At 35.4% G+C, this 68749-nt stretch overlaps 4 protein-coding genes across 5 annotated transcripts; 3 read left to right on the top strand and 1 right to left on the bottom strand.

Moving 5' to 3' along the window:
- The first annotated feature begins 11633 nt into the window (after window positions 1-11633).
- LOC141390957 (tryptophan--tRNA ligase, cytoplasmic-like) lies at window positions 11634-13785 on the top strand. Its single transcript, XM_073963882.1, has 5 exons — window positions 11634-11818; window positions 11894-12122; window positions 12189-12371; window positions 12964-13543; window positions 13607-13785. The coding sequence occupies exons 1-5, from the start codon at window positions 11701-11703 to the stop codon at window positions 13715-13717; spliced, it is 1221 nt and encodes a 406-aa protein (XP_073819983.1). The 5' UTR covers window positions 11634-11700; the 3' UTR covers window positions 13718-13785.
- Window positions 13786-14793: 1008 nt separating this feature from the next.
- LOC141388726 (tryptophan--tRNA ligase, cytoplasmic-like) lies at window positions 14794-22571 on the top strand. 2 transcript variants are annotated; one of them, XM_073958925.1, is made up of 6 exons: window positions 14794-15162; window positions 15236-15319; window positions 15382-15610; window positions 15678-15860; window positions 21621-22200; window positions 22261-22571. In XM_073958925.1, exons 1-6 carry the CDS (start codon window positions 15069-15071, stop codon window positions 22369-22371), a joined length of 1281 nt encoding a protein of 426 aa, XP_073815026.1. In that variant the 5' UTR covers window positions 14794-15068; the 3' UTR covers window positions 22372-22571. The 2 variants fall into 2 exon arrangements, with proteins under 2 accessions (XP_073815026.1, XP_073815027.1); XM_073958926.1 differs by having other exon boundaries at window positions 14958-15162; window positions 15239-15319.
- Window positions 22572-22573: 2 nt separating this feature from the next.
- LOC141388728 (BTB/POZ domain-containing protein KCTD9) lies at window positions 22574-28326 on the bottom strand. The gene is made up of 3 exons (XM_073958928.1): window positions 24604-28326; window positions 23222-23336; window positions 22574-23161 (listed from the first exon to the last, which is right to left on the bottom strand). Exons 1-3 carry the CDS (start codon window positions 25159-25161, stop codon window positions 22830-22832), a joined length of 1005 nt encoding a protein of 334 aa, XP_073815029.1. The 5' UTR covers window positions 25162-28326; the 3' UTR covers window positions 22574-22829.
- An 11286-nt stretch (window positions 28327-39612) lies between these two features.
- On the top strand, window positions 39613-41318 carry LOC141388724 (meiosis-specific nuclear structural protein 1). Its single transcript, XM_073958913.1, has 2 exons — window positions 39613-41034; window positions 41109-41318. Exons 1-2 carry the CDS (start codon window positions 39821-39823, stop codon window positions 41236-41238), a joined length of 1344 nt encoding a protein of 447 aa, XP_073815014.1. The 5' UTR covers window positions 39613-39820; the 3' UTR covers window positions 41239-41318.
- Window positions 41319-68749: the final 27431 nt, after the last annotated feature.

Here is a 68749-nt window from a genome sequence, read left to right as displayed (position 1 = left end):
ATGCAAAACGGAACAACTGCACGAAATGTGTAGAATATTAAATGTTACGGAATATTCGATCAAAAAAATATAGATTGGTCTAAAATTATTCTGTTCCAAAGAAGAGGACTACAAATTAATTTGCGAAAAAGCATCTTCGCAGTTTAATTTCCAATTTTTCTCCTATGGAACTAAATATGATAAACCATATAAAGCCATATTATTGGGTATGGATAAAATGGATCCCAAAAAAGTTAAACTTTTGTTAACTGAAATGGGGTTGAAATGCCTAGATGTCAAAATCGTTATAAGAACTGTTAATAATGATGAACACATAATTTATGTTGTCTATTTTGAACGAAAGTCTATAACGATAAAGGATCTTAGGCAAAATTACTCCAGAGTGGAGAAAATCCAAGTAACATGGGAATATCAAAAACCCAGACAAAATAAAATTACACAGTGCCATAACTGCCAAGAATCCATCAACAACGTGTCGAAAGATGTATTAGGTACAACTACAACTAGACGGAAGAAGAACAACTGGATAACAGAAGAAATGCGTGCACTTCGAGAAGAACGGAGCAAATACAGAAATAATAACTAAGAAAAATATTGGGAATTGAATCAAGAAATTAAAACCGCAATTCGTGCCGCGAAAAATGCACAAATAAACAGAGAATGCCAGGAAATTGAAAGATTACAACTCCTCCATGACGATTTCAATCTGCACAAAAAAATGAAAGAGGCATCCGGTATATATGCAAAAAGAACGTCCGCGTTTATTTGCGACGATAATAATGTAGCTCACTACGAACGTGAGGATAAGAGTAAACTATGGGAGAGATATATCAGAAATTTATTTACTGACGAGAGTCGAACCCAGTTCCTAACCAATACACACCAAATCGGTATTCCAGGAAGACTAATCAATGAGGAAGAATTGGAATCGGCAATAAAATCTATGAAAGACAAAAAGGCACCGGGGCCAGATGATATACCTGTCGAAGTACTCAAATTAATAGAAGGAAACAATAAACAACTATTATTGGGGTTGTTTAACCAAATTTATATTACCGGGGTATATCCGAAAGATTGGCTCCAATCAACATTTATACCTATACCCAAGAAAAATAATGCGAATACGTGTGGTGACTTCAGGTTAATTAGTTTAATGAGCCATGCCCTGAAAATATTTCTAAAAATAATACACAGAAGAATATACCCACTATGTGAGGCACACATGGGGCAGACGCAATTTGGATTCAATGAAGGTATGGGAACGCGAGAAGCACTACTTGGACTTAACGTATTAATACAAAAATGTCGAGAAGTTCAAAAAGACGTATATATTTGCTTCGTGGATTATGAGAAAGCATTTGATACGGTGAAACATGATAAACTGATGAATATTTTGACTTCTATTGGGCTAGACGAATGGGATATAAGATGCATTAAAAATTTATACTGGAATCAAGTAGCAAATATTAATGTAGATGGTGAATTAACAGACAATGTTCAAATTTCAAAGGGTGTAAGACAAGGATGTGTTTTGTCTCCCCTTCTATTCAACATATATTCAGAACAAATATTCGTAGAATCCATTGCTAGAAAGAACATTGGTATTGCTATAAACAATACGCTAATTAATAACATCCGTTACGCCGACGATACTACGTTACTAGCAAGCAGTTTTGCGGGGCTACAAAGATTATTAGATGTACTTGTGAAACAAGCAAAATATATGGATTACGTATTAACATAAAAAAGACCAAATATATGATTGTGAGCAGAAAGTCTGTGGAAACAACTGCACCTATGTTAATAAGTAATACCGAAATAGAAAGAGTTAAAACGTTTAAATACCTGGGAGTCCAGATTAATGTTCAGTGGGATATGTCGAAAGAAATCAAGTGCAGAATTGAAATGGCACGAAATTCATTTTTTAAATATAAAAAAACGCTTACAAGTCATGATATAGGCCTAACAACAAAAATGCGCTTTGTTAAATGTTACATATGGCCAGTACTATTATACTCAGCCGAAACCTGGACGGTAAAAGTAACAGATCAGAAAAGATTAAATTCGTTTGAAATGTGGATATATCGCCGTATTTTAAAAATTCGTTGGACTGAACGTATCTCAAATGAAGAAGTGCTTAGACGCATGAATACCGAACTTCAAATTACACGTATGATAAAAACCAGAAAAACTGCCTATTTGGGCCATTTAATGAGGAATGAAAAATATAAGCTGCTCCAAGCCATTATACAGACCAATATCGAAGGAAAAAGACCCAGAGGAAGAAAAGAAACAATATGGATAAGTAACATTAAAGAATGGACGGGTGTGCAAAACGAACGAATTCTTTCAAATGCCGCCAGAAACCGAAGCCTTTCGATAATTGAATAGAACATATTTAATTGTACTATAATATTAACAATTAGTTAAGTTAATTTATGTAACACTGCATTATAATTGTATGATCGCTAACATCCGAACACGGATTGGCAAATAAAGAAGAAGATAACTGCCAAATGTTTGGGCACGGTTCCAGCAGATGCAGAGTTAAGACTTTCTGTGCCAATTGTGCAGGAAATCACTCGACTGTGGAATGTAAAGACACCGTTTCGAAATGTGCAAATTGCGGTGGTGATCATAAGTCAACTTCTTCCGAATGTCCGAGTAGATTGAAATACATCGAAATAAGAGAAAGATTGAATCCGAAAAGGATTATTCGTAACCACTCTAATTATCCACAGTATCAAAACCGTAGAGACCAGCTTCCAAATAAACTCAACCAAGTTTTGCCCCCTCTAAATAGTTGGACAAATACTCAACAAGCCCAACCAAATGATTTGTTTTCTAGCGATGAATTGACAACGCTAACTGTTGAATTAATTTCTAAATTAAGAAATTGTAAAACAAAACTTGACCAGTTCGAAGTCATAACTGGATTAGCCCTCAAATTTTTAAATTGAACTACAAATCATTAAAAATTATTTCCTGGAATGCCCGAGGCTTAAGAAATAAACAGGAAGAACTTTTTCAATTTCTAAATAGCAACGAAATCGACATTTGTCTTTTATGCGAAACATGGCTAAACTCAACAGTCAGCATTAAAAATCAATTCTTTGTATGTTATCGCAACGATCGTCTCGGAAGAAGAGGAGGTGGTGTTGCTTTATTAATTAGAAAAAACATACGACATAAGATGCTAAAACCTTTTGATACAAATCTAATAGAAAATATTGGTATCCAGATTTATCTTAATAATACTGCAATAGATATGTACGCTTGCTATTTCCCAGGAGGTACTCGGGATTTACAACGACAACAACAATTCCTGTCTGATATACACAAAATGACAAACGCCAAAAACATAATTCTTGGAGGTGATTTCAACTGCAGACACCATTACTGGGGTGGCCGAAGAAATAAAGTCTGGGGTAACCTCCTTCATGATAAGATACAAACTAGTTCATTAAATGTTATGTACCCACAAGACTCTACGTATATCCCTGCTGATCCCAGAAGACAACCATCAACCCTGGACATTCTGCTGACTGATATTCCTAATTATGTATGCTCTGTAAAAGCTATAAATCATCTGTCCTCGGATCATCTCCCAGTAAAAATAGAGCTAAACTCTTCCATTGATACGAATGAAAAATTTTTCTATAACTTCAAAAAAGCCAAATGGAGACGATTTAAATCGTACATCACCGAAAAATGAAATTTAAGCCAAATAGTGGACACGTCTGAATCAAATATTGACTATTTGCTAAAAAATTTTACTGACATTATTAACGAGGCTATTGAAATTAGCGTACCGAAAACTAAATTCCACAATAAACCTATACAAATACCTCAACACATCAAAGAAATGATTCAGTTCAGAAATATTTATAAAAGAAATTGGAAGGCTTTTAGGGATTCAGATGACAGACGCCAAATGAATGTGCTTAATAAAAAAATTAATATTGAATTATCCCATTTTCGAAACAAGAATTGGAATAAAAAATTAACTGAAATGGAAAAAGCCTCATCTCCCTTTTTGGAAAATATCAAAGGTGATGAGGAAAAAGAAAAATATTATTGCACCTCTTAAAGTGAATAATATGATGGTTTTTACGCAAGAGGAAAAATGTGAGGTCCTAGCTGAAACGTTTTTAAACAACCATAACATATCTTCTTCACTTAGCGATGTCAATACCATTAACCAAGTAAATGATACTGTCGATTGGATAAGGAATGCACGACCAGATCCACAAAGTCTGAAATTCACGTCCATTGAAAAAGTCGTAAGTTTAATTAAAAAATTAAAAAACAAAAAAGCGCCGGGTATTGATGGGATTAGCAACAAATGCTTGAAAATGTTGCCAATTGCTGGAGCAAAATATCTAACAAACATAATAAATGCCTGTTTAAAACAATGTTATTTTCCTCGTGAATGGAAGCTTTCAAAAACAATTCCTATTCATAAAATAAGCAAGCCTTATGATGATCCAAAGTCATACAGACCAATTAGTTTACTGTCATCTGTCAGTAAAATTTTCGAGAAAATCATACAGGAACATCTAAATGATTTTATTGAGACGCGCACCATATTGCCACCACAACAATACGGTTTTCGAAGACACCTTAACACTTGCTATCCTCTAGTTAAAATAAGAAATATGGTTAAAAACAATTTTAACAAGTCACTGTCTACCGGCATGGTGTTATTAGACATAAAAGCTGCATTTGATGGCGTCTGGCATAATGGCTTAATATTCAAAATGAAGAAGTTTGGATTTCCCCATGGTATAAGTAAAGAGGTAGATTTAAATGAAAAAAATCTATAGAACCCTTGTTTTTCTTGAATTCCTAAAACTTCAAAATAAAAGCAACAAGTGAGTTTGTTTACAACGCATTATTTGAGCATTTTATAAAAAACGAGAAAAATGAATGAAGAGTTATGTTTTCTTCACATAATCGAATTGTGAATATGATCAACTGATTGTTTCAAAACAAATCTCACCAATCACTTCCATACAAATGGTCTAAAAACAATTTTAAAAATCATTGAAATCGATTGTTTTTAAAATTGTTTGGCATATTATTCAAACACCACACACACATACACAGTTTGTTTATATTGTTTTGAAGTTTTAGGCATACTCGAATGAAAAAATTTAAATTGACATAAAGCTTTGGCTAACCTTTATTATTAAACCATGGATTTCCCCTTCAAATTACAAAAATTATACACAGCTACTTAATAGAGAGATCCTTCTGTGTGCACCTTGAAAATTCCAAATCCAGGCAAATTACAATACCTAGTGGATGTCCTCAAGGTTCGTGTTTATCGCCAATTTTGTATAACATCTACACTGCAGATATACCTCAATTAAGTAATTGCGTTGTATCTGTTTTCGCCGATGACACATCTATAATTAGTTCTGGAATGCACTCCAACACCATAACAGTACAACTACAAGAAGCTCTCGTTAAAATAAACGATTATTTTACAAAGTGGAAAATTCTTGTTAATCCGGATAAAACACAAGCCATCTATTTTTCAAGAAAACGAAAACAATGTTATTTGCCGCAACAACCACTACTATTTCTAAATCACAGCATTGAATGGGAAGCTAACGTTAAATACTTGGGAGTTATATTGGACAGAAAACTCAATTTCGCTGACCACATTTCATATGTCGTCGATAAAATGAATAAGATTACCAGGATTATGTACCCACTAATAAACCGGAAATCCGGTTTAAACAAAGAAAACAAGAAATTGATAATTAAATCAATTTTCCTGCCAATAATGTTTTATTGTGCACCGTTATTTTCGTCAGTAGCCAATAACCACGTCAAGAAATTACAGATTGCGCAAAACAAATTATTAAAAATGATTTTTAATCTGCCTTGGCATTATTCTACACCATGGTAGAACAAGAAAAGGTAGCAGCAATACCCAGCTGACTGAACTGGGTTGTAGTGTTAGTGTCAAATTTCATATGACATTTTATACATTCATTTCTATTTCGATGTACATTAGGGACATATATTTTTTGAGAAAAAAAAATATCATTCGGAAAAAACCATTTCCCAGAAAGACTTCTTCATATCAATGATATGAACGATAAGCCGCGCAGTAAATCACCGCTCGTAGAGGCGATACAACGTTTGTTAATATGTGAGGTATTTTGTTAAAATTTAAAAAAATAAAGCCCTAATAAACATGTGCTTCTTTGATTTCTAAAACAAAACATTGAAACAGCTTCTCCTTTTTCTATGAATTTCCAGCGACCCCAAACTTTTCTGCAAGAATTCTACTTTCTGCGAGAATTTATGCATTTAGTGGAATGATGTGGAACCACCACATCTAGTCAATACAATAGTAAGGTTTATTTTTTTTCCTTATATGCCGTTTACATATAAACGGGTTAACCCAGTGGGTCTGGGTTTCAAATGCCATTTCCATTGTGTATACTTCAAATAAATCCTAATAAAGAAGGTTAACCCTGCAAAAAACTATATAATTTAAACGCCGTATTACATAAACATCATAAATATGCTAAATCATATATCTTATTTTTTTTTGTTTTGCCTTATTAAGGCGAAGGTCATTTTTAGAGTGATATTTGAATTAATTCTCTTTCGAGTTGAGCTATTTAGACCTAATAGGTACATTGAAAAATTAGGAATCCACCGAAGTCCCACACATTCAACCACTATGCTACGTTTCACGGGTGGTTAGACCGATCATCAGGCATATTGAATGGTGTTTTTTTAGTGGGTGGACGAAGGCTAAGCTTGGAGACTAGCATTTATATCACAAATCATTCGAAATTTGTATATTCGAATTATTTTTTTTTTTTTTATTTTTTTTTAATGTTAGTCATTTAATTCCAAACCTTTCCTATAGTCCGACTTGGCTGGTAACCCTATTTTTCAATGCTTTATTACAAATACTAAGGCAGCTTTTTTCCACCTTTATTTTATTTGTTCTTCTTATCAGAAGATTTTGATCATCAATATTTGTCATCGGAATCTTTGACAAGTTGATGGTGGCTTAGAACGCTAAGACGCCTGCAACCGTGTCACTTGGTTGTTGGGGTCCCAGGTTCGAATCCCAGCCTGGCTCATGCCGAAATCATTTTTTTTTGTTTTGCCTTATTAAGGCGAAGTTCATTTTTAGAGTGATATTTGAATTAATTCTCTTTCGAGTTGAGCTATTTAGACCTAATAGGTACATTGAAAAATTAGGAATCCACCGAAGTCCCACACATTCAACCACTATGCTACGTTTCACGGGTGGTTAGACCGATCATCAGGCATATTGAATGGTGTTTTTTAGTGGGTGGACTAAGGCTAAGCTTGGAGACTAGCATTTATATCACAAATCATTCGAAATTTGTATATTCGAATTATTTATTTTTTTTTTTTTATTTTAATGTTAGTCATTTAATTCCAAACCTTTCCTATAGTCGGACTTGGCTGGTAACCCTATTTTTCAATGCTTTATTACAAATACTAAGGCAGCTTTTTTCCACCTTTATTTTATTTGTTCTTCTTATCAGAAGATTTTGATCATCAATATTTGTCATCGGAATCTTTGACAAGTTGATGGTGGCTTAGAACGCTAAGACGCCTGCAACCGTGTCACTTGGTTGTTGGGGTCCCAGGTTCGAATCCCAGCCTGGCTCATGCTGAAATCATTTTTTTTGTTTTGCCTTATTAAGGCGAAGGTCATTTTTAGAGTGATATTTGAATTAATTCTCTTTCGAGTTGAGCTATTTAGACCTAATGGGTACATTGAAAAATTAGGAATCCACCGAAGTCCCACACATTCAACCACTATGCTACGTTTCACGGGTGGTTAGACCGATCATCAGGCATATTGAATGGTGTTTTTTTAGTGGGTGGACGAAGGCTAAGCTTGGAGACTAGCATTTATATCACAAATCATTCGAAATTTGTATATTCGAATTATTTATTTTTTTTTAATGTTAGTCATTTAATTCCAAACCTTTCCTATAGTCCGACTTGGCTGGTAACCCTATTTTTCAATGCTTTATTACAAATACTAAGGCAGCTTTTTTCCACCTTTATTTTATTTGTTCTTCTTATCAGAAGATTTTGATCATCAATATTTGTCATCGGAATCTTTGACAAGTTGATGGTGGCTTAGAACGCTAAGACGCCTGCAACCGTGTCACTTGGTTGTTGGGGTCCCAGGTTCGAATCCCAGCCTGGCTCATGCTGAAATCATTTTTTTTGTTTTGCCTTATTAAGGCGAAGGTCATTTTTAGAGTGATATTTGAATTAATTCTCTTTCGAGTTGAGCTATTTAGACCTAATAGGTACATTGAAAAATTAGGAATCCACCGAAGTCCCACACATTCAACCACTATGCTACGTTTCACGGGTGGTTAGACCGATCATCAGGCATATTGAATGGTGTTTTTTTAGTGTTTTTTCAATGTACCTATTAGGTCTAAATAGCTCAACTCGAAAGAGAATTAATTCAAATATCACTCTAAAAATGACCTTCGCCTTAATAAGGCAAAACAAAAAAAAAATGATTTCAGCATGAGCCAGGCTGGGATTCGAACCTGGGACCCCAACAACCAAGTGACACGGTTGCAGGCGTCTTAGCGTTCTAAGCCACCATCAACTTGTCAAAGATTCCGATGACAAATATTGATGATCAAAATCTTCTGATAAGAAGAACAAATAAAATAAAGGTGGAAAAAAGCTGCCTTAGTATTTGTAATAAAGCATTGAAAAATAGGGTTACCAGCCAAGTCGGACTATAGGAAAGGTTTGGAATTAAATGACTAACATTAAAAAAAAAATAAATAATTCGAATATACAAATTTCGAATGATTTGTGATATAAATGCTAGTCTCCAAGCTTAGCCTTCGTCCACCCACTAAAAAAAAAACACCATTCAATATGCCTGATGATCGGTCTAACCACCCGTGAAACGTAGCATAGTGGTTGAATATGTGGGACTTCGGTGGATTCCTAATTTTTCAATGTACCTATTAGGTCTAAATAGCTCAACTCGAAAGAGAATTAATTCAAATATCACTCTAAAAATGACCTTCGCCTTAATAAGGCAAAACAAAAAAAAAATGATTTCAGCATGAGCCAGGCTGGGATTCGAACCTGGGACCCCAACAACCAAGTGACACGGTTGCAGGCGTCTTAGCGTTCTAAGCCACCATCAACTTGTCAAAGATTCCGATGACAAATATTGATGATCAAAATCTTCTGATAAGAAGAACAAATAAAATAAAGGTGGAAAAAAGCTGCCTTAGTATTTGTAATAAAGCATTGAAAAATAGGGTTACCAGCCAAGTCGGACTATAGGAAAGGTTTGGAATTAAATGACTAACATTAAAAAAAATAAATAATTCGAATATACAAATTTCGAATGATTTGTGATATAAATGCTAGTCTCCAAGCTTAGCCTTCGTCCACCCACTAAAAAAACACCATTCAATATGCCTGATGATCGGTCTAACCACCCGTGAAACGTAGCATAGTGGTTGAATGTGTGGGACTTCGGTGGATTCCTAATTTTTCAATGTACCTATTAGGTCTAAATAGCTCAACTCGAAAGAGAATTAATTCATATATCTTAATGTTACAAATAAATATCATAACTAAGTAGAAAAGGAAATGTGTTCCTAAACTCTTTATATTTAAGTATTCACCACTGTTAAAGGACTCGAAATGTTATTGATTGAATAAATAAATAAATAAAAAATAATATTGACATCTTTGTTAAAGAAATGTGTAGGGATCATTCAACTGGTTTTTTTCTGTAGGGATCTCTACAGCAACTGCTTATAAAATGTATCGAACGGAGTGCATTTTTCATAACTGTGTTGGACTACATCGAAAGATGTTGTGAAATCATAACTCCAATTGCACAACTTCCAAAATTTTTTGCTGGGCAGTTTCTGTATATCGAAAGAAGAATGTGTGCAAATGAAACACGCCCGAACTTTAGTTTTCGAAATCAATTTACCTTTGCTTTTGCTTCAAAACAAAAAACAAATTTGAAAAACACACAAGAGTTTGGACGTGTTCTTTCGCACACATTCTTCTTTCGACATACAGAAACAGGCTGGTAATAAACAAGTAAGAAAAGCGTTAAGTTCGGTCGGGCCGAACTTTTTATACCCTCCACCACAAATTTCAGCCATTTCGGTGGATTAATGTGGCCACAACCTTCAAAATACCGAAATTCGGAAGGTAGCGTTCTATGGGGGCTATATGATGGCGTGGACCCATACCTACAAATTTCTGGGGGAAAGTTTTATACGCCTAAAGAAGACTAAATACCAAATTTCAGCCATATCGGTGTGATAATGAGGCTAAAACGTTCAAAATATCGAAAATCGGGAGATATTGTATTATGGGGGTTATATCAACACGTGGACCTTTATAAACATTTTATGGTAGAAATGTTTCTTAGCCTCTGGAAACACAAAATACAAAGTTACAACCGATTCTTTGGTCAAATGGGTCTAATACATTCAAAATATATTAAAATGACGCGTACATTATAAGGGGTCTTATGTGGGGACTATACCAAAACGTGGACCTATATAACCCAACTTTGGTAGGAATGTTTTCTGGCCTTTGAAGACACAAAATACCAAATTACAACCAATTTTGTGGTCAAATGGGTCTAATACATTCAAAATATATTAAAATGACGCGTACTTTATATGGGGCCTTATATGGGGGCTATACCAAAACGTGGACCTATATAACCCAACTTTGGTAGGAATATTTTTTGGCCTCTGGAGACACAAAGTACCAAACTACAACCAATTCGGTGGTAAAATGGGCCAAATATCTTAAAAATTCCTTAAAACGACGACGTCACGCGTCATTTTGTATGGGGGCTATACGAAAGCGTGGACCTACATAGCCCGCTTTCAATACCAAAAGTCCTACGTAAATATAACATATTTTCCCAAAATTTCATCAACCTACGTCAATCCGTTCGGACGCTAGAGTGATTTCCACAGACGGACAGACAGACGGACGGACATGGCTATATCGATGTAGATTTGCACGCTGGTCAAGAATATATATACTTTGTGGGGTCTACAATGATTATTTCGAGTAGTTACAAACGTAGTGACAAACTTAAAATACCCCCATACTATGGTGGAGGGTATAAAAATTGTAGATTCTTGCAACAACATTCACACTCGACAGTTTCAAGTCAGATCTTTTACGAAAATAACATCAAGTGTCTCGTTATAGTTTTATTGGTAGCAGATGATATAGCCATTTTAATAGGGAATATTCCTCCATATTTATTTATTTATTTATTTATTATAATATTAACAATGTAGTAAATACACTGTTAATAACTGATGAAATAGCATTGGCTACAATGGCCATCAGCTAAACCCTACATATTTTATATGAAATCCCTTAAACTTTGAAAAGTAGGGGAAATGCCCTTGATATTTTCTATTGATTCATCTGAAAATATGAATAACAACTCACCATAGATAAATTTGCACATGCTCGTACATATATACATAAGTTTATCGGCTACATTTGCATGCGGGAAATACCCTTTATTTGTTGAACGGGGTATAAAAATGTTTATTTAAGTCTGTAGGCTATTCAGTTTGTCGATATTTTTTTAGAAATTCAGTCGTTTATACAAGCAATAACAAAGAAGATATGAGTGATCAAAAGTGTAACGTTGATTTGGCCACTGGGGGCGAAGATGATGATGTTGTAAATCCATGGACAGTTGCCAGTAGTAATGATACTGGGATTGATTATGAAAAGTTAATACGTAAGTGTGATGAGAAGATGGATTAAAAGAAGATGTTTTATGACAAAATATTTGTATGTTTGTTCTTTCATTAAGAACGCTTTGGTTCATCTAGAATTGATGACCAATTGATAGCACGCATTGAAAGAATTACCGGTAAAACTGCTCACCACTTCATACGCCGTGGAATATTCTTCTCTCATCGTGAATTGGATACTATTTTAACATTGAAGGAACAGGGCAAACCATTTTATTTATACACTGGGCGTGGACCTAGCTCTGAATCATTACATTTGGGCCATTTGATACCGTTTATTATGACAAAGTATGCAAGATTGTACACATTTTCTTTGTTCTTTATATTTTAACATCCCTTCATTTGCAATAACAGATATCTTCAAGAAGCTTTTGATGTGCCCTTAGTTATTCAAATGTCCGATGATGAGAAGACCATATGGAAAGATTTAAAAGTTGAAGAAGCTATTGCATTAGCCCATGAGAATGCTAAAGATATTATTGCAATGGGATTTAATCCAGAGAAAACATTTATTTTTAATGATTTAACTTTTATGGGGTGAGTGGAATGTGAATCTGTATATATATACATATACATATACATATATATATATATATCGTCACCATAAATGCCCGAAGACGTAACCCACAAAACCAAAACTTTACAGGAGAGGCAAAAAACGTTAGAAAACGAAAAACTGCTTTATGGAATATTAATCTTATGAAGGCGAGTATATGGGATATTATCGATCATATACGAAGGGGAATAAGTAGTGAAATCAAAACCGCTGAAGTACTTAGTTTTGAAATCCTCCATTACAACAAAATCTGCAATATTATCCCATTTTTCGAGATGCCATTTCTTGAATAGGATCGTTGTTTTTGAACGTAGAAGCTTGAAATTTTGCCAGAGCATGTATTTTAGCTTTATGAATCAGATTACGTCAAAAAACGAATTTCGATTTTCATGTCGGTTACGTCTTCGGGCATTTATGGTGACGATATATATATATTTATGTACACATCAATGTTTATATAAAAATGCAGAGTATGTGGTTTCGATAACGGCTGTGGTTGTTCTCTTTCCTTTATATTTGCTATGAATAAACAAAGTTGTTTTTTATGTTTATAAATATTGTCCTTTATTACAGTCAATGTCCAGCATTCTATCAAAATGTTATACGTATGCAGAAATGTGTTACCTTTAATCAAGTGAAGGGTATTTTTGGATTTATAGAATCGGATTTGGTGGGTAAAATTGCTTTTCCAGTAGTTCAAGCTGCTCCAGCCCTTTCGAGTACATTCCCCTTTATATTTGGCAATCAAAAAGTCCATTGTTTAGTGCCCTGTGCTATAGATCAAGATCCATATTTTCGTATGTGTCGAGATGTTGCACCTCGTTTAGGATTCCCCAAGTGTGCTTTAATTCACTCGACATTTTTCCCCGCTCTACAAGGGGCTAAATCGAAAATGTCTGCCAGTGATGAAAATTCAGCAATATTTCTCACCGATAATACAGAGACCATCAAAATCAAAATTAATAAATATGCATTTTCTGGTGGTCGCAGTTCTGTCGAAGAGCATCGTAAATTGGGTGGTATACCCGATATTGATGTAGCATACCAATTATTAAATTTCTTTCTCGAAGATGATGACAAATTAAAGAAAATTCATGATGCCTACTCCAAGGGGCAAATGCTTACTGGAGAAATAAAGAAAATAGCAATCGAAGTAAGTTTGGCGTTAAAATAGAGATGTACTATATTTTATAATAACTAAATTTAATTTCTACAGACTATTACTCCCATTGTACTGTGTCACCAAGCAGTCCGTAAACAAATTACAGATGAAGTTCTGCAAACATATATGAAAATACGTTCTCTAAAATTCGAAGGTAGTTCTTAAGAAATGATGTTAAGTGAAAGTAAATATTATAACAAAAATAAACATTATATATTGACTGAAAAGAAAAAGTGAGCTTGTTTGATATGAAAATCATTGCTGTTTCAAAACAGCCATGGTAAAAAGTTAATAGATTTGTCATTGTACATACTTACTAAATGTTACTGTAACTAATGGTCTGTTCCAGAACTGCAAGAATCTACTATTTTTACTATTTTTCACGATGGCATAAGTGAACCATTTATGGGTCTATTCCGTATTGCGACAAGAATAGAGTCGCGTTGTCAGTCATTTCTGGGACAAAATTTAAAATTTGTATTACCTAGAGCGATCGAAAATAATAGCCGATAACGAGCTATCGGCGATGTAGCCGAGCGGTTTTTGTTTTGATTTTAATAAATGAGAAAAAATATCAGAACAAGTTGTACACAAAAGTTATAGTTTTCTAAAATGATATATTCACTGAAACTATTTGTTTATGATAGAGAAGAAATATAGTTAACGTAGCATTTATCAGAAGGTACTTAAGGGATAAATCGAATCCTTTAGAATTGCAATCAGTATTGTGAGTATGTTTGGTATCCAATATTCATTAAAATAATTGTTAATGTTTGGTTTTGGTATCGTTTGCCTTATTAATTGTTAATTTCTTAGGTTTATAGCCTATTTTCGGCTTCCAAAAACGCGGCTATTTATATAGTAGAGACAGAAAATGTATATAATATTAAACAAATTCACTTAAAATAAATAAAAATATTACTTATGTTTCAATTTCTCGTTTTTTTATTCACTTGTAAATATGCACGGCGACAGCTAATTTATTGTCGCCCGAAAATTAATTTTATGGCGACAGAATTTGACGGCGTCAGGCGACTGTTGCCATCCGTAATGTAAAAATGGCAACTGTCAACGAGACTCGACGCTTGTCGCAATACGGAATAGACCCATTATTTTTTATACAAGTGAAATTATTGTATTGTATTATAATTTACTCCTTGTTTGAATAAATGAATAAAGGACAAACAAATTATTTCTTCATGGTTAAAATTAAAAACTCAAAAGTTAATGTACGATTAAATGTATTTTAAACTGATAGAAATAAATTATTTGGTGTTAGCCATTACCTATTTACCTTGGTGGAAGACCAATTTAAATTCACTACTCACATAACGGATTTCAATGCATAAAATTGACGACTATGACGGCGACGGAAAATGACGGCTATGAGCTCTTTGCAAAAACGAATCATCATCTGTTTGTCATTTTTTACAGCAGACACGTTTCGCATTTCACATTGCATTTTCGTTCGTTTATATTTTTAAATAATTGGACAATTAAATAAATAATCAATACTATGAGTGAAACTGTTGCCGAAGGAGTTGAGGCACTGACTCTTAACACTGCCAAGGAGTCGGATGATCAAGTTGTGACTGGTGAAGAGGTAACAGGTAAACAAAATTTGACATGCATGCAAAATAGACCTACCCATCAAAGGATTACTCACAATATTGTCCCTTGCAGTAGGTGATGACCAGAATGACGTTGTAGATCCATGGAATGTTACAAGCACAAGTGATACCGGCATCGACTATGATAAGTTGATCAGTAAGTAATTTTTATTATTTTAAGTATAAATCAATAAAAATGTTACTATTTATCTTTTATAGAACGTTTCGGTTCATCCAGAATTGATGATGAACTGATAGCACGCATTGAAAAGATAACTGGCAAGCCAGCACATCATTTAATACGACGTGGAATATTCTTTTCTCACCGTGAACTTAATACCATCTTGACATTGAAGGAACAAGGGAAACCATTTTATTTGTATACCGGCCGTGGACCAAGTTCAGAATCATTGCATTTGGGTCATTTGATACCGTTTATTATGACAAAGTAATTCTTTGTTTATATGTCCGTATGTGAGGCTATGATGTTAAATGAATAATTTTCTTCCGTTTAGATATCTCCAAGAAGCATTCGATGTGCCTTTGGTTATACAAATGTCCGATGATGAAAAAACCTTGTGGAAAGATTTGAAAGTAGAGGACGCCATTAAATTGGCCCACGAGAATGCCAAGGATATTATCGCCATGGGATTTGATGTTGAAAAGACGTTCATTTTTAATAATTTGACATTTATGGGGTAAGTCTTTTTATTATTATCCGTTTGTACCAGGGACGTAGCCAGGATTTCATTTCGGGGGGGGCCCACCTGACCAAAATTTTTAAAGTTAATGTTAGCGAAAATTTATTATTTCGCAATGATTTAAACTTTATTTTAGGCTTATTTTACTGATGAAATAATTGTCATTACTATTTTTTAATTAAAATGGCGTAAGATTTCTTGGCCAATTTCCCCTTGTTTCAGGCTTCAATTTTCCACTCCAGAGTATGGTCAATTTTTCAATTTCGGAAGTTCAGGTGTCCAATTGTTTTATTGTCATAAAGAAACCAACTATCGTTATTTCCCTAAAGATATTTTCGTGTCCAATCGTAGATCTTATCACAAAGAATTTCTGAAGGCCGATAGTGGTTATTTTGATAAAAAATATTCTGAGCAATAATGAGTCTATCAATCATGAAATTCTAGCACCTAATCGCGGGTATGTAAATGACGAATTCTATTGCCCAATCGTGCATGTAAATAGACTATTTTGGCAACCAGTCTTGAATTCTTTTAAAATGAAATTCTGGCTCCAATCCAAGATCAATACATGTATACATTCATTTAGCAAAAATCCATGAACAAAATGTATCCCAATCTACATTTTTTATACTCTCAGCCTTTAGTCAAAATAAACCTCATTGAAATAATGGTTTTAGCGCCAAAGTGTGTTTGGAAGAAATCTGTTTCAGAAAACTTGAAGTCGACTTAGTTATGTTCGTACGTCTTGGTGGAGGACACGATGATTCTCGAACAGATCGGTCCAAAATTTGGCCTTCGTTTTGTTTTGTCCAAATTTTTATCAACTTCGAAGATGGGCCATATCAATCCATTCTTTCGGTAACCTTCCACAGAGTATTTCAAAAATGTTCAGATAATAATTTAGTTATAAGTAAAACAAGTAAGAAAAGTCTATAGTCGGACGGAGCCGACCATGGGATACCCTATAACACTATCCCTGGAAATCGCTCTCCACGGAACTTCTTTTCAATGATTGTGAAAATTTAATTATCGAATATCAGAGATGTAATGTATAGTACTTATGACCAAAACCAAAAAGTTATCTAGAATGACAAAGACATTTTTGTAGCAGGAAAGGAAAATTTTGTTCACACAAACTAAAATGTAATGAAACCCACTTATGTAGTACTACTACTTCCGTTGTTTAACCGCTACGTTATTGAAATTTTTACCAATTTCACACAAAAGTTTCAGTCCATTTAACCCGCTAAGTATTATCCGATCTTCACGTTGGTTTGTACGCTTCTTCTTCATCATAAACTCAAACTTTGTTTAAAATTTTGCGGGTTATTATTTTGACCTACAGAGCCGCTACAAAATTGGTTAAAATTTTGTTTTTGGTGCATTTCATCCCCTGAACATTTCACGATCATCACCAAAAACTGATAATTTCTATTCTGGCCCTAACACAATCTCCTTAAAAATTTGTTATTGAAGTTCAAATTGCCTTAAGCTTGTTTACAATTTTTAATGGACGGACATACACCGCTAAATCGCTATATCTCGTCGATATATGAATTTTGGCATACCAAATAAGGGGTCTAGGACGAATATTTCGTGATGTTACATAAACTATTGGAGAGACAATATGTAGCATGGTATAAAAATGTGGTTCTCTACACAGAACCCAATATATATTAGGCAGTAGGCCCGTTATCTAGCAAACACTTTATTGCAATTTACATCAGAGGAAAGGTCAGTAGTTTTTTTTCCATATGTAGGCTACTTTGCGAAATATATATGTCCTCAAGGAATTAAAATATGGACCAAAAATAAAATTTTTATATTTTTCATACAAAAGTAATGGTCCATTTCACCCGCTAAAGAATATCAGATCATCATTCAAAATTGTAGGCATCTTTTTCGACCTATACTCTTAACCGGTGCAAAATTTCGTGACTATTAATGTATAATTGCGACTTTTAGCGAGTTTATTATTACAATACAAACAAATGACGGGATATATAAGGCTGTAACTCTGTAAACTGATCATGCACACCAACATAATTGGCATCAATTGAAAGGTCAAGCGTTCCACTTTCAAGTATATCTCACTTGTCCGGAATGTCACTTCCAGGAATTAAGATATAAGCTGTATATTAAAATTTTTCACAATTTTCACACAAAAGTTGGCGTTACGAAATAAGTCCCCAATGAAATAAGTCCCCAAACTGAAAATGAAATAAGTCCCCAAATTTGGGGCGTTATTTCATAATGAAATAAGTCCCCAAAAATTTAAATGAAATAACTACCCAACGAAATGAAATAACTCCCCAAAATAAAATGAAATAACTCCCCAAATTTGGGGACTTATTTCATTATGAAACAAGTCCCCAATTTTAAAAATGAAATAATTTCCCAAAAACTTTCATCGATTGTTATGTTTTTTTGTTCGTATGCAGCAAAAATAGTAATTGATAACATATACAGTTATACAACATCAATTACGATACAAATTTTCTAGGCAACAAGGCCACTTGAAGGCGTTATTTTGTTCTGCAATTGAGTTATTTTTCAAAGATTTTATTTTCATCTGAAAAACAAACTTTTCGAATTTCCTCTTGGGAAATATTTACTTTTGGCACCACATTTGTACACGTACCGTTTCTCTCATATATTATCCAAGTTAAAAAATTTGCACCGTTATCTTAACGTTTTTCAATAACTCTGTTGACTTATCTATTTCTTTGAAATATTAAGAATTTTAATGTAAATTGTTTTGTTGTGAAAATAGGTTGATATTTTGGTATGAAACAAAAATTCGCGCGAATTTTGGTTTCATACCAAAATATCAACCTATTTTCACAACAAAACAATTTACGATCAAATACGATGAATGGTAGTACGAGTAGTTGTTTGTGGGAAAAAGGACGTGTCTTGGTTTCAAGTTAAAAATTCGCGCGAATTTTTAACTTGATACCAAGACACGTCCTTTTTCCCACAAACAACTACTCGTACTACCATTCATCGAAAACGATTTACTTTCACAATAATATTTCCCTATGCTTTTAGTTATATATATATTCCTTATTCATTCTAATGACTAAGCTCCATATATTTTTGTTAAACAAACTTTCCATCTTCCACATTCACTCTTGATTTGCAACCTTTTATGCTGCAAATGCAGGTGTTGTGTGTAAATCATTTTTGGAATATATAATACCTTCGAACTTTTTTCTCAGCGGCAATAATTTCGCTTCCATACTGATCAGTAGACGCTCTTCAAAAAACTACTTGATAAGCAATAACTACATGACAAAGCACAACGACTGCGTGGTAAGTCCAGTGGGATATAATTTGCAATTTTAGAAAAATGAGATAAGTCCCCAAATTAATTTTTGGGGATTTATTTCATTTCTAAATTTGGGGAGTTATTTCATAATGAAATAAATCCCCAAATTTTTGTGTGAAATAAATCCCCAGAAAATTGAAATAAATCCCCAAAAATTTAAATTATAGTTGTTGTTGTTTTGTGTACAAAATTTTGGGGACTTATTTCATTTTCAGTTTGGGGAGTTATTTCATTGGGGACTTATTTCCTAACGCCCAAAAGTTTTGGTCCATTTAACCCTCTAAATATTATCCGATCACCATCTCAAATTGCAAGCTTCTCCTTTGTGATATACTCTTACCTTATTTAAAATTACGTGTTTATCGGACTATTATTGAGACCTACAGAGCCGCTAGAAAATTGGATAAATATTATGTTTTTGGTCCATTTCACCCGCTAAATATTTCACGATCATCACCAATAAGAATAGGGATCTATTCTGATCTGAACCCGACCTCCATACAAAATTTGACGATCGGTCCATAATTGCGGCCTGGAGCGTGTTTACAATTTATAATGGACAGACGGACGGACGGACGGACTGACGGACGGACACACATCTCAAAATCACTTTATCTCGTCGAGATATGAAAAATGGTATACCACATTGGGGGTCTCCGACGAATATTTCGCGGTGTTACATGAATTTTTACCAAAACAAACTTATAATACCCTTTTCCACATTGTGGTATAGGGTATAAATATGATATAAATAAATTAATAAATAAAAAGACCTCCCTGGAAACGCTTTCCTTTTTTGCAACAAGTGTTCTCGGGGCCACTATTACGACAGTACAAGTTTTTCAGGGGCAAGTCCATACTTTCAGAGAAAATGGCCCGAAAGCTGTAAAGAACACCTACGGCCGTCATGTGTAGTGACTGGTGCGCACGACAACAAAACAACTGAAGGTATTCCTTGTGTTTAGAACGGTATTGTGTTTTTCGTGGGCAAGTCCATATTTCCTGAAAAAAAAACTGAAAAATATTCTGTGACGAACTGAAATGACTGGTGGGAGCAAAATCCCTTAAAAGGAATGACTTCCAAAATAAAATCTACTTCCAAAATGAACTATGTCGGTCCGGTCCATTTCTTTAGGTACCTTCTCCGCAAAACTTGTGATCAATGATATTATCCACATTTTGTCGCCAAGTTCATACGTCCGAAAATGGCTACACAATTCTGAAAATCTCCTAATACATAGCACAACAAAACCCAACTAAGGTTTCTTGTCGTTTGGGTCTTTACTTTCAAAAAATCATCAGTTCGAATTGTTTGCACAAGATCACATTAAAAATGTTGCACAGTTTAATCGACAGAAAAAAAAATCCCTGAAGTTGAAATTTAATGTAATTTCGAAATATTGGTAATAATATGCAATAAATAAAATATAAATATTGACCTCAAGCTCATTAATCTTGGTTTTATTAACATTCGAAAGGTAGAACAAAACATAAAAGTACGACAGAAAAATCCTTTTTTGTACAATAGACATTTACTAATTTGTAACAAGAGACCAGTTTCTAATAATCTCAACGAACGAGACTGCGGTGGAACAGAAGTTTTATCATAAAAAATGGTTTGTATAGTCCTTTTTTTTGCAAATTTGAACCATAATAAAGAATAAGGACCACAAAAATGTTTTTTTTTTCTAGATATTGTTTACAAGCCAGTAAACATCTTGTTCTGAACTCAACAACACTTAGAGTCAGCCTAAAATTAAAATTATTAAACGCTTAAACAACACCTTAAAACTTACCAACAACTATGCAAAAAATTGCCCAAAAAACCTAACTTCTTCATTATTTCATACTTTCAATAAGTAAACCAATGTAGTTGACCCAAATACTTTACATATTTCTTTAGAAATCTAAAACATTTTAAAATTTTACTCAAAATTAAAAAAAATGTGTAAGATAGACTAATATCCTATGGGAACGCAAATCATTTCGGGGGGGGCCCGGGCCCCCCGGGCCCCCCCCCCTGGCTACGTCGGTGGTTTGTACTGCCCGAGTCCAAAGAACTCTGAAAATTTGTGCTACATGAGTACGAAAAGTAAAAAATTGTATACAGTGTCAATAGAACTGGACGATTGGGTTATGTCAAAAACTAAATGTTTGTTGTTGTAGAGTTGTACTTTAGGTAGCCAAAAAGGCTACGGAATATCTAAAATAGTGAATTAGTACTATCCCATTAGTAAAACGAAATGTGACAACCAATCTGCAGAAGGTGCATTTCCATAGAAAAAAATAATTTTGAATGTCAATATCAGTCAGTCTTTTGGTACATCACTTATAAGTTTAGGGAACAATTCTTGGTGTTTAAATGTTCTATTGAATGTTTTGGCATATACCAAATCCAGATTTCATCCAACTTAATTTCATTTCAGACAATGCCCAGCATTCTATCAAAACATCATTCGCATGCAAAAATGCGTAACCTTTAATCAAGTTAAAGGTATTTTTGGATTTGGAGACTCGGATATAATTGGCAAAATTGGTTTCCCTGCTGTTCAGGCTGCTCCAGCTCTTTCTAGCACATTTCCATTTATCTTCGGCAATCGTAAAGTTCACTGTCTTATACCATGTGCTATAGATCAAGATCCATATTTCCGTATGTGTAGAGATGTTGCACCACGTTTAGGATTCCCCAAATGCGCCTTGATACATTCGACATTCTTCCCCGCACTGCAAGGTGCTAAATCAAAAATGTCTGCCAGTGAACAAAACTCTGCGGTATTTTTAACCGATACACCGAAACAGATTAAAAATAAAATTAATAAATATGCCTTTTCGGGTGGTCGTGTTACTGTCGAAGAGCATCGTAAATTAGGTGGTATTCCTGATATTGATGTTGCATATCAATTGTTGAAATTCTTTTTGGAAGATGATACCAAGTTGGAAGAGATACGTCTTGCCTACAGTAAGGGTGAACTGTTGACTGGTGAAATTAAGAAAATTGCTATTGAGGTATGTACGATGATGGAAAATATTAATATCACTTAAATATATTTCTGTTTCTGTTATTAGACTGTTACCCCCATCGTGGAACAACATCAGGCTGCTCGTAAATTGGTAACAGACGAAGTGTTGCAGAAATTTATGGAAGTGCGTCCATTGAAGTTCGGTGATGCAAGTTAAACTATTTATAGCAAATAGTTCTACAACTACTTACTAACATTTTGTCACAATTAAAAATAAAGTTCATATTTTTATTTATTTTCGCTTGTAATACAATTAAAATAATTGTTTTTCTAGAAATAATGTTTTGTATTCATACCTTGTGTTTAGTATGAAATAAAATACTTCTAAATGCCGATACAAACTATCCAATATTAAAACATTTCTTCTTTTTTTTTTGGGTTCTCATAAATATGTATGTATATATTTCCAAAAAGACATGGTATGTGTGTATTACAAATACATAATTGTAAATTAAATGCCATTAAAAAATTGAATCGTCGTACAGTGCGATTAATACCAAATGTGTAAATAATAAATTAATTTTACTTTGAATTACTTGTGAATGATGAACACAAGTTCTCTCAAAACTAAGAAACATCACAGTATTGAAAAATATTTCAGCAGTACAGCAACTGCTAGCGTATAGCTTGAGCCATATGCAGGGGTGTAACCATTAGTGTCAGTTCCGCATCTTTTAAATTTGCACCTCTTAAATTTGCCTCCTGCAAGTCACTACCAGACAAATTGCAACGCTCTAAATCGGCACCAGCCAATACCGCAGAACGTAAATTACAATTTTTCATATTTGCATTTTTTAGATTAGCCACACGCAAATTTACCGCAGCCATATTAGAACTTTCCAAACAGGCTCCTTTTAGATTTACACCTTCTAGATTGGTACGTAAACCAGAAGGATCTTCAAAATTGCAGCCCCTTAAATTGGCACCTTCCATATTTGCACATAAACCTAAGATTGGATTTGTATTAAAAATAATTATTTGATAAGAAATTGGCATGTTTTAACTACCTTTAACGGAGATAAGTTGCGCACATTCCAAATTGGCATATGCAAGGTCAGTACGCTCCAAACAGCAATATGTTAAATTAGCATGGGACAAATTACATCTTTGCATGCAGGCATACTGGAAAGGGGTTATACAATATATTGGATAAACAATTTTAAGGTAGGTATGCCTAAGAAAAGTCAATGATTAACGAACGTCCTATAGTTTTGCATTTTCCTTGCCGGAGATTCAAACCCACGAAGCATAATCAAAACTCGATGAAATATAGCCTTGTCTGACTACAACAAGAACCTATGCTGCTTTCATCTAGGTCGAAAGTCACTTTATGGGGGATTACAGTGTCCAGAAAGGTCGAAAACGGACAGACGGAATTAAATAAGCTCACTTCATTCAAGTGCACGAAAGTGCACAACGATAGATATCGTCCAGGATGTAGTACTAGTTTTCTTGCCATGCTAACGCAAACATTAATTATTGGCAAATCCAGTCCTGTGGTGACGACATTTACCCCCATTATTACAAGTCTTCTTTTGTTATATTTTGAATTTACCGAACAGATTTACAGCGTTCCGCTTAACTTAAAGTTAAAAGTGATGCTTGAATTTAAAGTAGGAGCTTCTTGGCACTAACTTTCAATGTAAAAATTATATTTTTAATGCCTCCAAATAGGTCTATTTTGCGTTTTCAAATCCATCAGATAGTACAAGAACACATATAATAATGGCCCTTAGAGATATAGGCATATCTTTCCTTTACCGACTGTATTGGAAAAAATATGAAATTATTACCACAGATAGTGCTTTCTATGCTGATTCTAAGGCTGTAAATGTATACTTCCCGAGATATGGGACTCTGAAGTTCCGAAAATTCCCCTGTTGAAAGGCCTGATACTTAGAGAAAAATTTTAATTTAAAAGAAAATGTTGTTTCCCTTCCCGAGATTGGCTCCTGTCCATAGGAGAAAGTCTTAAATCCCAAAAAAACTTAAGATTAAAAAAAAATGCGAACTGTCGGTAAATGAAATTTGTTCCCTTTGTCAGTTCCGGACGAATTTTCGAACATAGTACTACACTGTTTATAGAGACATTATCCATATCTGTAATACTTCCAAAAATCAAACCAAAACTACGCTGATGGGTAAAGTTGAGTGGCTGAAATTTATTCCGACGACCCATGAATCGAGCACTTGTTTTTCTAATGGACAATTAACTATAACAGTTGCACAGAGTGACTCTTATTGCTTTCTAATTTAACATGTCCAGAGCAATAAAGTACCTTTATAACAAGTCCTTGCCATCTCAAGCAAAAGCAACTTAAAGAGGCAATAATTTATTCAGTATAAAAAATCATTTGAAAAAATGCCCAAGACTCCTACATGTACATACCTTGAAATTAATGTTGCGAAAATCCAGTTTCCTTAAATCCGCCCCAGCTAAATTAACACCTTGAAAACGTATCTCAGTTATGTGCGATGTTTGTATGAGGGCTTTTATGACATCTCTCCGGGTTAATGGCTGATTGTCTAAAGATTGATTGTTTTGCATAATTTGTGCCTCCAACTGACTAACCAACGATTCCAATCCATAGAATTTGGCTTCTTCTAATACTCCTTCTAAGCTTATGTTGGGATCAACAATAAGTTGGCCATGCCTTAGATAATTAATAATCGGTTCAAAATAATGTGCACTTCTATCAATCAAATACGCTCCAGATTCATCCTGATCGCTGGGCATCATAGCACCATCTTGTGAAAACATACGAGCCAACATACTATCCGGTTCCTTGCTCAACAGTGTCCATATCGTAGTTTGAAACACTTTACCACCAACATTTAATTTAATCCATTTTGATTGATTGAACTTTTGTTTTTGTTCAGCTACGACTGCCAACACTTTTGAAGAAGTTGCTAATGATGACTTCTCATCCATCGAGTCAATGTTCATATTACAAAAATATTTATAAAATAATCACTTTTCGTCGTTTTATCAACAACTTCAATCCCTCACAATAGCAAAAACAAAAATGACAAATACCACTTTACGAAGCCTTTGGACAGAACCAGACGCCGTAAAAGGGAAACTGGGAATTATTCGAAGAAGACCGATAAAGATTTGTAGCAAAACAAAAAATCGACAATATACAGGGGTTAACTGATCGAAAACGAACAAGCCTGTGGTGCGATTCTCTAACTAGGCGTTTACACCATGGTAGAACAAATACAAGGTAAAGTTAATACTACAACAAATACAACTCGAACAACAACCACAAAGGAATTTGTATTTGTTTGTAACGTTACTGCCAGTTGTATTTGTAAACAAAACAAGGAAATGTCTATAAATTATTGGAATTTAAAAAACTAATAATTTTTCACATTTGGTTGAATATTTTGGAAAACATGAATGAAAATTCGTTACATTTTCAATTTTTATGTTTCCACATCATTCCACTAAATGCATAAATTCTCGCAGAAAGTAGAATTCTTGCAGAAAAGTTTGGGGTCGCTGGAAATTCATAGAAAAAGGAGAAGCTGTTTCAATGTTTTGTTTTAGAAATCAAAGAAGCACATGTTTATTAGGGCTTTATTTTTTTAAATTTTAACAAAATACCTGTAGTAGAAAAGCAATCATAGTAGTTATTATTTAGTTGGCCATGTTAATAATAACCATAGCAGCCTATGCATTTTATTATTATATATACTAATGTTTAATGAAATATGTATTCAGTCTTCTCTCTGTTTTTCTTGTCATTAAACATATATATTCATATATAAAACATTCTTGTTAGAACCAACGAAATCTATAATAATACCTCACATATTAACAAACGTTAGCTGTGTTCCTTTACTTACCTGAGGTTACTATTTCTACCATTTGTTACCATTTGTTACCATTTTTAACCTGCAAAGCGTTCCTTAACCCCGAATAGTGGCAAAACTGGAAGCAATTTTTAAGAGAGTGAGAGTGGAGAGAGATCGAAAATGGCTTTCTCTTCTACCACAGGCTACCAGCAAAATTTCTGCAGGTAAAAAATGGTCGATGGTCAGACTAGCAAGGTTTCTTGAAACCAATTTCGTTAAAATTTCTTTTCAAGTTTCGTTAGTGTCCACACACGTTAACGTGAAATTTCAGATTTTTTCGTGTCCTCTTTATTTTACCATTCGCGTTTGTTGTGTTTCTCATACCAATAAAAACAAAACAAACATAAATAAACTAAAAACATCACAAAATAATTAACATTTATAATTGAATTAATATTAATACATAGTTAAATTTTCACTATTTCATTAATTTAATGTTTTTATTAAATCTTTTTATGCTTGCTTTGTTCTTAACGTTTGCTTGAGAAAATAAAAATGAAAGAAAATGGAAGAAAAAATCTTGCAACGAACAACAAGAAGAGGCAACACAACAAACACAGAAAACCATGTACATGGGTTTCAATACTTCATACCCCTCGTCTATAAAGTTGACGTCGCCATGTTGAAATCGTGCTAGTCTGACCATCGACATGGCAGAACTGATTTTTCGACTTTTGTTTGACGATTGACTGAAGAAAAAGTCGAATACTGACAACACTAAATTAAAAACTGTGAAATAAAAGACGAAAATTAATTTTTTTATGTTTTTTCTGACATTGCTGCCGGATCTACCATTTTTCCGTTCCTTTACTTTTCTGGTAAAAATGTTCATGAGAGAGCAATTTTGAACAATTTTGACACTTTTCTCTTTTACCACTCTTACCATTAAAAAAGTAAAGGAACAAAGCTGTTGTATCGCCTCTACAAGCGGTGATTTACTGCGCCGCTTATCGTTCGAACTTGGAGGAGGTTACATATCATTGATATGAAGAAGTCTTTCTGGGAAATGTTTTTTTCCGAATGATATATTTTTTCTCAAAAAATATATGTCCCTAATGTATATCGAAATAGAAATAAATGTATAAAATGTCATATGAAATTTGACACTAACACTACAACCCAGTTCAGTCAGCTGGGTATTGCTGCTACCTTTTCTTGTTCTACCATGCGTTTACACACAGAAGCTGAAAACAGATACAGATTAAAGTTTTGCGTTGGGCGTCGAGAAAAAAAAACAACAACAACAACAACAACAGGGCGACGACGACACCAAAGTCCAGCGTTTATCTGTTTGTCGGCATATATTTCAAATGAATTTGAATTTTTCGGCATCATGCCCAACAGTGTAAAAACGGCCAAAATGACACAAAACTTTACCCAAACGTTGTATGTGTTTTCAGCTAGACAGTATTGGCAAGACAATAGCAAAGTTACAAACCATTTTCACCAATAGATTCCCAGCAAAAAGTTTGCATCCGAGGATGCAGTTAAATCACTATAACAATTGCCGCTGGAGTATATCTTTTCCTATGAATTCACCTATGAATTTTACAAGAGAGCGCGCAGCCAGGATGCACTCCATTTTGCTTCCACAGCACACAGCTAGGATGCACTCCATTTTCGATCCAAATCACAGCCTTTGATGTAGTATTTTGGATTGAATTTAAATGCAGTCTAAAGATGCTATAAAATGCAAGCCATTGCAAATATCCCAAAATAAATAAAATACATTGCTTATTCATGTAAACAAGAATATTAACTTTATTACACCATTGTGCCAAGTTTACACTTGCGCTCTAAAAACCACTGGATTTCACAAAATCCTGAAATACATCCCGGTGTTTACACTTATTTTTTTGTTGATTTCATACATATCACAATGATCAAGGTAGATGCATACGCGCAGCTGTTCGAACATGGATTTTCAAAACAAGTTGTTGCAAATTGAATTAGTCATCAAAAATATACGACAATATAGAACTTTACAACTTTATTTCGAAAATTATCGTAAAACTATCTATATATCGTATTAATTGTGTATAGAACCCGTTCCCGTACTCCGAAGTCTAGCAAGACTTACACTTCTCTTTAAACAAAAATAGCGCCGAATAACACCCTATTCTCCTGTTTTCTGCCATACAATTTTGGCATAGTAAAAACTTGCAATATGTTCATCATCATCTAAATACGATAGCTGATACGTTGATTTGCTGCAGTTTTTGCAATTTCCGTCATTTTTTCGTTCCCGTATTTTTTAAGAAATTTGTATGGGGAAGCAATTTTAGACATTTCGCTCTCTTTTCTAACATTACCATTAAAAAAGTACGAGAACGCAATGAAAAATAGCATTGTAACAAAGTAATCTAATATTTTTTTCACATTGTTTAAAAATTTTGATTCTAAAATTTTTTGTTGCAGCAATTGACCATCTACCTTGTTTATTGTGATACGTGAAAAGTGTTGCAACTTTTGGTACTTTTTTAGTCACAAACAGGGTTGTATATCATGTGTACTGTGATTTCGATGTTGATTTCGCTGAAATCACGAAATGAGATGATTTCATTTTTGTATGCGAAATCATGATAATTTTTGCTTGATTTCGCGCGAAATCACGAAACGCCTCCGAAATCACGAAAAGACACCGAATGTAAACCAAACACAATACAAATTATAAAAACTCTCCATTAAATTTGATCATAACTGAGTTTACTTCCTCTGCTCTGCTTTTTGTGACACCGCAGCTGATATTGCTTCATCATCCAAATGGTTTTTCATTTTTCCTCCAACTCCAGTTCAGATTTCCAAAAAAACTCTAACTCCACATCAAAAATAATTTGCGTCTCGTGAATTACAGCAGTGTTCGTACCTTTAATTTGTTTTTTTTTTTTTTTTTTTTTTAACAATTTCTTATAATTTTAGACAATCTTTCTTGTGTTCAGAAAAAAAGTCTGCGACTGTAGGGATCAAAAAATTGGCTTGCTTGGCTAGGGATCAATAAGCGAGTGCTTCTAAAATGTATCGAGTGCAGTGCATTTTTCATAACTCCGTGTGGACTGCATCGAAAGATGTATTGAAATCATAAGTCTGCATTGCTCTACTTCCAAACTTTTTTGCTGGGATCATACTTTTCTCTATACACATTTCAAAATTTATTTGTAATGTATTTGTGAAAAAGGTTTGTATTTTTGCTATTGTCTTGCCAATACTGGCATTTGTAAACGCAGGGTAACTCATTTTTTGAGTTATACTTTGTTTACATTTACGAAATCCACTCGATTTCAACTGTCAATTCCTTTGAGTATACGTCAAATGAAAACTCATCTGAAATCGATTGGATTTCATTTGACGTTTGAGCAATGGAATTGACAGTTGAAATCAAGTGGATTTCGTAAATGTAAGCCAAGCATTACCGACAAAAATCGGTAAAATTAAAACGCAATATTATCTGTGTTCTGCTTGGTTTACATTTACGAAATCCACTCGATTTCAACTGTCAATTCCTTTGTGTATACGTCAAATGAAAACTCATCTGAAATCGATTGGATTTCATTTGACGTTTAAGCAAAGGAATTGACAGTTGAAATCGAGTGGATTTCGTAAATGTAAACCAAGCATTCCTTTACTTACCTTAGGTTACCATTTTTAACCTGCAAAGCGTTCCTTAACCCCAAAAAGTGGTAAAACTGGCAGCAATTTTTAAGAGAGGATAGAGAGCACATATGCATTACTCTTCTACCACAGGCTACCAGTTAAATTTCTGCAGGTAAAAAATGGTAGAACTGATTTTTCGACATTTTTTTTGACGAAAATAGAAGAAAAAGGCGAACTCTGGCAAAATAAAATTAAAAACTGTGAAATAAAATAATAAAATTGATTGTTTATGTTTCTTTTTCACATTGCTACCAGATTTACCATTTATTCGTTCCTTTAGGTTTCTGGTAAAAATGTTCATGAGACAGCTATTTTGAAGTTTTCTCTTTTACCAATTTTACCATTTAAAAATAAAAGGAACAAAGCTATTATGAATGAAAAGTTCAAAAGAAAAAGTTGACAACACACATACTATCGGTAGAACTTTTCGACTGTTTTTTATTCGTCGCTATCGTACAGAAGAACGTCGGTAATTGCCGAAATTAAAAACATTTTAATAATACCGACAATTGTCGGTAACTCAACAAATGAGTTAGAGAATTGCAAGAATTCAATTTTTTGCGAGAAATTATGCATTTAGTGCATGGTACAATTACAAAGGTAGATGCATCGGCGAATTGCTACAACAAAGCAACTTTTTTTGTAATGTAAACTGTCAAAATTTTCGCCAAATGGTCTCTTGTTGTCTATTTTTATCGCTTGTGTTTGTCTATAAAGTGTAGACATGCTATCTCTTACTACCGAATCATATTGTTTTTTGTTTTGATTTTGCAGGGCGAATTCCTAGTTTTTTTGACATTTTAGATTCGATCAGCTTGGCTGAGTCATCTACCTTTGTAATTGTACCATTATTTAGTGGAATCAAGGTATATTTATACAAGGTAGAAGTGACAATCAGCTGTATTCTTACTTTTTTTTTGTAAATTTAGTTTTCAAAGTGTAGTAGTTTTTAAAGTGAGTAGACCCTATACTCATGAAATTTGAAACTTCGAAATTTGCTACCATAAAATTTTCTTTTCACCGTAAACGTGTAATAACAATGACCTATTAACAGTTCTGTATGATTTATATTTACATTTTGATTCAAATTTGTTATATTTTAGAGGATTTTAAAATGTATTTATGTTTTTCCTGAACAATAATATTTATCTTTGACAATTAATTTTCAATAACAACAATGTTGTTTTTGTAAATTTGTTTGTTGTTGTAATTCATGCATTTACCTTATATGAATATGCCTTGAGTGGAATGATACGGAAACTCTTATTTTACACGCTGAAACTTTCATACGAAACTTTCCCATTACACTATGCAACACTGAAAATGCAAACAACTTCTCGTATGCATTTTTTGAAAGTACATATTTAGACTATAAAAACCCTAGTAGGGTTTTGTCTTGTCAGATCCAGTTCGGATTTTATGGCCTCATCTAAATCGGGCTAAATCTACACCTTTTTGCATTTATCAGGCCTTTATCTCCGAAACGAATAGGAATTTGGCCTTGCTGTCTTTAGCAATATTGTAGCCCTAAACTAGTAGAACTTATCTTTTAAGAAAAACTCCATCTAGGGCATCAAAATCTATAAAATATAGAAAAAATTATATAATTGCTGAAATTCTGGTCAGTATCGGCTAAACTATTAGGAGTTGAACCAAGTAACCTTTTGCAAAAATCTTCCAAATAAAGCTCTCAACAATTCTTTAGAACATTCTGAAACTCTAAAATGCTTACTTCATGTTGTTTAAGCGGTATTTTGCATCATATCTTTTACAACACGTATTTCAAACACAGTTCACATCAACAGTTTATTCTCGCAATTCGGATTTCACCACATTATTGACATTTTTATTAAATCGTGGTTGAAAAAACACTGAAAACAACGGCATAGAGGCATTTTACAACAATGACATGTTCTCAAGAGTTGTGTATAACATTCCAGGGAATATTTTTCCAAAAGAAAATATTCAGAAAAAATAAACGGTTTTGGAGATACGGTGCGAAATGTATAAAAATTGTGTATTTTTTGCATATATTTTGAAATTTGAGACAATAAATGTAGTTTTTCGAGTTTATTATTTCTCCAAATATTTTATTCTTGTCCTTATCTACAAATTTGCCTCAGAGGTCAGAAGAAGATTCGCATTGGTTTCAGAGATATAGCCCCGAATTTCTTTAAAAACTCAATATTTAACCATGTTTAGATGGGGCCATAAAATCCGAGCTGGATCTGACACAACAAAACCAAACTAGGGTTTCTTGTCGTTTGGGTCTGTACTTTCAAAAAATCCTGAGTTCGAATTGTTTGCACAAGATCACCTTAAAAATGTTGCACAGTGTTATTTTGGCGTTCTTAGGTCGAGTTCCCCATTACAGTAATTTCATAAAATGACTTTTGTATGGAACTCGATCTATGAACGCCAAACATGGTACAAATATACAGGTAGCCGCATCGGCAATTGTTTGCAACATAAGATGTCAAAATTTGACATCAATTCAATGCAATTGACACATTATGTTACCATCAGCTGGCATGATAATGCTACCTGTATTATTGTACCATGACGCCAAAATAATGGGAAAGTTTCGTATGAAAGTTTTAGTCCCAATTTACATTAGGCGAGTTTACTTGCGGCAATTGTCAGTTTGTAGGTGAGAGAGGGTGCTGAGAGGCAAAGGGTTACCATATGCCTCACCTCTCTCTCCTACAAAATGACAATTGCCGCAAGTAAACTCGCCCAATGTAAATTGGGACTAATTGGGACTTAGCATGTAAGTCGATGGTCAGACTAGCAAGGTTTCATGAAACCAATTTCGTTAAAGTTTCTTTTCAAATTTCGTTAATGTCCACACACGTTAACGTGAAATTTAAGATCTTTGCGTGTCCTCTTTATTTAACCATTCGCGTTTGTTGTGTTTCTCATACCAATGAAAACAAAAAAGACATAATTAAACCAAAAAACAACACAAAATAATTAACATTAATAATTAAATTAATATTAATAGTTAAATTTTCACTATTTCAGTAATTAAATGTTTTTATTAAATATATTTAGTTAACGTTTGCTTGAGAAAATAAAAATGAAAGAAAATTGAAGAAAAAATCTTGCAACGAAGAACAAGAAGAGGCAACACAACAAACACAGAAAACCATGTACATGGGTTTCACTACTTCATACCCCTCGCCTATAAACTTGACGTCGCCATGTTGAAATCGTGCTAGTCTGACCATCGACTAACATAAAGCTGGAAACAGATACAACGTTTGGGTAAAGTTTTGTGTCGTTTTGGCCGTTTTTACACTGTTGGGCATGATGCCGAAAAATTCAAATTCATTTGAAATATATGCTGACAAACAGATAAACGCTGGACTTTGGTATCGTCGTCGCCCTGTTGTTGTTGTTTTTCTTCTCGACGCCCAACGCAAAACTTTAATCAAACGTTGTATCTGTTTTCAGCTTAAGAGAAACATTCAAATTGAAAATTTATGGGTACTTTACACGATATGTTTTTTACATAAGAGTTGTCACTTTGCATATGCATTTTGTATGGGAGAAGTAACAACTCATATGCAAAAAACATATCGTGTAAAGTACCCATTAACGAGTTTTCATTCATGTTTTCCAAAATATTCAATCAAATGTAAAAAAATATTAGTTTTTTAAATTCCAATAATTTATAGACATTTCTTATTAGGTCTGTACGATAACCCAAAAGTTTGTTCAAATTTGCACAAACTTTTACAAAAAGCTGTTCGATAACAAACTTGCAAAGTAAAAGAGAGAGAATTTGGAGACAATTGTGAGAGAATATTGGAGAGTTTTGGAGACTTTTGTTTACAACTTTTTGCAAGGAAAATTTTTCTTGTAAGGATTTGCAAGTTTGATCAGCTGATTTAAATTCGAATGTTTTGTGGCGGACTTCTTGGCAAAACCATAAACAAACGTTTGGCTTTTAAAATAAATAGATATAAAAAAGGGGAAAAAATATTAAATAAATTATGGAAAACGGTAACGTAAGTAAAATAACTTATTTTGTAGTTTCTGGTTACTATTTTTTATTTTTATTTTAAATGTATCAAATCTCAGCAAAAAGCAGTGCATCCATGGAGTAGGAGAAACACAATGTAGAGGGCCAGGTATTCCCAACGATATCAATAAATATGTATGCCAAACATCGCACTGCGTTCCAGTATGTTTTATATTTGCGCATTGGAAAGGGAATTATAGCAACACTAAGGGCCTCGTCACATAAGAGGCAGAAATGCTTTCAGCCAGGCTTCTTATGTACCGAGGCCTTATCACGATAGCCGGGTGGAACTCAGTTCCGGATCATTGGCGCAAGTCAAGTTAACGGGTTCTGCATAAGTCAATCGACCACTATCAAATAAGAGCGTAGAAGGAGAGCCACTATATTTGAAGGCACAAGCTACAACACCATTGGATTTTTGTGTCTTGGATTTCCGTGTTGCCCTATAATGTCATAATCCAATCCGCATTCTCGCACTCAGAACAAGATGTAGGAAAGGCCAGAGAAGGAGAGAAGATTATTTTCACATCTGTTGACACAAAATCAAATAATATAGCTGTTAAGCGCGTACAAGATTTTATGGATCGAAGAAGAATTTTAAATGGAAAATAAAAAAATGGTAGACACCTTCAATTGTTAAATTGGAACTCCTTTCTTTTACCGACCCAACACAGAAAATTATGAAAAAATTACCACAGATAGTGATTTTTATCCCGATTTGCTTTTGTTGCAAAATGTATACTTCCCGAGATATGGGCCTAAAAAAAATATATGGGCCTGAAAAAAAAACAAAATTTTCTTTTAAATTAGATATTTTTGGAGGTCTATATCTTGGGAAGTATACATACCCTTCAACAAAATAATACATCGTTGAAATCAGTATAAACATCACTATGTGTGGTAATTTTTTAATAATTTTCTGCGGTGGTTTGCCAACATTTTAGACTAGGGCCGTTGTGGAACTTTGAAGGCCCATATCTCGGGAAGTATACATTTCCGCAACAAACGGAATGCATGGTAGGAAACGTGATAAAAGGCACTATCTGTAGTAATTTTTTTTATAATTTTCTGCGGTGGTTTGCCAAGATTTTAGACTAGGGCCGTTGTGGAACTTTGAAGGCCTATATCTCGAGAAGTATACATTTCCGCAACAAAAGGAATACATGGTTGGAAACGGGATAAAAGACTTGCGAAGTTATGGTACACACCTATTTTCTTTACATTTATTTTTGACACTAACATTACAAACAAATCAAATTTCTATGTGGTTGTTGTTGAGTTGTATTTGTTGTAGTACTTACGTTACCTGGGGCTCAATTCTCTTTCTATGAAAATGTGAAATGAAAACCTTTATAAAGGAAAAAACTGTCAAATGAAAAAAATATAAAGGAAATATTTTTCATTTCAAATTTTCATAGAACAAGAATCCAGCCTCTGGTTTGTTCTACCATAGGTGTGTTCGTTTACTCAACAATTTGTACAAATTTGTAAAAGACCATTAACTTCTTGTAATCGATTAAGATTTCTTGCATTGTACTGTAGAGTAAACGAACAACATCCAGTAACAATTTGTACAAATTTTGAGTAAACGAACACACATCATGATGAAATCAGGAAAAAACAGGATTCTACAGATTTTTTCGATTTAAATCTACGTCTTCTATGACCAACCAACCTTTTTTTCTCGTAAAACAAAGCTGGGTACACATTGTCAGTTTTGAATGACAGCTTTGCGGTTGCTTGCTAGTGTGGCCGTTCATTTATGTCATTCATCATGCAATTGCAAAATGTTTTGTGGTTGCTGGACGGTTGGAAAGTTACCCAGCAAAATAAATTGGAAGTAGTGCAATGTGGACTAGTTCTGTCACGGCATGTTTTGATGCAGTTCAAACGGAGTCGTGAAAAAGGCACTCCAGTCCTCACATTTTAACTGCATTTGGATGCAATCCAAAGAATCACATCCACTTGTCACATTTTAACAACATCCGGATGCAGTTCAGCGGAGTCGTGAAAAAGGCACTCCGTTCGCTACATATTATTAGCAGTTGTTAGAGATCCCTACATGTACATAAATCAATTTGTACATCTCTACAGGCAGCGACATAAATTTTCCAATAAGAGATAAGCGTGTTAATATTTTCAAACATTTGTTAATACAAACTGAATAATATTTCATTTGTGAACATTTTTCCGGTAACTCAAGAGAAGAAAATTTCCGAATGGAGTGCTGTTGGAGTACATGTCGAAATCTTAACTGGTGATGGGAAGACAACCCATTTAGCAAATGAAACAAAAACTGTTCAGCTTGGAACAAATGGAGAGCGGAGGAAACACGCATGTTTGCGATTGAATTCAATGGAGAATTTTCATAATTTGTGTTAATGTAATAAAGTTCTTAATATTTTTGTTTTACACAAATAATGCATTTTATTTGTTCTGGCATATTTTGTAATGGCTTGCACAATTTCCGCAGAATGCCTGTATCAAAACACGTGCTTTGGACTGCCTCCTTTTCTACCCCAAAGGGTTAGTTAAAATGCAATGCGAAAGGGTCAGTTAAAATGCAATGCCAGAGGGTCAGTTAAAAGGCAGTGCCAAAGGGTCAGTTAAAATGCAGTGCAATGGAGTGCCTCTTTCCGTAGTCACGCTCTTGTAAAAATTATGAGTGAAAATGCATAATTTGATGCACTTCCAGATCACTTGTACATATCATTTAACTGCCTCTTTGGAGGCAAACTTTTTGCTGGGTATCGATAATTGCAAAAAATCGGCATTCAAAACTGTACTCCGCTTAAAACGTTGGATGTCTTTTCGGCTTAAGGCTTCGTCGCGTAAAGCTGGGTACACATTGTCAGTTTTGAATGACAGCTTTGTTGTTGCTTGCTAGTGTGGCCGTTTATTTATGTCATTCATCATGCAACCGCAAAATGTTTTGTGGTTGCTGGACGGTTTGAAAGTTATCGATAATTGCGAAATATCGACATTCAAAACTGACAATGTGTACCCAGCTTAAGATGATTTCTGGCTTAAAACTCCGTACACACTAGAGCTTTTTGCCGGGTTAACCTTCTTTATGAGGATTTGTTTGACATATAAGCAATGGAATTGACATTTAAAACCCAGTGGGTTTGTTAAATCCGGTTATATGTAAACGTACTATAACTCATTAACATGGTACCATGGTACAATAATACAGGTAGCATTATCATGCTAGCTGATGGTAACATAATGTGTCAATTGCATTGAATTGATATCAAATTTTGACATCTTATGTTGCCAACAATTGCCGATGCGGCTACCTGTGTATTTGTACCATGCATGGTACATTGGTCTGTTCCTTTACTTTTAAAAATGGTAACAGTGGCAAGAAATGGTAAAAGTGGTGAACTGCTATCATATAAATTGTATGCTTTTGAAAGTAAGGGAACACTTTGCGGGTAAAAAGTGGTAAAAACTGGTAACCTCAGGCACGTAAAGGAACACGACTTATGTTACCATCAGCTGGCTTGATAATGCTACCTGTATTATTGTACCATGCTCATTAAAGGGTTGTTTACACCATCTATCAATGTCGTATGAGATGTCAAATTTTCTACCTGCGAATGTTGTACACATAGTGTGACCACTATGGAAATTTTCATCTATCAAAATGATTTGGCAACTCATATGTAAATTTTTCATTTAGGGAGCGCTCTATTTGATACGGCATTCTCGTATGTAAACATAAATTTATAAGCTGTTTTCTGGCATTCTCAAAAAAAAAATTTAAAAACAAAATCTTTTAAAAAAGAAAATGGAAAGTTATGTATAGCTCTGTTCCAGAACTAAAAAGTTTTTACAATTTTTACCACTTTTACACATTTTGCGTTCCCGTAACAAAATTTACATGAAAATCGTTTACGACTTTTACAACTTTTACGACTTTTACCACTTTATAAAGTACGGGAACAGGCCATATATTTAAGTATTTAGAAAAGTAAATAAAGGGAGTTTATAATGTAATTTTCAGATCGATTGGTCGAAAGGAGCAGTGTTGGAAATTATTGCTTTGTGGCAAAACATGAATGCCTCTATAACCCCAAAAACCTATTCTACCACAACAAACATGCTAGATATTAATTTTCCTTCAACCAAAATTAAAACTTTGCGCAAATTTGTAACTCAACAATAAATGTAAACAATGACAAAAACAGCTGTTTTTATATTTATAGGTTATGTCATACGAAAATAACACTTGTAGGTATGAACGCACAAATTGAAAGTTGTATGGATGACGTCAATTTTGACAAACATAGAGAATGTCGAATGGGTAAAAGAAATGACTGCTCATATGACATTGATAGATGGTGTAAACAGCCCTTAAGCTCTTGTTAAATCCAGATGAGATTTCATTTGACGTTTGAGCTATGGAATTGACAGTTGAAATCGCGTGGATTTCGTAAATGTAAACTTAGCATAAGGCCATGTTTATATTATAGCCTTTTGCAGGGTTAACCTTCTTAAGGGCTGTTTACACCATATATCAATGTTATATGAGCTGTCATTTCTTTCACCCATTCGACATTCTCCATGTTTGTCAAAATTGACGTCATCCATACAACTTTCAATTTGTGCGTTCATACCTACAAGTGTTATTTTCGTATGACATAACCTATAAATATAAAAACAGCTGTTTTTGTCATTGTTTACATTTATTGTTGAGTTGCAAATTTGCGCAAATTTTAATTTTGGTTGAAGGAAAATGTATATCTAGCATGTTTGTTGTGGTAGAATAGGTTTTTGGGGTTATAGAGGCATTTATGTTTTTGCCACAAAGCAATCATTTCCAAGACTGCTTCTTTCGACCAATCGATCTGAAAATTACATTATAAACACCCTTTGTTTACTTTTCTAAATATTTAAATATATGTACATAACTTCCCATTTTCTTTTTTAAAAGATTTTGTTTTTCATTTTTTTTTTTTGAGAATGCCAGAAAACAGCTGATAAATTTATGTTTACATATAAGAATGCCGTATCAAATAGAGCGCTCCCTAAGTCGATGGTCAGACTAGCACGATTTCAACATGGCGACGTCAAGTTTATAGGCGAGGGGTATGAAGTAGTGAAACCCATGTACATGGTTTTCTGTGTTTGTTGTGTTGCCTCTTCTTGTTCTTCGTTGCAAGATTTTTTTCTTCAATTTTCTTTCATTTTTATTTTCTCAAGCAAACGTTAACAACAAAACAAACATAAATATATTTAATAAAAACATTTAATTAATGAAATAGTGAAAATTTAACTATTAATATTAATTTAATTATTAATGTTAGTTATTTTGTGTTGTTTTTTGGTTTATTTATGTCTTTTTTTGTTTTTATTGGTATGAGAAACACAACAAACGCGAATGGTAAAATAAAGAGGACACGCAAAGATCTTAAATTTCACGTTAACGTGTGTGGACATTAACGAAATTTGAAAAGAAACTTTAACGAAATTGGTTTCATGAAACCTTGCTAGTCTGACCATCGACTAAATGAAAAATTTACATATGAGTTGCCAAATCATTTTGATAGATGAAAATTTTCATAGTGGTCACACTATTGGTCTGTTCCAGTACTGCAAGAAACTACTAATTTTTACTATTTTTTCCGATAACATAAAGGAAAAAATGTTATCGTAGTAAAAAGTAGTAGCTTCTTGCAGGTTCTGGAACAGAGCATATGTGTACAACATTCGCAGGTAGAAAATTTGACATCTCATACGACATTGATAGATGGTGTAAACAACCCTTTAATGAGGATTTATTTGACGTATACGCAAAGGAAGTGACATTTGAAACCCAGTGGGTTTGTTATTGTTGCTCTGTTCCAGAACCTGCAAGAAGCTACTATTTTTTACTACGATAACATTTTTTCCTTTATGTTATCGGAAAAAATAGCAAATATTAGTAGATTCTTGCAGTTCTGGAACAGACCATGTTATTTACTTTGCTGCTAGGCGATCGAGTTTGTTTACTTTTTCAATTTCAGATGTTAACAGAAAACATTCAAACAGTTAAAATAATTTAAGATTTTCTTTAAAAATTATGGCTAACAATCAAGAGTGTCATGAGAAAAATCACATACAAAATAGTTCTCCAAATTCTAGTCACTATTTTCACAAATATATTCTCGACGAAGAACGGCGCTTAAATGAAATACAAAAGTCAACACAACAAACATCAAAGGAACCATTACAAGGTATTGGAAATGAAATCTGTGAGGAGTTGAAACAATATAAAAAACAAATTTTGTTGGATGAAAAACGGAGACAACAGCTGAGGAATGACAATTATGAGTTACGTTTACTTCAAAACCAACTGCAGACGGCATTGGTATCCAAGCAATTGCATGAACAAATGGATACATTACAAAAACAACGTGAATTGGAAATGCAAAGGAAACGTGAAGAAGATGCTCAATGGCAACTGGAATGTGAAAAGGCGAAAAGATCCATAATGGAAGAGGAGGAAAAAGAGCGACAACGCAAGGCGCAAGTCCGCTCCTTATTGCAAGAACAGATTCACGAAGTACAGAAAAGGCGTAGGGAAGAACTTGAGGCCGTCCTAAAAGATCGTGAAGATATGCAAAAGACTCTAAAACAGATAGAAGCTGAGGAACAAAGGGAAAGAGATTTATCACAACGTTTTCGTGACCTATGTCGCAAGGAAATGGAGGAATGTGTACGTCTTAGACAGGTACAGAGACAAATGGAAAAAGAGCAAAATCTCGATGATAATGAACGACTTATGGCCTATCAAAGGGAAAGGGATGAACTTAAGGAACGAATGGAAGAAGAGAAGAAACGTATTATTGCCGAAAAGATGGCATTAAGCGAAAAAATAGGTAAAGAGTTGTCCATCATTAATAAAGAAAAGGAAAAAAGGGAAGACCTATTGTTGTCGCTGCTTGTGGAGGAACGTAAGGCTAAAGAAGATATTAAATATCGACAAATGCTTGAAAAACAAATAGAGGAGCGAGCGAAACTACGAACAGAGTTGGAAACTTATCGCAGTGAAATGGCAATACAGAAACAGCGTAAATTTGCCGAAGAAGAACGTAAAATGCGTGAAGAAAGTATGCGCCAAATGGCTGAACGTGATAAATTGGATCAGTTGTCGGATGAAAGACGTCGTCGAAAAATCATGGAGCATAATAGAGCACTTAAGGAGATGATTGAACAACGACGTCAGAAACGAGCTGATGAAATCGCCCAAAGAATTGGAGAATTCGAGACACTTTTGAGAAAAGAAAAGGAGAGGTAATATACAAATTTCACATTTTATATTAAATATTATTATATGAGATGATGCTACTTCTTTCTTCCTCTTATAGGGATCAATGTATTGATGAAGAAAGAATTCGTATGTTACAATCTATTCCCGTAGAACTATTACGATACTTACCATCAGGAGTATTAAAGCCTTCGGATAGAGAGCACATTTCTTTGCCTCCAGAAAAATAAATATACGTATATTATATATTTTTAAAATATATGTATATTATTATTTTTATTAAAATTTTATCGTTTGATTTTACCAGTTATGTTACTGGCTGTTGTGTCGTCATTCCATTTCGGTTTTACTGACGGACTTTGAGTACTTTTCATTTTTGTTGGCACATGTCATTGCTTGCTCGATTAATATCGAATTGTATACAGTGGCACAGATAATCACCCTAATTATGGTTGGCGTAGTCGTAGACGTTCAAGTGACGTAGGCGTAGTCGTAAGTTACATTTTTTATGTGATGAAAAATGATATACAACGACAATTTTTAACTTTTATAGCATGTTATATCCTTAAAAAATCGAAAGAAATACATTCGTAATGCCCAGAACGGATTTCTCGTTTTAAATATAACATTTATTTTTTTAATGCGGCAAATCGGTATTACGTATGGCGTAATACGACAAATGGGTATTACGTATGGCGTTGAAATACGAGGAAAGAGTCGTGACCGATTTTGTAAACGACAGCATATAAAAATAGAAACAAATCAAATTCAAAAGATTTTTTGGCAATGATCATTAAAATATATTGGAAAATAACTATAGTAAATACAAACTTTACTACTTTTATTCATTTGCATAAGATAAATTTCGTGTTTTTATCAGATGACAAATTTTCTCTTGAAAATCTGTTAGAGTCCTCATATAACGATTCGTGCAATGCAAATTTCTTAGTTTTTGTTCAAGAGATGATTTCAAAAGAATTGTTTTACGATTTAAAAAAATATATTTTTTTTATTTTGTATGAGAAAAAAATTGTCGTTGTCGTAAATGTTACGTGGTACAAAAAAATTTCCCTACGACAACGACTACGCCAACGACCACAAAAACGTCTACGCCGAACACTTATTTTGATTGTAAAAACTGTAGGGTTAGTTGTTCTTCTGAATTAATAGCTTGAAAATGATCTACTAACAATTCTATTAATTTTTGTTACCAAAAGAATTCTTTAAAAATTTATATTTCTGTTTTTTTGTACAAATACATACATAATACCAATTAGACATTACGACACGTCAGTTTGCAATTTTGGATACGACAACGCCAACCGTAATAAGGGTGAATAAATATACGTACCCCTTACAAAAATGAAGTTTATAGTACGTTTATATAATTTAATAAAGCCACTGGGTTTTAAATGTCAATTCCATAGTGTATACCCAAAAAAACCTATAATATAAACAGGCTAAATCGTTGGTTTTTATAGCAACAATCGCACTATGTGGCTCCTTGGAGACGAAATAACAATAATTAAACAAATTTATTTTGATATAATACTCATATTTATTACAATTGAAGAAATTCAATTTTCACAACACAGAAAAGTACACATACACCTTAAAACCATTTGCATTTTAGTTAAACTAACTTTAAGCAAATGCATTGGGACATATTCATTTGTTTTGTATTAAGTGCACTTAATGCATTTTTCATCGAATACACAAGTTTATAAGTAATTTACATTGCAGGGATAGACATTTCACCGCTCAGCCCCGATAATTGTGCTAATATATAACTATCTAAATTTTTAAAATTCATACTTGTTTTTTCGAGTTGTTCCAATTCTTACCATGGTAGAACAAATATACATAAGGTAAAGCAAATACTACAACAAATACAACTCAACAACAACCACATAGAAATTTGTTTTTGTTTGTAATGTTAGTGTCAAAGGTATATGTAAACAAAATAAGGAAATGTCTATAAATTATTAGAATCTAAAAAACAAATAATTTTTCACATTTTATTAAATATTTTGGAAAACATGAATGAAAACTCGTTAGATTTTCAATTTGAATGTTTCAACATCATTCCACTAAATGCATAATTTCTCGCAGAAAGTAGAATTCTTGCAAAAATCTTTGCGGTCGTTGGTAATTCATCGAAAAAGGAGAAGCTGCTTCAATCTTTTGTTTTTGAAAACAAAATAGCACAAGTTTATTAGGGCTTTATTATTTTCAAGTTTAACAAAATACCACACATATTAACAACTATTGTACCGCCTCTATAAGCGGTGTTTTAGTGTGCGGCACGTCTATCGGACTTGGAGGAGGTGACATGTCAATGATATGAAGAAGCGTTTATGGGAAATAGTTTTCTTTCTGATGAATAATTTTTTTATTCAAAAAATATAGGGCATGTTCTGAAATTCACCTTGCATCCATTTCAAATCACACATGCACTTCACCTGTGAAAGCAATTGCGTTTCTGTATTTCACGTGAGAAGAGCTTTCATATTTCACGAAAGAACTTTCGAAAGCTTAATTAGAGCTTTCAAACTTCATAATTTACAATGAAAAACATATCAGTCTGCGTTGGCGCATCAACGAATATACACATGACGTAATAGTACGTATACTCTAGAGTTTTTTGCCGGGCTAACCCACTTCGAGAGGATTTATTTGACGTTTACGCTATGGAATTGACATTTGAAATCTAAATCCACTGTGATGATCCGGTTAAGTGTAACCGGGAAAACGAAGGAAAGAAACGAACTTCTTCAAGAGTGTACATGTTGAATTTGATACTTTAAGAAAAAATACAATTTTAAAACGTAGGAAAGAAACGAACTTCTTCAAGAGTGTACATGTTGAATTTGATACTTTAAGAAAAAATACAATTTTAAATAATATTTTGTTAAGAAAATTAAATATTTGTTCTTTAAATGCTCATAGAGAGAGAACACATTAAATTTTAGTCCCGTGCAACTTTTTGTAGAAATGTTCAATTAGTTTCTTTAAAAAATAAGGATTCACTCACAGTGTGAGGAATACACCCCAACTACGTGTAAAGTGTGTTGCAGAACAGCTTTAGGTGTGTTCGATACATGTGAGGTGCAGAGGTGAATGCTAGAACATGTCCGTATATATCCCTAATATACATCGAACCTAGAAATAAATATATAATATGTCGTATGGAATTTGACACTAACATTACAGCCCAGTTCAGTCAGCTGGGTATTACTGTTACCTTATCTTGTTCTTCCATGCATTATTTGCATAAGATGTTCTTTCCTTTATAATACATATTGTGATGATTTTTTTATTGTGTAATGATTTTATTTTCTTATCTTATTTATATTACAGTTGAACCTCGATTATCCGTGAATCGATTATCCGGGAACCTCCATTATCCGTGATAGAAAAGAAATGTTGGGCTTTGTTTCATTTCCTTTATTTTTCGTTATAAACTTCATTACCCGGCATTAAAAGAATACTTTCCAAGTAAATTGATTAAGCAAACAAAAGGTAAGCACACAAAAACTGGAAATTTTCGTATTTGTGTATTTATGGTATCACAAAACCATTGGACAAAGTCAATTCAGTAGTGCGATTCTGTAACTCCTTAACGACAAAATTAACGACGAATGTCGTTAGTTAACGATAATTTTCGGTAAGTGCTATTCTGTATACCAATTTTAACGATTTTTGTCGGTAAATTTTGTCGTTAATTACCGAAAATTATTGTTAAGTTAACAATCAAAAAAAAGTTGTAGTTAAGTCTTAACGACAGTACATTATTGCAATATTTTGCTGATTTCTTTTAAAAACGGGGTAAATTCTGCCTTATTGAGAAAAATCTTCTTAAAGCGTTTGCAAAAGGCTTAACTATGTATGATAACATGGGTCAGCTTCGACACTGTTGTGCTTTCGCCAGACCAGATTTTTTTGAAGCTGTATAAAGACCACCAAAGAGAAAGTTGTAGAACTTCGATTAACTCATAACTTTCCCAGTCTTATTAATTAAAGAGGTAAATCGTAACCTAACGCTTCAAAAGAACTCATGTGTGGTACTGTTATGTAAGATTTATATTATTTCCGTTAACACTATCTTTCTAAGAGGCGTTTGTTGGCTTTAATGTCGTATTGAAGCCAAAATGCTATAAGTTCGGATTTCCAAACTATAAGGCATGAGAAGTTCCATTTAATATGGGCGTGAAATGAATAAATGACTCAAATGGCGGTAACCTGGATCCACGAACGTCACCGAAGGGGCATAATTATTTGTTTTGCGCTGTTCAGAATTTTCGCACAAATCGCCACAACCCAAAATATGACCCTACCTTTGTAGTTAGAAAAAATAAAACAATGGTTCACATACATATAGGAGGGATTTTACCAAATTTATAATTTTTAAATCATGCATGTATAAAATACAATTCACTATAATAGGAAGTGACCTTTTGACCAATGATCCTTACATAAATCTGTTAAATATTTTTTTTGCCAGTAATACGTTAAATATATGAATGTGTGGTAAACATAAATAATGCAGCTTCTGTTGCTTCACCAAAGACGGTGTAGATGCACACGCATATTTTTTGGTCTAAAAGACAAGTTCTTGTCCACTTCAAAACCATAAATTGGGGATATTCTATAATTTGTCTCGCCGAACAATTACGGTGGAGGCTAATGATATATTTCTTCATATCCTGGAATAAAACCACCAAAATCTATGAGAATCATGCATTGTTCCTTTAACTCCTAGAAGAACTCACATACACACTTGACGTTTTTGAAGTTGAAATTACTCCTGGGTTTCGCATTGTTGGGATACTTGTAGACACTTATTGTATGCACCTTCCTTCCAAAACAAGATATTCTTCCTACTTTGCACGTTTTATATTCTGTATTTGCGAAGAAATAATGTTTTTAATTTAAAAATATGATATGATGATGATGATGATGATCTTATAAAATTTTGGGGGATTGCCGTAACAAACTTATGAAAATTGCAGATTTTCATATTATTGTACGACGATACTATGCCATTTTTATGTTCAAAAACTGCATAAAAGCATTGCCTCCATTATCCGGGAAAATCGATTATCCGTAATGGCTCCGGTCCAGACCATTACGGATAATCGAGGTCCGACTGTACTTTTATAACCATGGTAGAACAAAGAAGGTACAGTACATACTACAACAAATACAACTAAACAAAAACCACATAGGAATTTGTTTTTGTTTGTAATGTTAGGGTCAACTGTACATGAAACAAAAAAAGGAAACGTCTGTCATCATTCCACTAAGTGGATAATTTGTCGCAGAACAGTTGAGTTCATGCATTGATTGTCAAAAACCCAAAACTTGCCTGTGTGACGTTGGCGTCCAGACAACTGAAAAAAAACAGTTGAAAAATTATGAATGAAAAACATCGATTTTTTTCGATTTCCGTTCACATATTTTGTTTTTGTATTATCATCTCACTTTCTCTTCACAAAAATGTCTGCGAAAAAATTATGGAAGACAGGCGACAAATGTATGTATGTGTTAGTAAATCAGAGTTGTACTTCAAGACAAACTGCCTGGTATAAACGCCTAGTAAGGTCGAAAGGCTGGGCATATGAGAAATGAAATAAATAAAAAATAATAGTTGGTTGACTTGTTTAAAACGAGGGGCTCAATTCTGTTTCTATGAAAATGTGAAATGAAAACTTTTATAAAGGAAGAAACTGTCAAAAAATATAAAGGAAATATTTTTCATTTCAAATTTTCATAAAACAAGAATCCAGCCCCAGCCCCCCTATTCAGTAACTTGTTAACGTGGAAACGGGTATTGCTTGTTTTATAACAATGGTTCTGTCTGGTTACGCTAAAACTTGTACTAATTGTTGCTGGAAGTAGTCTGTTAACGCAAAAAACCAGCAAAAGGGAGGCCGGCTTCCGTATTGTCAGTTGCTTTGTATTCGTACATGAAACTAGGGGTTCTTAAATCGATTTCCCCACTACTGCAATTTCATAAGAATATAAGATAAGAATATAAGAATCCCTAGTTTCATGCACGAATACAAAGCAACTGACAATACGGAAGTCGGTCAGAGCGAATCGAGAGAGACATTTTGACATTTCTTTTACAGAGAGTTTGTTTAATTTTCTTTTTTATTTTAAATAGAATACAAAATTTTTGCTCCCTTTGGTTCCTTTATTGGCTGACAAATTGTTCTGTTTTGGCAAGACGATTGCTTGCTGGGAAGGTTTCTGTTTACTTTTTACAATTTTCTTGCAAAAGAGAATAAAAACACCATACTCTCTAAGAAAGTTCTTGCTGGGAAAGTAACCAGACAGACCTAATTTAATTTCAGTTTGTCCCGGTCCACACTAGAGCGATTTCATTAAAAAATTGCATGAATTTATGCGTCTCTAGATCGACCTCCGTAGTAAAGTAAAATCATAAAATTTCTGTAGTGGGGAAATCGATTTAAGAACACCTAATTTCATGAAATTTTTTAATGAAATTCACGCTAGTGTGGACCGGCATTTTTCAATCGATCAAAATTAGTCTTATGCCACGCGCTGAAACTTGCACTAAAACTTTCCCATTCTTGAATCGAGTTGCTCATTACAGCAATTTACCTCCGTTTACATATGCAAGTGACAGTTCGAAAAACACCAATACACTCACACATATTCACTGCCACACCAACTAACAACCCCACGGGAGTTGCTAATCTTCTACTGGGCGCGTCTTCCCGGGTGGCGGATGGGAAGGGGTCTTTGAGATATGTGTTTGAGGGACCTTGGGGGGTTTTCTCTTTTAAACCCCCCGTGGACCAAAATTGGATCGGGGTAGTTCCCTTAAACAAATCAACTAAGATGGGTAAAAGGAGTAAAGTTACGGTGCAGGGAGTTAATAACCCAGTACCGGCGGTAAGCGTTGGTAAGATCACAAGCCACGTACCGTCGAGATCAAGCGATTGTGGTCCGGCTGTCTTAGGTGTGGATGCCTTGGCACCTACAGCTGTAACTGTTACAAGTGCAGAAAATTCAATCCGCAATATAGATGACGAACCGGCAACGCCATAACTGGTGTATATCAATTTACGGCTGACAGGACCGTAGTCTTGGGCGGGGACGACCTACACGGAAATCTCAAAGTTATTGGAGACAGTCTTGAGAGACAGAGTAGGGAACTCCTTGACCAACTGGAGAGACTTGTTCCGACCGTGCCACCAGAGGACTTGTTAAATAATCTCGTCCTCACTGACGACGAACTGGACATTATCCCAGCTGAGTCAACTAGGAGGTCTGATGATGACATGTCCACTGTCATCGGTGATGTGGTCGAAGAGGCTGTGGACCTAGGTTCACAACCCCTAACAAATCGAATCCAGTCTGGTCCTGTATCGGCACCCGCCAATACTAAGCTTCGGAGGCAGATTGCTACTGAGTCAATGGAAGTTGATGAAGAATCTAAAGAGGATCCATCAACAGCCATTGACTCTAAGTAGATGGCCAACGATGAGGAATCAACGAAAACTCCAACAATAGCCACTGACTCTAAGTCTCCGGCCTGCGTTGGGGAATCCAAGGAGACCTCGTCGACGGACACCGATGTAACTGAAATATCCGTCAAAGGGGCTGCAGATACGAGGCACTAGTTCGTGGGAAGGGACGCGAACTCGCATTCAAAGAGGGAGATTATGTTCATCAAGAGTAAACTCAAGTACGTTGTTGCAGGCCAGGTGTCAGCAGCGAACAGCAACAACAAAATTTGGCCGGCCTCATACGGCGTTAACGAGGGTGGAGATTTGTAGGCAGCCGAAAGATTAAATAATTTTTATTTTTTCCCTCCTTTTATTGACCACATATATTATTCGGTCAAAACGCTGGACAAATGTCGGAAAATGTCAACAAAAGTTGAACAGTTTAAATATTTATAGTATTGTAGAAATTGCGTATTGCTGATTGTGATGTAAGTTCTAGTTGTTAGCGTGTTCAGAAATGTGGATATGGTAAGATAGGGATCGCTACGCCGAAATAGGACAACATGCAGGGTTGTTTTTTTGGGAGTAGGAAGTTTTCGGAGTGTAGACAGTAGTGTTGGTAAGCGTGAATTTAGGGAGTAAGGTTGGTGTAAATGCGCTATAAATAAGAAAAATGAACGCACATGTAAACGGTTCTACTTTAACATATAAATAATATGAAATTTGAGGAAAATTGGGAAATAGAATAATACAGTAGTCAGTATCTCAGGCAAAGTGCGGGGAAGGCGATGTTGCCATTAGATTGATAGTAAATGTTCCTTGATGGGAGAACCAAACCTCCGTTTTTATTTTTTGTTGATTTGGGTTTGTGAAAATTAAGAACAATTTTATTGTGGAAATAGCAAGCCTAATTGTATTGCTTTTTGAAGAACAAAGTTGCAAAGTGAAAATCCTTCTTTGGGTCATTTTCATTTTTAATAATATACAACATTTTGATTCCTTTGGTTCCTCCATTGCCGGACAGATTATTCTGTTTACGCAAGTCGGTCGGTTTACTTTTTACCGTTGTCTAGCAAAAGAGAATAGAAACTTCTAACTCTCTGAGAAAGTTCTGGCCGGACAATTCTTGCTGGGAAAGTAACCAGACAAACCTGTTGTCATCTGGTAGGGTATTCACAATAGAGTGATGTCAATTCCGAATGAATAGATGGAAATTGACAGATAAGAAGAACAGCCAGCAAAGAAAATTGAAAAATTATGAAGAAAAATGGTGTTTCATGGAAAATTAGCGTCTGGCGGGAGTTGCTAAATTGAGGGCTATATAAGGAGGTGAACAAAGGAAAACCCAAAATCATAGTTCAGACGTTACCCGAGTGAATATTACGCCCAGACGGCAGTGAATCAAAGATATAAACGTTTAGTTCGTTACTTTTATTTTAAAATATTGTGAGTAGAATTAGTGGTGATGTCACAAATAAATGTGTAAGTGGTGATGTTTGTGTGTTTTAACAGAGATTTTCCGGTGGTTTACCAGTCGTCCAAGAAGACAGCGGAGGCTGGCGCTTTTTGTTCAACACAACGGCAGAAACAAACCTCTTTCCTGGTGGCAGGGTGGAAGGAAGTAATTCATTGGTGCCGGGTAATAATCCAGTAAGAGCGTGGAAACGTTTTAGTTGTGAGACGGGTGCCTGGAGAAGACCTAAGCGTTAAGTCCGTCACTGTGCATCATTATTCGGCTGGACTGGGTCGGTCGTGACTTGTATCCTGGTGCATTTATCGTGTCCTATCCACCGCTGCTGTTGCAAATTAAGACAAGCCAATCACGTAAAGAGTCCAGTGGCATTTGATGATAATTTTGGCGTAGAAGAGTTCGCCTTTCAAAACGTCTTTGAGCTGTAAAGAAAGAAAATTAAACCAATCAATTTGTGGTAACGTCATATACCAGGTAAAAGGTGTCTTACCGTTGTGTTGTTTTTTTGTATATCCAATTTTTGTCTGCATCATTTCGTGTGTGATTTTGGTAACGTCTTGAAGAGAAATCAACCAGAGACCAGCTACAGTATCTGCGGTTCTGAAAGGAAGATAATAGAGAGAATTTTTCCGTTAATATAAAAATCATATAATCAACACTTTTGAGATATAAAATCTAAAAGAAATCATTTTTGAAAATAACTAAATTTGCGTAGTTTTAAGTAAATAAGCATTTGTAAGGGAAAAATACCAGGAGTAGTTTAACAAAAGGCTGAGTGTGTTGCAAGAGGATTATTTCGTGTCCTTGTCGAGTTGTTTTTCGTGCCGATAGGTTTTGGCGGCAAAATACCCAGTTAAGAGAGCTCTTTTAGGTGGTAGAGTAAAGATCTAAAGGCGCGATTTTTGCGCGCGGAAAGACAAGGTAAAGGTTTAATGCTTTTCTTCCACAGAGGATTGAAGCCATTTTTATTTGAGTAGAGAAATCCAGGTATTATTCTTATCTATTATTCTATTTCATATTTTTGTTTGTTATTTTTACGCGATCTTTTAAGAGGAAATTATTAGAAATTTTAAATGTTTAATAGATTTAATTATTTGCCCAATAAATCAATATGTGTTAGTATTTAAATTTTAAATAATAATGTGTTGCTAATTTTGTGTCATTTGGGGGATGTTGGCGTGAAGTAAGAGTGTGATTGGAGAAGTGTGGTTTGTGGGGGTCCAAAGGAAAGCAAGGTAAGGACATGCTGGACCCAGGTAGGGTGGGCTAGTGCGGGATCAGTCCAGCAAGATCCCGGCGTGAAGTTTCCCTTTGTATGGTTTTAAGACGAAGTAAAAGGTAATAGAATGTACCCCCTCTTTCGACGTTAGTGTGCTGGGTTCGGTTGGCGGGTTGAGTTCCCTAGCCCTGAGGAGTCCTCGTAGTCGGTCAATTGGCCTAATCGAACGCCGAGGTAACGCACACATAACAGAGATGGCGCCCAATCGAAAAGAAAGTTTAATTTACCTAGTACCACTAGACAAAATGGCGATTTATAAATGGCCTTTGTAAACAGTGATGTTAGGGAAGTGATTCTGTGCAATAACACCAACGCACATAGCCATAGAATGCTAGTAGATTTGAAATATACAAAAGAAAGTAGTTTGTGTTTGAATATCAGTGGTATAGGATTGCATCTGAACTTAGAAAGATGGTTACGAAGTGCAATATTATACCTAAGGAATTTAAATAATTACTTTCTCCATTTTCAAGTAGGGTTAAATCAATAACTCGAAATTCCGACTTGGAATATGACGAATTTGTATTGAGATGCCTGTTTTTTTTCCTCAATGTAATTTTAGAAATAGCCTAAAAACGATTTTAGACATATGCAAATATGAATTTCCAGTTAAAATCAATAGCGGTTTCAGATGATTAGAGTCTGCAAAAATCAGAGTATTGAATAATATGCCATGAGCTTTTAATCAATATAAAATGATAAACATGTCATGGTCACTGAAGTTAGTATATACAAATCGTTAATTTGCGAGAACAAAACGTTTCGGGAAACTTCCATGCGTCTCATTAGAGAGCACTATTTAGAAATAATTATAAAATACCACACACACACACTGCTTCTGAAAAAAGGCAATATCCCCCACAAAATTATGTTGTAATCGTCGTATTTAAAAATAAAATTGTGTTAATATTTGTCATTAGTAAATGTGTAGAATAATGTTTATACATATTGAACTGTGCAAGTAAAACAGAGCAATATACTTTTCTAAATAAATTACGAACTATTTTGGGAGATTCGTCTGGTAACAAAATAGGCTATTGTTCACATAGGTCATGAGTTACAATACCCGCAGTAGTAAAAAGAATAAGAGAGGTAGACCCGAATCCTTTGACTTAAATAGATCGACTTACTATCCTGGTTTTCAAAAACAAAGAAGAATGACCGAAAATAATAATATGAATGCGTTCCAATTTATCGATCTGGCTGATTCAATAATGAGGCGAGATCAGAATACTGGTCAGGTATCCGCAACAGGGGTTAATCAAAATAATAACGAACCAACAGGTTCAATAACATCCGATTTGCATGGACTGGTTCAAGATGAAGCCGCCTCTGTCCAAAAGTCTTTAGAAGATAAAGTTAAGAAAATGGTCGAAACTGAAATATCTGATGTTAAAAAAATGATCGAGTCGTTGGCAAAGGGAATGAAAGAACTCTCCACTGTAGTACATGCCTCAACGGCAGCGCAACAGTCCAAAAATAATACTTCAAATTGTAATTCCAACAATGTTGTTAATGATATATCCGCTAACAACGATAATTTGATGCGTAGTGTAAACACACAGCCATGTAGACAAATTCCTAGTGCCGATCAAACACCACCATATAGCCATTTAAATTTCCCAATCCCAACTGTCAATTATGAACCATTAAAAATACGCGTTGATAAGTTAGGTTTAAATTTCAGCGGTGACCCAAGGGAACTGAGAGTCAACGATTTCATCAAAAGATTGGAGATAATGCGAGCCCAGTATAATATTCCGTGGGCTGAGGTTTTGAGAGATTTCTCTTTCCTAGTTTCAGGTCCGGCGAGAGAATGGTATTGGCTGCATAGACAAAATTCAATATATAATGATTGGGAAGGGTTAAAGGAAGCCCTCCTAAGCCAGTATCAGTCCCCTCAGTCTAAGTTCGATATACTTAGGGATTTGTTGGAACGAAAACAGCGGCATAATGAGAGTGTTAATGCCTATTTTCTTGAGATGGGGATCTTGCGCTCTAGATTGTTACAACCGATTTATGATCATGAGATGGTAAAGATCTTGAGAGGGAATATTCGTGAAGACATCAAAAGGCATGTGTATCAAATGTCGATTTCGACAGTTGAGCAATTGCGAATTGAATGTATAGAAGCGGAGCGTAACTTCCCCAGGCGCGAAAATAGGCCAATGCCCGTTCCACAAAGGCCCATAAGGCAAGTAAATGAGATCTACGAGGAAGTGTATGAAGATCCTACTGAGGTACCAGAGGCAGATGTTGAAGAAAATGTGTCGGCTATACGACTGACAAACCAACCAAGAACTCCCATAATATGTTGGAATTGTCGTGAAAGTGGCCATGTGTTCATGGATTGTCCGGCAGAATTCAGAAAACTTTTCTGCTATAGGTGTGGCAAAGCAGACACCGTCACTCCAAAATGTCCTGTGTGTCAACAGGGAAACTTGAGAAGGGGTGTGGAGAAGACAGGGGAGACACACCCTGCAGCAAACCCTGTGAACCAGCAGAAATAGAACCCAAAATAGTACAAATTAGAAGTAGAAAGAAAAATAATATAGTTAAGGATAGTGTTAAGATAAATATTGAAAATTTTACCGCAGCCCAGAGGCATCAAGTTCCACTCGAACAAAGGCAATTAAATTACGAAAGGGTGAGAGAGAAAATCTTCAACTCAGAGATAAACGTAGTACCCAAGAAAATTGCCAAATTAAGGGAAAAGTCTAAGTTATGGCGACAACAGAAAAGACATTTGATAGATTCGATTTCGAAGGCAACTAAATGTACCACTGATCCGAGAGTTTTTGCTGAAGTCCTCATTCAAGGAAAAGTCATATATGGCCTCCTAGACACCGGTGCATCAGTGAGTATATTGGGTGCAAATTGTCGAGAACTTGTCGAGGAGTTAGATATTCCAGTGATCTCCATGTCTAATAAGGTCACAACCGCTGGGGGTACGCAATACTTTATCGTGGGAAAAATAAAAACAATGATAAAGTATCAGAACCAGGAAAAAGAAATAATTTTGTTTTTATGTCCCCAATTGGAACAGGAACTTTATCTGGGTGTAGACTTTTGGAAACTATTCCAACTGGCCCCAGATGTTCTTGGGGTGGCTGAAATAAATGTGGAACAAGTTATTAACGACTTGGCCGATTCGAGTTCTGAGTATAAACTTAACCCACATACGTTATCCCCAGATGAAGAGAAACGGCTGAAGAAAGTTGTGGATAAATTTATGACCTTCGAAAAGCATGGCTTAGGTTGCACCAGCGTGGAAAAACATTCCATTAAACTTGTAGAGGGTGCTGTGCCGGTAAAAGACCGCCATTACCCGATGTCTCCAGCGGTTCAAGACATCACGTATCAGGAAGTTGACCATATGTTAGCCCTTAAGGTGATTGAAGAGAGTGAGAGCCCGTGGAGCAATCGGACAACGATAGTGAGGAAGCCCGGGAAAAACCGCTTCTGTTTGGATGCCCGAAAGTTAAATAAGCTCACGGTAAAGGACGCGTACCCGCTGCAAAACATCGAGGGAATACTAAGTCGAATAGACGAAACATATTATATAAGCAGCGTGGATCTTAAATACGCGTTCTGGCAGATCGAGATGGACGAAGATAGCAAGTCGTATACCGCTTTTACGGTCCCGGGTCGTCCATTGTACCAATTCCGCGTGATGCCGTTTGGATTGTGCAATGCTGCACAGAGATTATGCCGACTGATGGACAAAGTCATTCCCCAACGACTGAAGGAGAATGTCTTTGTGTACCTGGACGACTTGCTGATCATTTCAAGCGACTTCGACGAGCATCTTCGTCTATTGACTGAGGTGGCCGAATGCCTTAAACGAGCAAATTTAACTATCGGGTTGACAAAATCGAAGTTCTGTTTCCAACAGCTAAAGTATTTAGGGTTTATCATTGGTGGCGGTGTATTGCGGACAGACCCCGACAAGGTCGAAGCAATTAAGAAAATCAGAGTCCCTAAAAATGCCAGAGAAGTCCGGAGTTTTCTTGGTACTGTGGGATGGTACCGAAGATTCATTAAGGACTTCGCGTCTCTTTCGGCTCCCCTCACCGATACCCTCAAGAAATCGCCTAAGTTTCAAATCTCGGAAAAGGCAAAAGAGGCTTTTGAAGACCTGAAGAAGGCCTTGACCTCCGCCCCAGTTCTACGTCACGCTGATTTCTCCAAACCTTTCTTCATCCAATGCGACGCGTCGGAATATGGCATCGGTGCTGTTCTGTTTCAGCTGAATAGCGAAGGACATGAACACCCGATTGCTTTCTACTCCAAGAAATTAAACAAGTGTCAGAGAAATTACAGCGTGACGGAGAAGGAGTGTCTGGCTGCGGTGATGGCAATCCAAAGGTTCCGCCCCTATGTGGAGCTCATGGAGTTTACGGTGATCACTGATCACGCGAGTTTGCAATGGCTGATGAACCTAAAGGATCTTAGTGGTCGTTTAGCTCGGTGGTCATTGCAACTCCAGGGATTTAACTTCAAGATTGAGCACCGCAAAGGGAAGGACAACGTGGTTGCCGACATGCTGTCCCGCTTGCCCACGGTGGAAGAAATAGATGTGGACCAGGTCTTAGAATTTGAGACAACTGAGTTCGAAAGCGAGGCCTATAAAGAGCTTCGAGATACAGTGGCGAAGAATGGAGAAAATCTTCCGGACCTGAAAATAGTGGACAACATGGTGTTTAAGAAGAGTCACACGCCCTATGATCCGGATACCCAAGAGTTCCAGTGGAAATTATGGGTTCCCGAATCATTAACCCATGTTTTGATTGAGCAAGCCCACGATAAGACCACGTCAGCTCATGGGGGAATATCGAAAACCCTATACCGCCTAAGGGAAAAATATTACTGGCCACAGATGGCAACACAGGTCCGAAAATATGTCTCCAATTGTACCGTATGTAAAGAGACCAAGCCCACCAATGAGAGGACACAACCCCTAATAGGAAATGAAGTCGTGACTCTACTTCCATTTCAGAAACTCTACATTGACTTCTTGGGAAAGTATCCGCGCTCGAAAAGTGGCAACGCGTTCATTTTTATAGTTGTTGACCACTTCAGCAAATTTACTTTCCTGAAAGCAATGCGAGAGGCCACTGCGTCAAATGTGGTAAAATTCATGGTTGAGGATATTTTCCGAAAGTTTGGTGTACCCGAGACGATACATTCTGACAACGGGGCACAATTCATATCAAAGACCTTCAAAGATATGATTGAAACGTATGGGATAAATCATATCCAAACTGCTCCATATGCCCCGCAGTCGAATGCATCCGAACGGGTCAACCAGTCATTGTTGTCAGCCATAAGGGCCTATCTGGAGAATGACCACAGGGACTGGGACCTCTACCTCACAGACATTGAGTGCGCCTTGCGAACTTCGATCCATAGTGCAACTGGTGTTACTCCATTTTTCGCCTTATTTGGTCACACCATGTATACCCATGGGGCGGACTATAAGTTAGCCAGAAAGTTGCTTTCCATGACGGACCACGATATTAGGCATGCGGAGCGAAACGACCGAATGGAACTGATTCGTAACAAAATCAGGCAAAATATGCACCAGGCATATGAACAAAGCGCTAAAAGGTATAACGCAAGGGCACGCATGATTACTTTCTCTCCCGGGCAAGAGGTATACAAAAGAAATTATCCCCTCAGTGACTTTGGGAAAAATTATAATGCCAAATTTGCTCGCAAGTTTACCAAGTGCCGTATAGTAAAACCCATAGGAAATAATATGTACTCTCTTGAAGATTTAAATGGGAAGCCTATGGGGGTATGTCACGCAAAAGACCTTAAAAGATGAAAGTTGTACGTATGGTGCCTAGAGTTCTGTGGGAATTTGGAATGGAGTCTAGTTTGAGCAAGATATCTATAGAGAAATAATTTGGAAAATGTGCATCCATTATAGCCTTAATACTGCCGGCCAATTGAAATATTCATAATGAGCAGCACCCCTACTCTATGCACATCAATATTCTGAAGATTTCCTTTGGTAAAGGGCTATTTACGCCGCTACAATTTTCTTTGAAACGATTTATGTATGTTGTATATCGAGTAGGCGATAAAATAACCATACCACCCCAAGGCATATTAAAGAAGTGCGAATTGACAATTAGATGTCGTTTTACATTAGTTGAGGCCAAATCATGTTGGCAAGAACACCCATGATGCAATGAAATAACATTTCAAGTCAACAAAATTATTTCACTACAACTCCTTTATTTGAGTTACGCCAATAAGATTTCATAGTTTGTTACTTTTGTGCATATCTCGCTACAAAAACTTTTGTTATCAGGAGAAGAGTAAGGCCTCAGGGTGCTTACTGGGTAACCGTACTAAATGAAACTTGAGTATACTCATATAAGTATAATAATTCTGAATTGTTTCATAAAAAGCTTTGTTTCACCTAAATTGTGTAGTGGGAAAAACCCGATGTCATTCCTAAATGCTTTATTATTAAGGCCTTATGTAGAAGGGTTTTAAATGTGAATAAGTTGTCCGGAGAAAATGTTTAGCGCACCCTTATTATTCATCATCTTCGCGGACAAATTATTTTTATAAAACAATGTTGGTATGGTGAATTGGTCAGTTGTTTTAATTCATTAATCATATTTTTACACCATGGGATGAATTATCACCTAAAATATGTTTGAATCTTTCTTTCTTTGTAACATACATTTATGTTGAAATGATTTCATTGAGCCGAGAGTATCATAAGGGTGCATAATTTTCTGGGTAATAGTTTTAGACTTGGATTTGTTCTGAACAACAGAGAAAATCTAACACCAAAATTAAGACATGTCCCAACCCGTCATGATAACAATAAACAAATGCAATTCGATAACTTCTTTAACTCATTTATTAAAGCCTACTGTTAACCATTACACTGCAGTTACCCAGGCAAGTCAATCGGTGCCTATTGAGTACATGTATTATACTCGAAAATGTCGTAAAAGTGTTCGACTGGCATATAATACACTAAATTGCATTATAGGTCAGATTTAAAACTCAATTCACAACATATCTTATCTTTTTTACTTCGTTTAAAAAAAAAAATGTTTTCAATCATGAACAGAATGCATCGGGGATTGCCGTCTTTTCAATATGGTATAATTCCAGAGGGGAAATCCTTTGTCTACGTATATGTTCATGAAAAAACATCAAAATTATTTCTTTATTTACCACTAATATATTGCAGCTACCAAGATATATTACTTTTAGTTCATAACCCTTGTGAAAATATGCATTAAATCTTTGCATTCTTAAAAGACACCAAAATTGACATGGATTAAAGGTGGTCTCGGCAACGCTTTTTATTTTCGACATATCACTGGCAGCCAGTTCAAAATTTTGCTGGCATGGAAAACTAATGCCAGTGGAGTCAACAATTCAAAAATGTTTAATGGTGGTATTGAAATATTGTTTATGTATTGAATTTTACGAATTGTCACTGACTTGTGTATACGCTGGGTAAAAATATTTAATGGGACAATGATTTGTCATAGACAACAAAACAACTAAGGCATATTAAAGAAGATTGAAGTGTCAAACAGCTGCCTTATAACTTTTCCGTAAATTAAATTTTCAAAATTTATTATGGTCAACTCATGAAATGTAGAACCGTTCTAAAATACGACAGTTCTAAAATCTTTACGATTGCATTTTGGTCCTAACGGTCTATTGTAGAACACTTCCCAAATATTTCTACGTTTTTCCAAGAATATTCCTCTTTACTACCAGTTTATTCAATATTTTTCTTTGAAAGTTTAATTTAAACAACAACGTTTTTGTTTTGCCTAAAGTTGTGTTGTTCCCCGTAGGGCTTCTTGGTCACGGCATTACCACAGCAAAAAACAAAACGTTTTTTTTTTGGTAAAATTGTTAGTTGTAAGGTATGCATGCAACTACCTTATATAAATATGCCGTGAGAACAACCATAACATTAAGCTCAAAACATATATTTACCACTCAAAAAAAAAAAACACTAGCCGATTTCAAATCAATGTTTTCTTTAATTCATTTATTGAAAACTGGGTCTTTTGAACCATTCGAATCACTAATGTATTGAGAATACAGTATTTGATCGGTCTTGCCTGTCACTGTTTTCCATAATCACAATTATGTAGGACAAAATAAGAATATTTTGCACCTTTCTTTGATATTATGGAATATTTAACATGGACAATTAATCCATGAATGCGAATTAAATATTACATCATTTACACGATTTTGAATTCCCCGGCATGGATATCAATTAATGTGTCCATAAAGGCGTAGAAAACCTTTATGGTACAATTCCCATTTGTTTAGGTTTTCATGAACAGCATAGAAAAATGAAAACACACAAAACACACACACACATTACTAACTGACACCACGGCTACTACGATGGTGTACCTGTCCACGATGACGTACATAATTTGCAGGCAAAATGCCAGTTGTTTTCATTCTGACTCCATAAACATTCTTGAGTTAGCAGCAGGACTTCATAAGCATTCACACCCGGCAACCACCATCAATCACTGGTAACAATTCCAACACCACCTAGTTAGGAAGAAAAAGGTGTTAAATAGATGGCAAAACAAATGAACAACATCAACAAACATACCCTACCATTTTCCGCGATACATACCGAATGCCCGGCATGAGACAATCAGGGAGTGGGAGTTCCCCACGTGTATAGAGTTATGTGGCCATGCACATCAACTTCGTCTCGTTTTCCTTGCCGAATTTGAAGTTTTGTTGCAGGCCAGGTGTCAGCAGCGAACAGCAACAACAAAATTTGGCCGGCCTCATACGGCGTTAACGAGGGTGGAGATTTGTAGGCAGCCGAAAGATTAAATAATTTTTATTTTTTCCCTCCTTTTATTGACCACATATATTATTCGGTCAAAACGCTGGACAAATGTCGGAAAATGTCAACAAAAGTTGAACAGTTTAAATATTTATAGTATTGTAGAAATTGCGTATTGCTGATTGTGATGTAAGTTCTAGTTGTTAGCGTGTTCAGAAATGTGGATATGGTAAGATAGGGATCGCTACGCCGAAATAGGACAACATGCAGGGTTGTTTTTTTGGGAGTAGGAAGTTTTCGGAGTGTAGACAGTAGTGTTGGTAAGCGTGAATTTAGGGAGTAAGGTTGGTGTAAATGCGCTATAAATAAGAAAAATGAACGCACATGTAAACGGTTCTACTTTAACATATAAATAATATGAAATTTGAGGAAAATTGGGAAATAGAATAATACAGTAGTCAGTATCTCAGGCAAAGTGCGGGGAAGGCGATGTTGCCATTAGATTGATAGTAAATGTTCCTTGATGGGAGAACCAAACCTCCGTTTTTATTTTTTGTTGATTTGGGTTTGTGAAAATTAAGAACAATTTTATTGTGGAAATAGCAAGCCTAATTGTATTGCTTTTTGAAGAACAAAGTTGCAAAGTGAAAATCCTTCTTTGGGTCATTTTCATTTTTAATAATATACAACATTTTGATTCCTTTGGTTCCTCCATTGCCGGACAGATTATTCTGTTTACGCAAGTCGGTCGGTTTACTTTTTACCGTTGTCTAGCAAAAGAGAATAGAAACTTCTAACTCTCTGAGAAAGTTCTGGCCGGACAATTCTTGCTGGGAAAGTAACCAGACAAACCTGTTGTCATCTGGTAGGGTATTCACAATAGAGTGATGTCAATTCCGAATGAATAGATGGAAATTGACAGATAAGAAGAACAGCCAGCAAAGAAAATTGAAAAATTATGAAGAAAAATGGTGTTTCATGGAAAATTAGCGTCTGGCGGGAGTTGCTAAATTGAGGGCTATATAAGGAGGTGAACAAAGGAAAACCCAAAATCATAGTTCAGACGTTACCCGAGTGAATATTACGCCCAGACGGCAGTGAATCAAAGATATAAACGTTTAGTTCGTTACTTTTATTTTAAAATATTGTGAGTAGAATTAGTGGTGATGTCACAAATAAATGTGTAAGTGGTGATGTTTGTGTGTTTTAACAGAGATTTTCCGGTGGTTTACCAGTCGTCCAAGAAGACAGCGGAGGCTGGCGCTTTTTGTTCAACACAACGGCAGAAACAAACCTCTTTCCTGGTGGCAGGGTGGAAGGAAGTAATTCATTGGTGCCGGGTAATAATCCAGTAAGAGCGTGGAAACGTTTTAGTTGTGAGACGGGTGCCTGGAGAAGACCTAAGCGTTAAGTCCGTCACTGTGCATCATTATTCGGCTGGACTGGGTCGGTCGTGACTTGTATCCTGGTGCATTTATCGTGTCCTATCCACCGCTGCTGTTGCAAATTAAGACAAGCCAATCACGTAAAGAGTCCAGTGGCATTTGATGATAATTTTGGCGTAGAAGAGTTCGCCTTTCAAAACGTCTTTGAGCTGTAAAGAAAGAAAATTAAACCAATCAATTTGTGGTAACGTCATATACCAGGTAAAAGGTGTCTTACCGTTGTGTTGTTTTTTTGTATATCCAATTTTTGTCTGCATCATTTCGTGTGTGATTTTGGTAACGTCTTGAAGAGAAATCAACCAGAGACCAGCTACAGTATCTGCGGTTCTGAAAGGAAGATAATAGAGAGAATTTTTCCGTTAATATAAAAATCATATAATCAACACTTTTGAGATATAAAATCTAAAAGAAATCATTTTTGAAAATAACTAAATTTGCGTAGTTTTAAGTAAATAAGCATTTGTAAGGGAAAAATACCAGGAGTAGTTTAACAAAAGGCTGAGTGTGTTGCAAGAGGATTATTTCGTGTCCTTGTCGAGTTGTTTTTCGTGCCGATAGGTTTTGGCGGCAAAATACCCAGTTAAGAGAGCTCTTTTAGGTGGTAGAGTAAAGATCTAAAGGCGCGATTTTTGCGCGCGGAAAGACAAGGTAAAGGTTTAATGCTTTTCTTCCACAGAGGATTGAAGCCATTTTTATTTGAGTAGAGAAATCCAGGTATTATTCTTATCTATTATTCTATTTCATATTTTTGTTTGTTATTTTTACGCGATCTTTTAAGAGGAAATTATTAGAAATTTTAAATGTTTAATAGATTTAATTATTTGCCCAATAAATCAATATGTGTTAGTATTTAAATTTTAAATAATAATGTGTTGCTAATTTTGTGTCATTTGGGGGATGTTGGCGTGAAGTAAGAGTGTGATTGGAGAAGTGTGGTTTGTGGGGGTCCAAAGGAAAGCAAGGTAAGGACATGCTGGACCCAGGTAGGGTGGGCTAGTGCGGGATCAGTCCAGCAAGATCCCGGCGTGAAGTTTCCCTTTGTATGGTTTTAAGACGAAGTAAAAGGTAATAGAATGTACCCCCTCTTTCGACGTTAGTGTGCTGGGTTCGGTTGGCGGGTTGAGTTCCCTAGCCCTGAGGAGTCCTCGTAGTCGGTCAATTGGCCTAATCGAACGCCGAGGTAACGCACACATAACAACGTTAGGAAGTTCGAAAGAACTTATCCTAATGCACCCAGATGTGAGCTCTTGGTGAACAAAATCTTCCACCCAAACCCTGACTGGAAAAGGATAAGGGGAATAATCCGACACCAAAAGACACTCGTAAGGGTATTCAACTGGGGAAGGCGACTGTCCCAAATCCGAAACCTATCCCAACTGACGAGGGTAAAGCGGAAGAACAAAAGGTTTCGGGGACCCGTGCAAGCTGTTCGGGAGTCACGACGGGAGGATCGTCTGGGGAACCATCGACTTCTGAGAAGGCGAACAAGTCCTCACAACCAAAGACTGTGAAGCGGGTTCGCTCTTCAGAAAGCCCACAGCCTTCGCCAAAGAAGACGATGATCTCCCAGGCGGTCAACACGGCGGACTCCTATGCTGGCGTTCTCGATCACAAAACCAAGGGAATTAGCACCAGTACTGAGAAGGCGTCCACCTCCTCGGGAAAAGCTGCTACCAAGGCCCGTGATCAAGGACGTAGGAAACCCTATGCCAAAACGGCCACAGTGGCTACCGATGACGATCTCTTGGTTGCAATCATAGACAGAGCTGACACCTTCGGGAAAATCAGCGAAAGTCACTGGTTGCTCTTCGAGACTTGTCTTCGCAGAGCCGTTGTGTCCATTGAAGGTAGATCAGGGTGACCGTCAGTTTGGTGGCGCGTTCCTTCAGAAGGGAGTTAAGATCATTAAATGTCTCAACAGGAGCTCGCATGAGTACCTTAAAAAGACCGTTAATGGCTTCAACGACCTTTGGGAGGGGACAAAAATTGCTGCGGTCTCTGTAGCGGAGATACCATCTAGGAAGGTATTCCCATCATGGGTTCCCCCACCTCCCGTGGACAAGGAACTTCTACTGAGGATGCTGGAGCTCCAGAACCCAGGTCTCCTTACTAAGGACTGGACTGTAATAAGTCTAACCCATTGTAAGGAGAATGGTGGGATGGACGTAAAGATGGCGGTGGACTCCTCAGGAGAGGAGTACCTCAAGATTCGTGAGGGAAAACTGAATTTCGGTTCAGGATGCGTTCGGTTTCGACTGAGTCCACCTCGCGAAACTCAGTAGGAGTAGGTAGGCGGCAGTTGATACGCATTTTGCAGATTAATCTGCATCATTGTAAAGCAGCTGCCGCCGAACTACTCCTGTCCCTCACGAACTCAGAGCTGGACATTGTTCTAGTCCAGGAACCTTATATATACAAAAATAAGGTCTCTGGACTGAACAATGCCAACTTCGCATCGTCCGAGGGGGACAAGGTGAGGACCTGTGTAGGAGGTAGGAAGAACCTTAACCTAATCTTTCTATCTAATTATAGCAATGGAGACATGTGCCACTCTTCTGTCCTCAATCTACATGCCATATGAGGACCCTGATCCACCAAATCAGGGGTACACAGGTTGCTAAAGGAGAACCTGGGCGTTTGTAACGTAATGTGACGCCAACGCCCACCATTTCCACTGGGGCAGTAAGGACACTAACACTAGAGGTGAGTCAATTTTATATTATCTTATAATCTAGGAATATCTAATAAAGGAAATGACCCCACCCTTAAAATTAGAGGCATGGAGGAGGTCATTGATCTAACTCTGTCAAATTTAGATGATTCTGTCGTCAGGAACTGGAGAGTATCCAACAAATGCTCCTTTTTGGATCAAATGAGGATATACTTCAAAATCGCTTTCGACGGAGTCCGCCAAAATCCTTATAGGAACCCGAGAAGGACAGACTGGGGCAGGTTCACTGATCTGACGAACCATAAACTGACACTCACCGGAAGGATAGTAACAGTTGCTGAGCTTAACAGTAAAGTGTCCAACCTAACAGAAACCCTTCTTGGCTGCCATAAGGATGCCTGTCCATTAACTTATCCTGGGAAGAAATCCCAACCGGTGTGGTGGAACAAGGATCTTGGCGTACTGCGGAAAACACCAAAAAGCTATTTAACAGGGCGCATGCGACGAAACTTGACAGTGATTGGGAATCGTATAAAGCGAGTTTCAACAAATACAAGAGTGAAATCAAGCACGCCAAAAAGAAGTCATGGGTTTGTTTCTGTGAGTCTGTAGAAGGAGTAAACGACGCTGCTAGGTTCCGCAAGATACTCTCCAAGGACCCAAAATCCATTGGTAGTATCAAAAAACCGGACGGCACGTGGACAGACTCAGGTCTTGAGACTCTAAAACTTCTTGCTGAGACCCACTTCACCTTCACATTGAATGTGACAACTTCCAAGTCCAAGAGTCAGTGGATGAGAGTTTATCAGAAGCAAGCAAGGCAACTAGGCGAGGCCTCGAGGCCGTTCTTGAGTGTAGAACTGCTTTGGTGAACCTCACAAACGCTGTCCGACTCTGTTGGGTACCGGGACACTGTGACATTATGGGAAACGAGAAAGCAGATGAACTGGCAAGACATAGATCCCAATCAACAAGTCTAGCAATCACTGATTCAATCAAACCACCCATTTTTCACCTTTTTCGGAGAGTGGAGACGTTCTTTGAAGAACGAGCCAAGGAACTATGGCATAATGAACCAAGGTGCAACGTGTCAAGGGCCATTTGGCCGACTCTATCAGCAAACCGAACAACTTCACTCTTAAATTTGTGCAAATCTGAAATCAGGATATTGACGGGGGCCATTACCGGTCATTGCAACATCCGAGCTTTTATCGGCAAATTGCAGGGTGATGGCGTGGAATATTGCAGGCTCTGTGAGGATGAGGAGGAAACGGAGACTATTGAGCATATTTTATGTCGTTGCCCGATTCTAACTCGAAAACGATATAGTTTAACAGGAGTATGATTTCCTCCAAGCTTAACCTTCTACTCAAACCATGGTAGAACAAAAAGGTAGTTTCATGTTAACATCTGATTTAAATTTTTTTTTCAAATTTTGAATTTGAAGTACTTCTATTGTCAAAGTGAATTTGACAAAAAATTACTTATACATACACAAGTATGTAATGTCAGTAAATATGACATTTTATTTGTTCAATGAAGTGAAAAAGTTTAAAAATTAACTTTCTTTCGGTCGCCGAAAAGAGAATATATAAGAAATGGTGGAGATTTTTCGATCATTTGTATTATTATGTTTTATGGACCATTTTAACTGCCTCAAAGAATTTGATCAATTCTCGCACCTTTGTCTGCTTTGGCTGAAAAGGAAACTCGTTTGTTTTATTGCTTTGCAAAGCAATAAATATTGTCCATGCAATATTCTCAGCTTTAAACAATCTTACAATCGTATTGTATCCAATGGTGCTCTACGTGTTGCTGATGTCAAACATCATCTTGAAAGTGAGACTCAACCCCCGGCCTACTGATGCAGTTTTTTTCCATGACAGTTGAAGAATTGATTTTAATGCCAATGATATAGCATTGAAATTTGAATAATTAAACCATTTTTGTACCGCTCGTCCAGGATGTTGGAAGCGGTCGAAGCGGACGATGTCGCATATTTTTATGAACTGACCGTTTCTGCAATTGAGAAAAATGTTCATATCATTTTATACTTCATTTTATTAAACTTTTCTTGTTTCACTTTGGTACTGATATACATACGTACATAGTTTTTTATACTGAAATAATCATATCTTGTATTTTATTATCCGTTTAAAGTATTGCATCCATGAGTTTCATTTCATTTCGTAACTTGAATCATTGTCTTATGCTTAGTTTACATTCGGTGTCGTTTCGTGATTTTGAAGGCGTTTCGTGATTTCGCGCGAAATCAAGCCAAATTTATCATGATTTCGCATACAAAAATGAAATCTCATTTCGTGGTTTCAGCGTAATCAACATCGAAATTGTAACAGTCTGTTTGAATAATTTTAATTTTTGCATTTTTCCACTACGGTTTGGAGTGCTTGAGTGGTATTGAAAAGGGCTGAGCTCGCCGGATTGGGGGAGGTTCTTTCCAAACCAGTAATGCTAAACTGTTCAAAGAGAAATAAGTTGTAACCACTCCAAGACTTGTTACTAGTACCTGACTTATTATAATTTTTGAATCACAGACTGTAAGAGTATGCGAATGATGTTTTCGCTGAGACACCTTTTTAAATTGTTCCCACCCGCTATAAAACATAAGTAACTAGTGTCCATGATATTCTGTTAGCTACTTCCCTAATCATTTATGAGACCAACTAAACCGCTATGTTATCACTATCAACAATTCCAATAAAAAGGTCTAATTAGTTCATTTTGAATACAACTTACAATTCATTTATTAATAGGAAATTCTTTAAGATGCATTGTTTAAATCGATTACACTTTTAGTGTCTTATAAGTAAATGATTTTTTTTTTTTTTTAAATTATCTCAAATAATGGGTAATTTAAAGATAAAGGTAAAAGTCTATCATAAATTATATAATCTGCATGTTATACGACTACTTACACGAAGTGGTATGAAATTAGGTTAGGATGATGATTTAGGTTTTGATGAATTATTTGTAGGTTATGTTACCTTGGTTTAAACTGCCGATGGATCGAGCTCAATACATGCGGTGTTGTATAATTCTGCAAATATAAAGAAAGCAATTAACACCTATCCAAACCCTAACCTCTTTTCTCAATTTTGATGCAAATTCTTACATTGATTATACCTTTTATTCACGGGGTAAACCGTGCAATAAAAAGAATTTACTTTAATAAACTCTAACATGCAAGTTATATAGAAATTATTTACAAATAATTACATTTTTAAACATTTTAAGATTAATTAATTAATGAAACATTCACACAAGTGAAAATCGCATTGTTTTAAGCAAAATTGTATGATCCGTTCTTATGTTTTAATTATCGAGATAAAATAAATTTAGCGAAGGCTAAGTTAATTATTGGCAAAAATAGAATCACATAAAAAAATTACAAAATTCCCAATAATACTTATTAAAAGTTGTTTTTTTTTTTATATAAATTATTTCTGGCTTTGTTTAGCCGACGGCAAATCATCAAAATCATCGAAAAGCTATCATTATTTAGAAACTGTACATATCAGGAACAGCAGAGCTCATTAGAAATCACCATTAACACCATTAATATGTCTCACTCCCTCTTATGGGTATCCATTGGCAAATTACTGATGGGCGTTGGTTATGAAGATTCGCTATGTAAGCGAGACGGTAAGGAGAGCCTGGATGCTTCCACGTTGGATGATGCACTTGTCCAAAAAACGGGCAAACTTTTATAATATCGCTGAATTATAAGGCATTAATTAAGCCATGAGAAATGCCAGTTTTTTTTTGTTTTAAATTTCATTTATAATTTTCACGGTACTTTTTAAATTATTTAATTGTTCGTTGCAAAAACAGTATTTTGGTTACTTAAATCGTTTATCAAGGTTTATGATTTAATTTCAAAGTTCTTTCAAAGTACATTTTATCTTTTTGTTTCTTATTATACTGTTCCACTAGAAAAATGTTTTAACTTGAGTGGTCAACGATCAGAATAGAAGAGATCGAAACAGAATTATTAAATTCCTCATTACCCTAGCAACATAGCAGGTTTTCTTGTCTTTCTTTTTTTTAATTTTTGTAGCTTTGTCTTGTCTTGTAAACGATTTCTACCATTACATATTGTTTTTGGCGACTACATTTGCATACTAAAAAAATTGTCCACTGCTTGTAAAATAGAGCCACATCAAATGACATACATTGTACTCGATAGTATAACAGTTGGCTCTTGTAATATTACAATCAAATATAACACTTTAGATTCCGCCATGCACAGCTGAATGAAGGGAATATATTGGTTTGTTTTGAGAGTGATGAATGCACAACAAGAGTATTTCTGGGTATGGAATATTCCATTAGTATGACAATGCAGATCTGTCCTACCTCTTTATGAATTAACTTAATCTGCTACAAACCTTCTTTGCAGTCTGAGTAAGAAGAAGACGAAAATAAGGAAAACAGATTAATGCTAAAATTTTACGTGGGACACGGCCACACCCTGAGATTAAGTTAGCTGGGCAACTATTTAAAATGGCTTCAGATCTTTAGCGTGATAAAGGCCAATATATTTCCCACTTAA

Source organism: Musca autumnalis, unplaced genomic scaffold (genome assembly GCF_047663935.1).
Source record: "Musca autumnalis isolate F117 unplaced genomic scaffold, ASM4766393v1 scaffold_1, whole genome shotgun sequence".
NCBI lineage: Eukaryota > Metazoa > Arthropoda > Insecta > Diptera > Muscidae > Musca > Musca autumnalis.
The sequence above is the reverse complement of the archived record's forward strand: the minus strand, read 5'-3'. Positions and strand labels throughout refer to the sequence as shown.

Excerpts from the sequence above, each read along its gene's own strand:
- LOC141388726 (XM_073958925.1), top strand. The coding sequence starts at position 15,069 with ATGAGTGAAACTGTTGCCGAAGGAGTTGAGGCACTGACTCTTAACACT. Across the intron at positions 15,163-15,235 it reads GACTGGTGAAGAGGTAACAG|TAGGTGATGACCAGAATGAC; the intron begins GTAAACAAAATT and ends TGTCCCTTGCAG. Across the intron at positions 15,611-15,677 it reads ATACCGTTTATTATGACAAA|ATATCTCCAAGAAGCATTCG; the intron begins GTAATTCTTTGT and ends TCTTCCGTTTAG.
- LOC141388728 (XM_073958928.1), bottom strand. The coding sequence starts at position 25,161 with ATGAACATTGACTCGATGGATGAGAAGTCATCATTAGCAACTTCTTCA. Across the intron at positions 23,337-24,603 it reads TTCGCAACATTAATTTCAAG|TATGCCTGCATGCAAAGATG; the intron begins GTATGTACATGT and ends ACCCCTTTCCAG. Across the intron at positions 23,162-23,221 it reads GCAACTTATCTCCGTTAAAG|GTTTATGTGCAAATATGGAA; the intron begins GTAGTTAAAACA and ends ATCCAATCTTAG.
- LOC141388724 (XM_073958913.1), top strand. The coding sequence starts at position 39,821 with ATGGCTAACAATCAAGAGTGTCATGAGAAAAATCACATACAAAATAGT. Across the intron at positions 41,035-41,108 it reads TTGAGAAAAGAAAAGGAGAG|GGATCAATGTATTGATGAAG; the intron begins GTAATATACAAA and ends TTCCTCTTATAG.
- LOC141390957 (XM_073963882.1), top strand. The coding sequence starts at position 11,701 with ATGAGTGATCAAAAGTGTAACGTTGATTTGGCCACTGGGGGCGAAGAT. Across the intron at positions 12,123-12,188 it reads ATACCGTTTATTATGACAAA|ATATCTTCAAGAAGCTTTTG; the intron begins GTATGCAAGATT and ends TTGCAATAACAG. Across the intron at positions 12,372-12,963 it reads AATGATTTAACTTTTATGGG|TCAATGTCCAGCATTCTATC; the intron begins GTGAGTGGAATG and ends CCTTTATTACAG.